Source organism: Oryza brachyantha, chromosome 1, assembly GCF_000231095.2.
Source record: "Oryza brachyantha chromosome 1, ObraRS2, whole genome shotgun sequence".
NCBI classification, from domain to species: Eukaryota; Viridiplantae; Streptophyta; class Magnoliopsida; order Poales; family Poaceae; genus Oryza; species Oryza brachyantha.
The window spans coordinates 12661832-12733920 of NC_023163.2; the positions used below are offsets into that span (position 1 = coordinate 12661832).

General features: G+C 44.0%; 2 protein-coding genes and 1 long non-coding RNA gene across 3 annotated transcripts in view; 2 read left to right on the plus strand and 1 right to left on the minus strand.

Annotated features, from left to right (window-relative positions):
- The first annotated feature begins 41960 nt into the window (after positions 1–41960).
- On the plus strand, positions 41961–43289 carry LOC107305059. The gene is made up of 3 exons (XR_001551159.1): positions 41961–42190; positions 42266–42529; positions 43223–43289. It is a non-coding gene; the product is annotated as an uncharacterized LOC107305059 (long non-coding RNA).
- A 2031-nt stretch (positions 43290–45320) lies between these two features.
- On the minus strand, positions 45321–45986 carry LOC121054238. The gene is made up of 2 exons (XM_040523429.1): positions 45544–45986; positions 45321–45444 (listed from the first exon to the last, which is right to left on the minus strand). Exons 1-2 carry the CDS (start codon positions 45984–45986, stop codon positions 45321–45323), a joined length of 567 nt encoding a protein of 188 aa, XP_040379363.1.
- Positions 45987–67139: 21153 nt separating this feature from the next.
- Positions 67140–72089, plus strand: part of LOC102717759 (exosome complex component RRP4 homolog) — a 5182-nt gene continuing 232 nt past the window's right edge. The window contains exons 1-7 of the mRNA XM_006645856.3: positions 67140–67701; positions 67805–67906; positions 68601–68646; positions 69024–69113; positions 69811–69876; positions 71011–71079; positions 71502–72089. The exon at positions 71502–72089 is cut by the window's right edge and continues 232 nt beyond it. Of these exons, the coding sequence (XP_006645919.1) occupies positions 67547–67701; positions 67805–67906; positions 68601–68646; positions 69024–69113; positions 69811–69876; positions 71011–71079; positions 71502–71933 (960 nt within the window). The 5' untranslated portion in view covers positions 67140–67546 and the 3' untranslated portion in view covers positions 71934–72089. The remainder of the gene's footprint in view (positions 67702–67804; positions 67907–68600; positions 68647–69023; positions 69114–69810; positions 69877–71010; positions 71080–71501) is intronic.

Consider the following 72089-nt stretch of genomic DNA (forward strand, 5'->3'; position numbering starts at 1 on the left):
GGGAGATCGTACAGGGAGGAGAGGTGGAGTTCAGCCACGGGAGAGAAAAAAGGAAAAGAGAAAAAGAAAAGGGAAAAAGAAAGAAGGGAAAAAAAAGGAAGGAGGGAAAAAAAGGAAGGAGGGAAAAAAAGAAATTGCCTCCAATTTTGCCGATTTTTATTAAGTTGATTTAAGCAAATTTTACTGACTGCAATTCAAATTTAAATCTTGTTAATGATTTAAAATGCTTTTCGGGACATTTTAGAATATCCGGAAAGCTGCCAATTAATTAAAATAATTTATACACTGCTTTTCTCCTGAACTTTAATTAAACAATTTATTTTTAATGCATTATTTTATTATTTCTTGGCTAGCGTAAAACTCAGGGCGTAACAGTGTACACTTGTATTCAATCAACAACTTTACCACTCAAAAAAAGTCATCCAATATTCAACCATGAACATCGAGATAACTACCCAAGTTGTGTATACACTTGGTTTAATCTTGGCGCTTGAACACAACTTCGGTAGCGAATCTACCGAGCATGATTGGTACCCGTGTATTCAATCAACAATTTCACCACTCACACAATGTCAACAAAGATTCAACCATGAACATCGGGATAACTACACAAGTTGTGTACGCACTTGGTGTAAAGTTGGTGCTTGAACACAACTTTGATAGCGAAAGTACTGAGCACGAATGGTACAACTGGATTTCATCAACAACTTCACCCTTCATAAAACGTCGACCAAGATTTGACCGTGAACATCGGAAGAACTAAACAAATTGTGTATCCACTTGGTTACACTTCATACACTAACACTACTTCGGAAGCGAAGCTACCGAGCATGATTGGTACACTTGTATTCAATCAACAACTTTACCACTCACACAAAGTCAACCATTGAACCATGAATATCGGGATAACTACACAAGTTGTGTATGCACTTGGTTTAAACTTGGCGCTCAAACACAACTTCGGTAACGAAAGTACCGAGCACGAATGATACACCTGGATTCCATCAACAACTTCACCCTTCGTAAAAAGTCGTCCAAGATTCGACCCTGAACATCGGAAAAGTAAACAAATTGTCTATCCACTTGGTGTACACTACGAGCACGAACACTACTTCAGAAACGAAACTACCGAGCATGATTAGTACACTTGTATTCAATCAACAACTTCATTACTCAAAAAAAGTAATCGAATATTCAACCATGAATATCGTGATAACTACACAAGTTGTGTATGCACTTGGTTTAATGTTGGTGCTTGAACACAACTTCGGTAGCGAAAGTAGCGAGCATGAATGATACACCTAGATTCCATCAACAACTTCACCCTAAATAAAAAGTCGACCAAGATTCGACCATGAACATCGGGATAACTAAACAGATTGTGTATCCACATGGTTTACACTTTGCGTACGAACACTTCTTCGTAAGCGACACTACCGAGCTTGAATGGTACACTTGTAATCAATCAACAACTTCACCACTCACACAATGTCAACCGAGATTCAACCGTGAACATCGGGATAACTACACAAGTTGTGTATGCACTTGGTGTAAACTTGGTGCTCGAACACAACTTCGGTAACGGAAGTACCGAGCACGAACGACACACCTGGATTCCATCAACAACTTCATCCTTCGTAAAAAGTCGTCCAAGATTCGACCCTGAACATCGGTATAACTAAACAAATTGTCTATCCACTTGGTGTACACTTCGTGCACGAACAGTACTTCGAAAACGAAACTACCGAGCATTATTGATACACTTGTATTCAATCATCAACTTTTCCACTCAAAAAAAGTCATCCAATATTCAACCATGAACATCGTGATAACTACACAAGTTGTGTATGCACTTGATTTAATCTTGGTGCTTGAACACAACTTCGGTAGCGAAACTACCGAGCATGATTGGTACCCGTGTATTCAATCAACAATTTCACCACTCACACAATGTCAACCAAGATTCAACCATGAACATCGGGATAACTACATAAGTTGTGTATGCACTTGGTTTAAACTTGGTGCTCAAACACAACTTCGGTAGCGAAAATAGCGAGCATGAATGATACACCTAGATTCCATCAACAACTTCACCCTAAATAAAAAGTCGACCAAGATTCGACCATGAACATCGGGATAACTAAACAGATTGTGTATCCACATGGTTTACACTTTGCGTACGAACACTTCTTCGTAAGCGACACTACCGAGCTTGAATGGTACACTTGTAATCAATCAACAACTTCACCACTCACAAAAAAATAACCATTTGAACCAAGAACATCGGGATAACTACACAAGTTGTGTATGCACTGGGTCTAAACTTGGTGCTCGAACACAACTTCGGTAGGGAAAGTACAGAGCACGAATGATACACTTGGATTCCATCAACGACTTCACCCTTCGTAAAAGTCGACCAAGATTGAACCATTAACATCAAGATACCTGAATAAATTGTCTATCCACTTGGTTTACACTTCGTGCATGAACACAACTTCGGTAGCGAAACTACCGAGCATGATTGGTACACTTGTATTCAATCAACACTTCACCACTCACACATAGTCAACCATTGAACCTTGAACATCGGGATAACAACGTAAGTTGTGTATGCACTTGGTTTAAACTTGGTGCTCAAACACAACTTCGGTAGCGAAAGTAGCGAGCACGAATGATACACCTAGATTCCATCAACAACTCCACCCTAAATAAAAAGTCGACCAAGATTCGACCATGAACATCGGGATATCTAAACAGATTGTGTATACACATGGTTTACACTTTGTGTACGAACACTTCTTCGTAAGCGAAACTACCGTGCTTGAATGGTACACTTGTAATCAATCAACAACTTCACCACTCACACAATGTCAACCGAGATTCAACCGTGAACATCGGGATAACTACACAAGTTGTGTATGCACTTGGTTTAAACTTGGTGCTCGAAGACAACTTCGGTAGCGAAAGTACCGAGCACGAATGATACACCAGGATTCCATAAACAACTTCACACTTCGTAAAAAGTCGACCAAGATTTGACCATGAACATCGGGATACCTGAATAAATTGTCTATCCACTTGGTTTACACTTCGTGCACGAACATATCTTCGGTAGCAAAACTACCAAGCATGATTGGTACACTTGTATTCAATCAACACTTCACCACTCACACAAAGTCAACCCTTGAACCATGAACATCGTGATAACTACACAAGTTGTGTATGCTCTTGGTTTAAACTTGGTGCTCGAACACAACTTCGGTAGCGAAAGTACTGAGCACGAATGATACACCTGGATTCCATCAACAAGTTCACTCTTCGTAAAAAGTCGAGTAAGATTCGACCTTGAACATCAGGATAACTAAAATGATTGTGTATTCACTTGGTTTACACTTTGTGCACGAACACTATTTCGGAAGCGAAACTACCGTGCTTGATTGATACACTTGTATTCAACCAACCACTTCACCACTCACACAAAGTCAACCATTGAACCATGAACATCGGGATAACTACACAAGTTATGTATGCACTTGGTTTAAACTTGGTGCTCGAACACAACTACGGTAGCGAAAGTACCGAGCACGAATGACATACCTGGATTCCATCAACAACTTCACCCTTCATAAAAAGTCGACCAAGATTCGACAATGAACATCAGGATGACTAAATAGATTGTGTATTGACTTGGTTTACACTTTGTGCACGAACACTACGTCGGATGCGAAACTACCGAGCTTGAATGGTACACTTGTATTCAATCAATATGTTCACCACTCACAAAAAGTCAACCATTGAACCAAGAACATAGGGATGACTACACAAGTCGTGTAAGCACTTGGTTTAAACTTGGTGCTCGAACACAAATTCGGTAGCGAAAAGTACCGTGCACGAATGATACACCTGGATTCCATCAATTCCTTCACCCTTCGTCAAAAGTCGACCAAGATTCGACCATGAACATCGGGATAACTAAACAGATTGTGTATCCACTTGGTTTACACTTTGTGCACGAACACTACTTCGGATGCGAAACTACCGAGCTTGAATGGTACACTTGTATTCAATCAACAACTTCACCACTCACAAAAAGTCAAGCATGGAACCATGAACATCGTGATAACTACACAAGTTGTGTATGCTCTTGGTTTAAACGTGGTGCTCGAACACAACTTCGGTAGCGAAAGTGCCGAGCACGAATGATACACCTTGATTCCATCAACAACTTCACCCTTCGTAAAAAGTCGACCAAGATTCGACCTTGAACATCGGGATACCTGAACAAATTGTCTATTTACTTGGTTTACACTTCGTGCTCGAACACTACGTCGGTAGCAAACCTACCGAGCATGATTGGTACACTTGTATTCAATCAACAACTTCACCACTTACACAAAGTTAACCATTGAACCAAGAACATAGGGATGACTACACAAGTTGTGTATGCACTTCGTTTAAACTTGGTGCTCAAACACAACTTCGGTAACGAAAGTACCGAGCACAAATGATACACCTGGGTTCCATCAACAACTTCACGCTTCGTAAAAAGTCAACCAAGATTCGACCATGAACATCGGGATACCTGAATAAATTGTCTATCCACTTGGTTTACTCTTCGTGCACGAACATATCTTCGGTAGCGAAACTACCGAGCATGATTGGTACACTTGTATTCAATCAACACTTCACCACTCACACAAAGTCAACCATTGAACCTTGAACATCGGGATAACTACATAAGTTGTGTATGCACTTGGTTTAAACTTGGTGCTGAAACATAACTTCGGTAGCGAAAGTAGCGAGCACGAATCATACACCTAAATTCCATCGACAACTTCACCCTTCGTAAAAAGTTGACCAAGATTCGACCATGAACATCGGGATTACTAAACAGATTGTGTATCCACTTGGTTCACACTTTGTGCACGAACACTAATTCGGAAGCAAAACTACCGAGTTTCAATGGTACACTTGTATTCAATCAACAACTTCACCACTCACAAAAAGTCAACCATTGAACCATGAACATCGTGATAACTACACAAGTTGTGTATGCTCTTGGATTAAACTTGGTGCTCGAACACAACTTCGGTAGCGAATGTACCGAGCACGAATGATACATGTGGATTCCATCAACAACTTCATCCTTCATAAAAAGTCGACTAAGATTCGACCATGAACATCAGGATAACTAAAACGATTGTGTATCACTTGGTTTACACTTTGTACACGAACACTACTTCGGAAGCGATACTACCGAGCTTGAATGGTACACTTGTATTCAATCAACATCTTCACCACTCACAAAAAGTCAACCATTGAACCAATAACATAGGGATGACTACACAAGTCGTGTAAGCACTTGGTTTAAACTTGGTGCTCGAACACAAATTCGGTAGCGAAAAGTACCGTGCACGAATGATACACCTGGATTCCATCAATTCCTTCACCCTTCGTCAAAAGCCGACCAAGATTCGACCATGAACATCGGGATAACTAAACAGATTGTGTATCCACTTGGTTTACACTTTGTGCACGAACACTAATTCGGAAGCGAAACTACCGAGCTTCAATGGTACACTTGTATTCAATCAACAACTTCACCACTCACAAAAAGTCAACCATTGAACCATGAACATCGTGATAACTACACAAGTTGTGTATGCTCTTGGTTCAAACTTGGTGCTCGAACACAACTTCGGTAGCGAAACTACCGAGCCTGATTGGTATACTCGCATTCAATCAACAACTTCATAACTCACACAAAGTCAACCAAGATTGAATCATCAACATCGGGATAACTACACAACTTGTGTATCCACTTGATTTAAACAAGGTGCTCGAACACAACTTCGGTAGGGAAAGTACCAAGCACAAATGATACTCCTGGATTCCATCACCAACTTCACCCTTCGTAAAAAGTCGACCAAGATTCGACCATGAACATCGGGATAACTAAACAAATTGTGTCTCACCTTGGTTTATACTTCGAGCACGAACACAAGTTCGGTAGCGAAACTACCGAGCATCATTGGTACACTTGTATTCAATCAACAACTTCTCCACTCACACAATATCAACCAAGATTCAACCATTAACATCGGGATAACTACACAAGTTGTATATGTATTTGGATTAAACTTGGTGCTCGAACACAACTTCGGTAGCGAAAGTACTGAGCACGAATGATACACCTGGATTCCATCAACAACTTCACTCTTCGTAAAAAGTCAACCAAGATTTGACCATGAACATCGGGATAAGTAAACAAATTGTGTATCCACTTGTTTTACACTTCGTGCACGAACACAACTTCGGTAGCGAAACTACCGAGCATATTTGGTACACTTGCATTCAATCAACAACTGCATAACTCACATAAAGTCAACCAAGATTGAACCATCAACATCGGGATAACTACACAACTTGTGTATCCACTTAATTTAAACAAGGTGCTGGAACACAACTTCGGTAGGGAAAGTACCGAGCACGAAAGATACACCTGGATTCCATCACCAACTTCACCCTTCGTAAAAAGTCGACCAAGATTCGACGATGAACATCGGGATAACTAAATAAATTGTGTATCACCTTGGTTTATACTTCGTGCACAAACACAACTTCGGTAGCGAAACTACCAAGCATCATTGGTACGCTTGTATTCATTCAACAACTTCTCCACTCACACAATATCAACCAAGATTCAACCATTAACATCGGGATAACTACACAAGATGTATATGCATTTGGTTTAAACTTGCTGCTCGAACACAACTTCGGTAGCGAAAGTACCGAGCAAGAATGATACACCGGGATTCCATCAACAACTTCACACTTCGTAAAAAGTCAACCAAGATTTGACCATGAACATCACGATAACTAAACAAATTGTGTATCCACTTAATTTACAATTCGTGCACGAACACAGCATCGGTAGCGAAACAACCGAGCATGATTGGTACACTTGCATTCAATCAGCAACATCGTCGCCACCGCCGGGTCGCGCCGCCGCCACGTTGCCCGAGTCGTTCGCCGCCGGCCACGCTCTCCTCCCCCCCTCTCTGTATCCCTCTCGCCGACCGATGGGTCCCACCCGTCAGCCGCCGCCACGCCCCTCCTCCCTCTCTCCTCCCGGGCCCACTTGTCAGCCTCTCCTCTCCCCTCTCTCCCACCGACAGGTGGCCCCAACACGTCAGCGCCTCCTCTCTCCTCGCTGACGTCAACAGCCCCATTAATTGTGCAATAATTGATTTAGGACTTTTCTGTTTAGTTAAAAAAAACCCAGAAAACTTCTAAAATTCATAAGTAATTCATCTAGTCTCCGTTTAGGTCCATTCAAATTTCATTAAATTCATAAAATTGTCAAGAATCCATTAAAAATACTTTCTTTTGCTGTTTCAGTAGAGTTTATGCCTGTTTTATTTACTTTTGTGCTTTGTCGCTTAGATTCGGACCCCGTCGAAGAGCCGGTTTGCTTCGAGATCGTCGCCGAAGTTCCCCAGGGGCCAGAGCAAGGCAAGTGGCACTCACCTTTGATCATATTGAACCCATTATTGCAAATTCCCTGCTTTCTTTATTCAAATATGCATTGTTTTAATTAAAGTACTTACTGTATTTATTTTTCGAGTAAACCTTATTATTATGCCGTTGTTTATCCAACTTTATTCATGGCTAGACCAGGGGTAACTTGATTAATGTTAGGCCTAGGTTAATTCTTAGCCGTGCTTAGAACAAGTAGCTCATGAGATCACATTTAATCATGCTTAGTTCTGAATAGCTGTAATATTGGTTCATTACCTGGTTCGGGTTAATGTCAACTAAAATATTGATAATGGAGGGCTGTGGGTGCATGGTTTTGAGAGTCGCACCCATGGCAATTAAGGACCGGTTCACGGGAAACCCTGGAAGTAACTAAGTGCTAACCACATGGCGAAATGGGTAAGGTGGGATTTGAAGCATGACTTCGAACTATTTGACGTACCGAGGCAAGGGTAGGCGTGATGGAGTATGGACGGGCAATCGTGGTGTAACGAAAGCCTCTGCTGCTTCCGGATCTACCAAGGCACAAGAGGGGACTGCCTGACTTGGTGTAAAGGAGGGGGTGAAACCTGAAGTGTGGTGCGATTAAATAGGGAGGGTTATGTGACGGGTCCTATCACGGTCTCCTTTCCGGTATACCATGGTGGTATGTCGGCGCACGTTCAAGTGTAGTGGAGTCGTGTCTCGTGGGTACAGTAGTGCACCTCTAATCAGAGTATAATCTATTCGAATAGCCGTGCCCACGGTTACGGGCGAGCTCCCAGCTTCACTGTGATTAGTGAACCTTTAATAACTTGAGTAAACTGGTTTTTACTCGGGACTACTGCAACGTGGTGTAACGTTGAGTAGTGGTTGGGCCTGTTGCAACGTGGTGTAACGTTGGACAGTGTTGTGGTATTTTACAACTGTTTTATTTACTTATCCTTTACGGTATTCAATTACCTTTATTCTTTTTAATCTCTGCTATTTGTTTAACTGCTGCTTTATTGCAACTAACCCTAGCCTGCCCTTGTTAATCCCTATGCATCATTTATTACCCTCTCGTCCGTGTCACTTGTTGAGTACGGTGGTTTGTCTCAGCCTTGCCCAACTTTTTCCCCCTTCAGAGCTAGAAGTTGAGTCCGATGGAGGTGTCTCTCAGGAGTGAGCTGATCTGCCGTCGAAGCTTTGCCTGTGGACTAGAGCCGTACCCGCTGGAGCTAGTCTACCTTTTTCTTTCCGCTGCATTTCCGCTAGAATAAGTGTTATTTTCAGTTGTTTCTAAGAACGATGGTTATGTAATCAACATTGTCTTTTTGTGTACCCTGGCTGGTCCTGGACAGGGATTTAATACACAATTAAGTTCAGAAATTCGTGTGAGGATATTCTGGGCGTGACAAGTTGGTATCAGAGCCTCCTTTGACCGTAGGATCAGCCCAATGAAAACCCTAAGAGCCCTCTGCTTTTCATGTTTGTGCATCGTTTGCGAAAGTTAGAGTGTTTTGAAAATGGGTTATTGCTTTTCAAAAGCGTGAGTGATTTAAAAAGACAAAATCCCTTTGGTTGAAAAGCGTGAGTAAATCGATTTACGGGTAAAACTTTATTTACTTTGTTTCTTTTATGATTTTGCATCTATTGATTCCAAATCCTTGTGTTCTTTAGATGGCTGACCACCCCTTGTATCACCGTGGAAACGGAATGGATGGATTCGTGGCAGAGTTGGTAAGAGTCTCATTCACGGCAGGATACCCCTATGAGCTAGAGTACACCACGATCCACCCTCTTGAAGGCGAGTTTCCCCACCGAGTCAGATTGGAGCTACATGGAATCCCCGGTTACCTTCCTAACTTGAAAGCAGAAGGAGCCGGAGGCTCGCATGAGCATGCCTGCCAGGAGGCTGCTTACAGTCCGATGACAACGTTCAGGGCCAGGCACGACCTGACGTTTCGGCATACGGCATACTGGTATCACCCTGGCCGTGGACCCAATTCCATGGTAAGTAGGTTTCGGTCTGCCCGAAGTGAGCAAGACCCTACCTTCGGTAGGATGTGCACGGTGCTGCAAGGCCTCGACCAGATGCATCACGACCTCCAGGAAGCGTCCAAGGCCTTGAACGACACCAAGCTCACTCAGATCGTCCGTCTGCAGGATGAGATCGACCGTTTGAAGAAGGAGAACGCCAGGCTCAAAGGACTCCCAGAGCCCGGTGGTGCAAGGCTTCGCACCACGAGAAGGAAGCGAACCCGCGGGCTGCCAGGAGTTCAGTCTTACCCCGGTGCCCCGGATGAACCAAGACCTCTGATGCAGATGGTGCCAACCTCTCCGACCCCAGTGCTCGAGGAAGGTGTCTCCCGTTTCAACGCTGCAAGAAACCGCAATGGCACCATCACAGTCTCTAGCAGCAGTGAGTCCGCTTTTGGGGAAGATGAAGATGGTCTCCCCAGCAACTCTAGAAGCCGTTCTGAAGACGAGGAAGAAGATCCATCCCCTGTCGTCGATCGTCGCTCTCCTTCCGTGCCCTAGACGTCGCCTCTAGCTTCGTTCTTAGTCGTTGTGTGCTAGTTTTGGTGTGTTAGGCTTGCTTCGCTTGGGGCTAGTGGTGAACCATAGCAGTAGTGGGGTTATGGTTGTACCGCCATGAGTTGTGTGGTTTTTAAGTGTGTTTCTTAAGCAAGACAATTACAGTTCATTAATTAAATAAAGCCCTATTTGCTTAGCCGTTTCTTTTTCTTCTTTCTCTTTCTGTTCCCTCCCGCTCCTGCAGATGGTGAACACTCGCCACGGCAACCGTGACACCGACCAGTCCAGCACCGGAGGACCGCCCCAACCGCCTCCACCAGAGAACCCGTCACTCGCTCAGATTCTTGCTAGCCAGACCCAAATGCTCGCTTGGATGATGCAGCAGATGCAACAACAGCAGCAGCAACACCAGCAAGTGCTACAGCAGCTCTTAAACCAGAATCAGAACAACCAACAACAGCATCGACCACCCCCAGTGCAGTCCAAGTTGGCAGAGTTTCTCCGTGTTTGTCCCCCGACCTTCTCGAGCACTACCAACCCCATGGAGGCAAGTGATTGGCTCCATGCTATCGAGAAGAAGCTCAACGTACTGCAGTGCACCGACCAAGAGAAAGTCTCCTTCGCCGCACATCAACTGATGGGTCCCGCCTCTGCTTGGTGGGATAATTTCCTGGTTACCCGGACCGCTACCACGGAAGTAACTTGGGCGGAGTTCTGTCTTAACTTCCGCAAGGCCCATATCCCTGATGGAATAGTCACCCAGAAGAAGCGTGAGTTCCGCGCTTTGCAGCAAGGTACCAAGACAGTGACAGAGTACCTTCATGAGTTTAATCGCCTAGCGCGATATGTCCCCGAGGATGTTCGCACTGACGCCGAAAGACAAGAAAAATTTCTCGGAGGTTTGGATGATGAGTTGAAGAAGCAGTTGCTTTCGGGCGACTATGCTAACTTTGAGAGGCTGATCAACAAGGCCATCCGTCAAGAGGACCAGCACCTCCAGATGGACAAGAAAAGGAAGGCCTCACAGTTCAGGTTCAACCAGCCGCCTCCTCAGAAGCCTCGGTTCCACACCGGCCCCCATCCTCAGAATCAGCAGCACGGGCAATTGACCTTTATTGTCCACCAACACCGTCCCTACAACCCCAACAACTTCTCCAGTGGTTCGTCCCAGCGTGCTCCACCTCAACGCGCTCTTCCAGCACCAGCTCCCCGACAACAGAACGCTCCACCAACAGCTCAACCTCCTCCAGTCAGGAGGGATGTAGGTGCTAAGCCTGGAGTGTGCTACAACTGTGGCGACCCAGGTCACTTTGCCGACAAGTGCCTGAAGCCGAAGCGTAGCGGGCAGAGGTTCGTGCAAGCTCGCGTGAACCATGTCACCGCAGAAGAAGCACAGGCTGTGCCAGAAGTAATACTAGGTACGTTTCATGTCAACTCCGTACCTGCTACAGTACTTTTTGATTCTGGTGCTACACACTCTTTTATTTCAAGGAAGTTTGTGGGAATGCTTGGGTTAAGAAGGGAAAAGTTAAGAAACCCGATGCGGGTTAGTACCCCAGGGCATAGTATGTTTTTGGACCTTTATAGCCCTAATGTGCCCATAGAAATCCAAGGGACATCCTTTCTAGCCAATCTCATCCTTCTCGAATCTAAAGACCTAGATGTCATTTTGGGAATGGACTGGCTTACCAAGCATCAAGGAGTGAATGATTGTGCCAAGCGTACAATCACCTTGACCAGTGAAGGTGGTGAAGTGGTGACTTATTAGTCACCGGAGCTGGTAACAATCAGGACTTGTTTGGATCAGATGGAAGCGGAAGAGCAACCCTCGGAAACAGTCAAAGATCCGAAGAAGTTGGAAGACATACCAGTGGTTTGTGAGTATCCGGAGGTGTTTCCAGATGATCTCACAATGATGCCACCAGAAAGAGAATCGAGTTCCGTATCGATTTGGTACTAGGGACTGCACCGATCTATAAGAGACCTTACAGGATGGCAGCTAATGAGATGGCAGAAGTGAAGAAGCAAGTGAATGAACAGCTTCAGAGAGGTTACATCCGACCGAGTACCTCGCCTTGGGGTGCCCCGGTTATTTTTGTTGAGAAGAAGGACAAAACTAAGAGAATGTGTGTGGACTATCGTGCTTTGAACGATGTCACCGTCAAGAATAAGTATCCTCTGCCAAGGATTGATGATCTGTTTGATCAGTTGAAGGGAGCCAAAGTTTTCTCCAAGATCGACGTGAGATTAGGGTATCACCAGTTGAGAATTCGGGAAGAGGATATTCCCAAGACGGCATTCACTACTCGCTATGGCTTGTATGAATATACATTAATGTCGTTTGGACTTACTAATGCCCCGACATTCTTAATGAATCTCATGAATAAGGTGTTCATGGAATACCTGGATAAGTTTGTGGTTGTCTTCATTGATGACAATCTTATCTACTCCGAGTCAGAAGAAGAGCACGAGCAACATTTGTGGATTGTGCTAGAGAAGCTAAGAGAACACCAGTTGTATGCCAAGTTCAGCAAGTGTGATTTCTGGCTGCACGAAGTGAAGTTCCTTGGTCATGTGATCAATGCCCAAGGTGTAGCAGTAGACCCCAGTAATGTGGAGTCAGTAATCAAGTGGACCCCACCCAAGATGGTTTCCCAGGTCAGGAGTTTCTTGGGACTTGCGGGCTATTACCGCTGGTTCATTGAGAATTTTTCAAAGATAGCCAAGCCAATGACACAGTTGTTGAAAAAGGAAGAAAAGTTCAAATGGTCAAATGAGTGCGATAAGAGTTTTGAAGAGCTCAAGCAAAGGTTGGTGTCAGCACCCGTGTTGATTTTGACAGATCAGATGAAAGACTTCTAGGTTTACTGTGATGTATCCAGATCAGGGCTTGGATGTGTGCTAATGCAAGAAGCAAAGGTGGTTGCTAATGCCTCTCGTCAGTTGAGACCACATGAGGGTAACTACCCGACTCATGATTTGGAACTAGCAGCTGTAGTGCATGCCTTAAAAATCTGGCGACACTACTTAATTGGTAACAAGTGTGAAGTGTATACGGATCATAAGAGTTTAAAGTATATCTTTACACAACCGGATTTGAACCTCCGCCAGCGAAGATGGTTGGAATTGATCAAGGATTACGATTTAAGTATCCATTACCACCCAGGCAAAGCAAATGTAGTTGCAGATGCTTTAAGCCGGAAGAATTACGGCAATGCTGCGGTATCAACGGAAGTTTGTGAGCAGTTACAGCAGGAGTTTGAACGACTAAATTTGGGTTTAGTCGAAGAAGGTTTTGTGGCAGCCCTAGAAGCGCAGCCCACTTTGATGGATCAAGTTCGCCAATCCCAAGCAAATGATCCGGAGATAGCCGAGCTAAAGAAAAATATGCGAGTTGGTAAAGCTCGAGATTTTTCAGAAGATGAACATGGGACAATCAAAGCAGAACACCAAAGGCCGGCAGGACTGTTGCAACCTCTTCAAATTCTAGAATGGAAATGGGAAGAAATCGGGATGGATTTCATCACTGGTTTACCGAGGACTGCTGCCGGTCATGACTCGATTTGGGTAATCGTTGACCGATTGACAAAGGTTGGCCACTTCATACCAGTTCACACTACCTACTCAGGGAAAAGACTAGCAAAGATTTACTTGGCTAGGATCATGTGTCTACATGGAGTACCTAAAAAGATCGTTTCTGACCAAGGAAGTCAGTTTACTTCAAAGTTTTGGTAGAAGCTACAGGAAGAATTGGGAACCCGACTAAATTTTAGTACAGCTTATCATCCACAGACAGATGGTCAGACGGAAAGGGTAAATCAGATTCTTGAAGACATGCTCAGAGCTTGCACTCTCGACTTTGGTGGAACTTGGGATAAGAATTTACCGTATGCAGAGTTCTCATACAACAACAGTTATCAAGCCAGTTTGCAGATGGCACCTCTTGAAGCATTGTATGGGCGAAAGTGTCGTACACCCCTCTTCTGGGATCAAACAGGAGAACGTCAAGTATTTGGGACTGAAGTTTTAAGTCAGGCGGAAGAAAAAGTCAGAATAATCCGTGAAAGGTTGAAAACGGCCCAAACCAGACAGAAAAGTTATGCAGATAATCGTCGAAGGGACTTAGCCTTCGAAGCAAGAGACTATGTGTACCTCCGCGTCACACCTTTACGAGGAGTACACCGATTTCAGACAAAAGGAAAGTTTGCACCACGTTTCGTGGGACCATACCGAATAGTGCAACGCAAGGGAGAAGTTGCGTATCAGTTAGAACTCCCTGCTAACATGGCCGGAATCCATGACGTGTTCCATGTGTCGCACCTCAAAAAGTGTCTCCGTGTGCCTGAAGAACAGACCAACTCCAAGCACATCGATCTACAGGAAGATTTGACGTATGTGGAGAAACCAGCACGGATTCTAGAAACTAGTGAAAGGAAGACTCGGAACCGTGTGATCAGATCCTGCAGAGTTCAGTGGAGTCACCACTCAGAAGAAGAAGCGACATGGGAAAGAGAAGATGAGCTCAAGGCCGCCCATCCGCACCTCTTCGCTAGTGCGTCCGAATCTCGGGGTCGAGATTCCGTTTAAGGGGGGGTAGGTTTGTCACACCCGGAGTTTTGTCCTAAGCCTAAAATCGTAAAAAGAAATCCATAAATAACAATTGGCTTAATTAACTCAGGAGAAACTCCTCTAAAAGAACCTAATTTAATTAAATCGAGGTTCGCAAATCAATTAACTAGAGTTAAACTCAAATTGCAGAAGTATAAAATGTGGCCAAACAAATTAATTTAAAACTCGGCAAAAGTGGGGCTTTCCTTTTTCCCTCCTTTTTCCTTCCTTTTCCCTTCCTTCTCAAATTGGGCCGAAGTCCAATTTTCCTCCCCTTCCTTTTCTTTTTCCTTTTTCTTTTTCCTCTCCTCCTTCTCGGCCGGCCCAGCCGAGCCGGCCCATCTCCCCGCTGGGCCAGCCCAGCCGACCGGCCTCCTCTCCTCGCGCACGTGCTCCCCTCCGCCTGGGCCGCCGCCTCGGCCCAGCTCGCCCATGCCGCGCCCGCGAAGTCCGTTGCCGCCTCCCTCGTCCCGCGTGCCACTGACAGGTGGGGCCCACCTATCAGTGACCGCGCCAGCTTGCCCGCGCCCAGGCCGGCCGCGTCCGAGACGGACGCCACGCCGCCGCTGCAACCACCGCCGCAACCGCCGCCACCGAGTCCTCGCCGCGCCCGACTCGGTCTCCAACCACCGCCCCGCCCTAGCCGGTTTCCTCTCCGCCCGAGCCGCCGCCGCGCTGCCCCGTCGTCGCCGCCGTTCGATCTCGTTGCCGGACGCCCTTCGTCGCCGTCCAGCCGCGTCATCACCTCCGCCTCGCCGTCGTCGACTTGCTGCCGCCCCGGTCATCGCCGGCGGGCATCTCCAGCGCCCGCGCATCCTCTCGCCAACCAGTCGCCGCCGCGCCTGACCTCGCCACCGCCACCCCGATCCCATCGCCCGGTCGTCGCCGTCGCGCCGTCGGACGTCGCCACCTGTCCCGCCTCATCGCCGACCCGTCGCTGTCGTTCCCATCGCTGGTGAGCCTATCCGCTCCCCTCCTCCCCTGTTTTCCTCTCCGTAGGATGCCGGCGAGGCCGCCGCCGCCGTGCGCGTGCGTGCCTTGGGCGTTGCCGTCGCCCCTCCGTTGCCGTCGCCCCTCCGCTTGCCGTCGCCCCTGCCTCACCGTCGCCGCTCTCCGCCGGCGCCGCTCGTTCCCGCCGTTCGCTGCACCGCCGCGCTTGTCGTGCCGTCGTTGCCTCCCCGAGCCGCTGGCATCCCCGTCGTGCCGCCGCGGTGCGACGCATCTACCGCCGGCCGCCGGCCTCCGTAAAAAGTCGACCAAGATTCCATCAACAACTTCACCCTTCGTAAAAAGTCGACCAAGATTCGGCCCATGAACATCGGGATAACTAAAAAATTGTGTATCACCTTGGTTTACACTTCGTGCATGAACATAACTTCGGTAGCGAAACTACCAAGCATCATTGGTACACTTGTATTCAATCAACAACTTCTCCACTCACACAATATCAACCAAGATTCAACCATGAACATCGGGATAACTACACAAGTTGTGTATGCATTTGGTTTAAACTTGGTGCTCGAACACAACTTTGGTAGCGAAATTACCGAGCACGAATGATACACCTAGATCCCATCAACAACTTCACCCTTCGGAAAAAGTCAACCAAGCTTTGACCATGAACATCGGGATAACTAAACAAATTGTGTATCCACTTGGTTTACACTTTGTGCACGAACACAACTTCGGTAGCAAAACTACCAAGCATTATTGTTACACTTGCATTCAATCAACACCTTCACAACTCACTCAAAGTCAACCAAGATTGAACCATCAACATCGGGATAACTACACAACTTGTGTATCCACTTGATTTAAACAAGGTGCTCGAACACAACTTCAGTAGCGAAAGTACCGAGCAGGAATGATACACCTGGATTCCATCAACAACTTCACCCTTCGTAAAAAGTCGACCAAGATTCGACAATGAACATCGGGAGAACTAAACAAATTGTGTACCAACTTAGGTTACACTTCGTGCACGAACACAACTTCGGTAGCGAAACTACCAAGCATTATTGGTACACTTGTATTCAATCAACAACTTCACAACTCACAGAAAGTCAACCAAGATTGAACCATGAACATCGGGATAACTACACAACTTGTGTATCCACTTGATTTAAACAAGGTGCTCGAACACAACTTCGGTAGCGAAAGTACCGAGCACGAATGATACACCTGGATTCCATCAGCAACTTCACCCTATGTAAAAAGTCGACCAAGATTCGACCATGAACATCGGGATAACTAAAAAAATTGTGTATCACCTTGGTTTACACTTCGTGCACGAACATATCTTCGGTAGCGAAACTACCAAGCATCATTGGTACACTTGTATTCAATCAACAACTTCTCCACTCACACAATATCAACCAAGATTCAACCGTGAACATCGGGATAACTACACAAGTTGTGTATGCATTTGGTTTAAACTTGGTGCTCGAACACAACTTTGGTAGCGAAATTACCGAGCACGAGTGATACACCTAGATCCCATCAACAACTTCACCCTTCGGAAAAAGTCAACCAAGCTTTGACCATGAATATCGGGATAACTAAACAAATTGTGTATCCACCTGGTTTACACTTCGTGCACGAACACAACTTCGGTAGCGAAACTACCAAGCATTATTGTTACACTTGCATTCAATCAACAGCTTCACAACTCACTCAAAGTCAACCAAGATTGAACCATCAACGTCGGGATAACTACACAAGTTGTGTATCCACTTTATTTAAACAAGGTGCTCGAACACAACTTCAGTAGCGAAAGTATCGAGCACGAATGATACACCTGGATTCCATCAACAACTTCACCCTTCGTAAAAAGTCGACCAAGATTCGACAATGAACATCGGGAGAACAAAACAAATTGTGTATCAACTTAGTTTACACTTCGTGCACGAACACAACTTCGGTAGCGAAACTACCAAGCATTATTGGTACACTTGCATTCAATCAACAACTTCACAACTCACTCAAAGTCAACCAAGATTGAACCATCAACATCGGGATAACTACACAACTTGTGTATCCACTTGATTTAAACAAGGTGCTCGAACACAACTTCGGTAGCGAAATTACCGAGCACGAATGATACACCTAGATTCCATCAACAACTTCACCCTTCGGAAAAAGTCGAGCATGATTCGACAATGAACTTCGGGAGAACTAAAAAAATTGTGTATCAACTTAGTTTACACTTCGTGCATGAACACAACTTCGGAAGCGAAACTACCAAGCATTATTGGAACACTTGCATTCAATCAACAACTTCACAACTCACTCAAAGTCAACCAAGATTGAACCATCAACATTAGGATAACTGCACAACTTGTGTATCCACTTTATTTAAACTTGGGGCTCGAACACAACTTCGGTAAGAAAGTACCGAGCACGAATGTTCCAACTAGATTCCATCAACAACTTCACCCTTCGTAAAAAGTCGACCAAGATTCGAGCATGAACATCAGGATAACTAAAAAAATTGTGTATCACCTTGGTTTACACTTCGTGCACGAACATAACTTCGGTAGCGAAACTACCAAGCATCATTGGTGCACTTGTATTCAATCAACAACTTCTCCACTTACACAATATCAACCAAGATTCAACCATGAACATCGGGATAAATACACAAGTTGTGTATGCATTTGGTTTAAACTTGGTGCTCGAACACAACTTTGGTAGCGAAATTACCGAGCACGAATGATACACCTAGATCCCATCAACAACTTCACCCTTCGGAAAAAGTCAACCAAGCTTTGACCATGAATATCGGGATAACTAAACAAATTGTGTATCCACCTGGTTTACACTTCGTGCACGAACACAACTTCGGTAGCGAAACTACCAAGCATTATTGTTACACTTGCATTCAATCAATAGCTTCACAACTCACTCAAAGTCAACCAAGATTGAACCATCAACATCGGGATAACTACACAAGTTGTGTATCCACTTGATTTAAACAAGGTGCTCGAACACAACTTCAGTAGCGAAAGTACCGAGCACGAATGATACACCTGGATTCCATCAACAACTTCACCCTTCGTAAAAAGTCGACCAAGATTCGACAATGAATATCGGGAGAACTAAACAAATTGTGTATCAACTTAGTTTACACTTCGTGCACGAACACAACTTCGGTAGCGAAACTACCAAGCATTATTGGTACACTTGCATTCAATCAACAACTTCACAACTCACTCAAAGTCAACCAAGATTGAACCATCAACATCGGGATAACTACACAACTTGTGTATCCACTTGATTTAAACAAGGTGCTCGAACACAACTTCAGTAGCGAAAGTACCGAGCACGAATGATACACCTGGATTCCATCAACAACTTCACCCTTCGTAAAAAGTCGACCAAGATTCGACAATGAACATCGGGAGAACTAAACAAATTGTGTATCAACTTAGTTTACACTTCGTGCACGAACACAACTTCGGTAGCGAAACTACCAAGCATTATTGGTACACTTGCATTCAATCAACAACTTCACAACTCACTCAAAGTCAACCAAGATTGAACCATCAACATCGGGATAACTACACAAGTTGTGTATCCACTTGATTTAAACAAGGTGCTCGAACACAACTTCAGTAGCGAAAGTACCGAGCAGGAATGATACACCTGGATTCCATCAACAACTTCACCCTTCGTAAAAAGTCGACCAAGATTCGACAATGAACATCGGGAGAACTAAACAAATTGTGTACCAACTTAGGTTACACTTCGTGCACGAACACAACTTCGGTAGCGAAACTACCAAGCATTATTGGTACACTTGTATTCAATCAACAACTTCACAACTCACAGAAAGTCAACCAAGATTGAACCATGAACATCGGGATAACTACACAACTTGTGTATCCACTTGATTTAAACAAGGTGCTCGAACACAACTTCGGTAGCGAAAGTACCGAGCACGAATGATACACCTGGATTCCATCAGCAACTACACCCTATGTAAAAAGTCGACCAAGATTCGACCATGAACATCGGGATAACTAAAAAAATTGTGTATCACCTTGGTTTACACTTCGTGCACGAACATATCTTCGGTAGCGAAACTACCAAGCATCATTGGTACACTTGTATTCAATCAACAACTTCTCCACTCACACAATATCAACCAAGATTCAACCGTGAACATCGGGATAACTACACAAGTTGTGTATGCATTTGGTTTAAACTTGGTGCTCGAACACAACTTCGGTAGCGAAATTACCGAGCACGAGTGATACACCTAGATCCCATCAACAACTTCACCCTTCGGAAAAAGTCAACCAAGCTTTGACCATGAATATCGGGATAACTAAACAAATTGTGTATCCACCTGGTTTACACTTCGTGCACGAACACAACTTCGGTAGCGAAACTACCAAGCATTATTGTTACACTTGCATTCAATCAACAGCTTCACAACTCACTCAAAGTCAACCAAGATTGAACCATCAACGTCGGGATAACTACACAAGTTGTGTATCCACTTTATTTAAACAAGGTGCTCGAACACAACTTCAGTAGCGAAAGTACCGAGCACGAATGATACACCTGGATTCCATCAACAACTTCACCCTTCGTAAAAAGTCGACCAAGATTCGACAATGAACATCGGGAGAACAAAACAAATTGTGTATCAACTTAGTTTACACTTCGTGCACGAACACAACTTCGGTAGCGAAACTACCAAGCATTATTGGTACACTTGCATTCAATCAACAACTTCACAACTCACTCAAAGTCAACCAAGATTGAACCATCAACATCGGGATAACTACACAACTTGTGTATCCACTTGATTTAAACAAGGTGCTCGAACACAACTTCGGTAGCGAAATTACCGAGCACGAATGATACACCTAGATTCCATCAACAACTTCACCCTTCGGAAAAAGTCGAGCATGATTCGACAATGAACATCGGGAGAACTAAAAAAATTGTGTATCAACTTAGTTTACACTTCGTGCATGAACACAACTTCGGAAGCGAAACTACCAAGCATTATTGGAACACTTGCATTCAATCAACAACTTCACAACTCACTCAAAGTCAACCAAGATTGAACCATCAACATCAGGATAACTGCACAACTTGTGTATCCACTTTATTTAAACTTGGGGCTCGAACACAACTTCGGTAAGAAAGTACCGAGCACGAATGTTCCAACTAGATTCCATCAACAACTTCACCCTTTGTAAAAAGTCGACCAAGATTCGAGCATGAACATCAGGATAACTAAAAAAATTGTGTATCACCTTGGTTTACACTTCGTGCACGAACATAACTTCGGTAGCGAAACTACCAAGCATCATTGGTGCACTTGTATTCAATCAACAACTTCTCCACTTACACAATATCAACCAAGATTCAACCATGAACATCGGGATAAATACACAAGTTGTGTATGCATTTGGTTTAAACTTGGTGCTCGAACACAACTTTGGTAGCGAAATTACCGAGCACGAATGATACACCTAGATCCCATCAACAACTTCACCCTTCGGAAAAAGTCAACCAAGCTTTGACCATGAATATCGGGATAACTAAACAAATTGTGTATCCACCTGGTTTACACTTCGTGCACGAACACAACTTCGGTAGCGAAACTACCAAGCATTATTGTTACACTTGCATTCAATCAATAGCTTCACAACTCACTCAAAGTCAACCAAGATTGAACCATCAACATCGGGATAACTACACAAGTTGTGTATCCACTTGATTTAAACAAGGTGCTCGAACACAACTTCAGTAGCGAAAGTACCGAGCAGGAATGATACACCTGGATTCCATCAACAACTTCACCCTTCGTAAAAAGTCGACCAAGATTCGACAATGAACATCGGGAGAACTAAACAAATTGTGTACCAACTTAGGTTACACTTCGTGCACGAACACAACTTCGGTAGCGAAACTACCAAGCATTATTGGTACACTTGTATTCAATCAACAACTTCACAACTCACAGAAAGTCAACCAAGATTGAACCATGAACATCGGGATAACTACACAACTTGTGTATCCACTTGATTTAAACAAGGTGCTCGAACACAACTTCGGTAGCGAAAGTACCGAGCACGAATGATACACCTGGATTCCATCAGCAACTACACCCTATGTAAAAAGTCGACCAAGATTCGACCATGAACATCGGGATAACTAAAAAAATTGTGTATCACCTTGGTTTACACTTCGTGCACGAACATATCTTCGGTAGCGAAACTACCAAGCATCATTGGTACACTTGTATTCAATCAACAACTTCTCCACTCACACAATATCAACCAAGATTCAACCGTGAACATCGGGATAACTACACAAGTTGTGTATGCATTTGGTTTAAACTTGGTGCTCGAACACAACTTCGGTAGCGAAATTACCGAGCACGAGTGATACACCTAGATCCCATCAACAACTTCACCCTTCGGAAAAAGTCAACCAAGCTTTGACCATGAATATCGGGATAACTAAACAAATTGTGTATCCACCTGGTTTACACTTCGTGCACGAACACAACTTCGGTAGCGAAACTACCAAGCATTATTGTTACACTTGCATTCAATCAACAGCTTCACAACTCACTCAAAGTCAACCAAGATTGAACCATCAACGTCGGGATAACTACACAAGTTGTGTATCCACTTTATTTAAACAAGGTGCTCGAACACAACTTCAGTAGCGAAAGTACCGAGCACGAATGATACACCTGGATTCCATCAACAACTTCACCCTTCGTAAAAAGTCGACCAAGATTCGACAATGAACATCGGGAGAACAAAACAAATTGTGTATCAACTTAGTTTACACTTCGTGCACGAACACAACTTCGGTAGCGAAACTACCAAGCATTATTGGTACACTTGCATTCAATCAACAACTTCACAACTCACTCAAAGTCAACCAAGATTGAACCATCAACATCGGGATAACTACACAACTTGTGTATCCACTTGATTTAAACAAGGTGCTCGAACACAACTTCGGTAGCGAAATTACCGAGCACGAATGATACACCTAGATTCCATCAACAACTTCACCGTTCGGAAAAAGTCGAGCATGATTCGACAATGAACATCGGGAGAACTAAAAAAATTGTGTATCAACTTAGTTTACACTTCGTGCATGAACACAACTTCGGAAGCGAAACTACCAAGCATTATTGGAACACTTGCATTCAATCAACAACTTCACAACTCACTCAAAGTCAACCAAGATTGAACCATCAACATCAGGATAACTGCACAACTTGTGTATCCACTTTATTTAAACTTGGGGCTCGAACACAACTTCGGTAAGAAAGTACCGAGCACGAATGTTCCAACTAGATTCCATCAACAACTTCACCCTTTGTAAAAAGTCGACCAAGATTCGAGCATGAACATCAGGATAACTAAAAAAATTGTGTATCACCTTGGTTTACACTTCGTGCACGAACATAACTTCGGTAGCGAAACTACCAAGCATCATTGGTGCACTTGTATTCAATCAACAACTTCTCCACTTACACAATATCAACCAAGATTCAACCATGAACATCGGGATAAATACACAAGTTGTGTATGCATTTGGTTTAAACTTGGTGCTCGAACACAACTTTGGTAGCGAAATTACCGAGCACGAATGATACACCTAGATCCCATCAACAACTTCACCCTTCGGAAAAAGTCAACCAAGCTTTGACCATGAATATCGGGATAACTAAACAAATTGTGTATCCACCTGGTTTACACTTCGTGCACGAACACAACTTCGGTAGCGAAACTACCAAGCATTATTGTTACACTTGCATTCAATCAATAGCTTCACAACTCACTCAAAGTCAACCAAGATTGAACCATCAACATCGGGATAACTACACAAGTTGTGTATCCACTTGATTTAAACAAGGTGCTCGAACACAACTTCAGTAGCGAAAGTACCGAGCACGAATGATACACCTGGATTCCATCAACAACTTCACCCTTCGTAAAAAGTCGACCAAGATTCGACAATGAACATCGGGAGAACTAAACAAATTGTGTATCAACTTAGTTTACACTTCGTGCACGAACACAACTTCGGTAGCGAAACTACCAAGCATTATTGGTACACTTGCATTCAATCAACAACTTCACAACTCACTCAAAGTCAACCAAGATTGAACCATCAACATCGGGATAACTACACAAGTTGTGTATCCACTTGATTTAAACAAGGTGCTCGAACACAACTTCAGTAGCGAAAGTACCGAGCACGAATGATACACCTGGATTCCATCAACAACTTCACCCTTCGTAAAAAGTCGACCAAGATTCGACAATGAACATCGGGAGAAATAAACAAATTGTGTATCAACTTAGTTTACACTTCGTGCACGAACACAACTTCGGTAGCGAAACTACCAAGCATTATTGGTACACTTGCATTCAATCAACAACTTCACAACTCACTCAAAGTCAACCAAGATTGAACCATCAACATCGGGATAACTACACAAGTTGTGTATCCACTTGATTTAAACAAGGTGCTCGAACACAACTTCAGTAGCGAAAGTACCGAGCAGGAATGATACACCTGGATTCCATCAACAACTTCACCCTTCGTAAAAAGTCGACCAAGATTCGACAATGAACATCGGGAGAACTAAACAAATTGTGTACCAACTTAGGTTACACTTCGTGCACGAACACAACTTCGGTAGCGAAACTACCAAGCATTATTGGTACACTTGTATTCAATCAACAACTTCACAACTCACAGAAAGTCAACCAAGATTGAACCATGAACATCGGGATAACTACACAACTTGTGTATCCACTTGATTTAAACAAGGTGCTCGAACACAACTTCGGTAGCGAAAGTACCGAGCACGAATGATACACCTGGATTCCATCAGCAACTACACCCTATGTAAAAAGTCGACCAAGATTCGACCATGAACATCGGGATAACTAAAAAAATTGTGTATCACCTTGGTTTACACTTCGTGCACGAACATATCTTCGGTAGCGAAACTACCAAGCATCATTGGTACACTTGTATTCAATCAACAACTTCTCCACTCACACAATATCAACCAAGATTCAACCGTGAACATCGGGATAACTACACAAGTTGTGTATGCATTTGGTTTAAACTTGGTGCTCGAACACAACTTTGGTAGCGAAATTACCGAGCACGAGTGATACACCTAGATCCCATCAACAACTTCACCCTTCGGAAAAAGTCAACCAAGCTTTGACCATGAATATCGGGATAACTAAACAAATTGTGTATCCACCTGGTTTACACTTCGTGCACGAACACAACTTCGGTAGCGAAACTACCAAGCATTATTGTTACACTTGCATTCAATCAACAGCTTCACAACTCACTCAAAGTCAACCAAGATTGAACCATCAACGTCGGGATAACTACACAAGTTGTGTATCCACTTTATTTAAACAAGGTGCTCGAACACAACTTCAGTAGCGAAAGTACCGAGCACGAATGATACACCTGGATTCCATCAACAACTTCACCCTTCGTAAAAAGTCGACCAAGATTCGACAATGAACATCGGGAGAACAAAACAAATTGTGTATCAACTTAGTTTACACTTCGTGCACGAACACAACTTCGGTAGCGAAACTACCAAGCATTATTGGTACACTTGCATTCAATCAACAACTTCACAACTCACTCAAAGTCAACCAAGATTGAACCATCAACATCGGGATAACTACACAACTTGTGTATCCACTTGATTTAAACAAGGTGCTCGAACACAACTTCGGTAGCGAAATTACCGAGCACGAATGATACACCTAGATTCCATCAACAACTTCACCGTTCGGAAAAAGTCGAGCATGATTCGACAATGAACATCGGGAGAACTAAAAAAATTGTGTATCAACTTAGTTTACACTTCGTGCATGAACACAACTTCGGAAGCGAAACTACCAAGCATTATTGGAACACTTGCATTCAATCAACAACTTCACAACTCACTCAAAGTCAACCAAGATTGAACCATCAACATCAGGATAACTGCACAACTTGTGTATCCACTTTATTTAAACTTGGGGCTCGAACACAACTTCGGTAAGAAAGTACCGAGCACGAATGTTCCAACTAGATTCCATCAACAACTTCACCCTTTGTAAAAAGTCGACCAAGATTCGAGCATGAACATCAGGATAACTAAAAAAATTGTGTATCACCTTGGTTTACACTTCGTGCACGAACATAACTTCGGTAGCGAAACTACCAAGCATCATTGGTGCACTTGTATTCAATCAACAACTTCTCCACTTACACAATATCAACCAAGATTCAACCATGAACATCGGGATAAATACACAAGTTGTGTATGCATTTGGTTTAAACTTGGTGCTCGAACACAACTTTGGTAGCGAAATTACCGAGCACGAATGATACACCTAGATCCCATCAACAACTTCACCCTTCGGAAAAAGTCAACCAAGCTTTGACCATGAATATCGGGATAACTAAACAAATTGTGTATCCACCTGGTTTACACTTCGTGCACGAACACAACTTCGGTAGCGAAACTACCAAGCATTATTGTTACACTTGCATTCAATCAATAGCTTCACAACTCACTCAAAGTCAACCAAGATTGAACCATCAACATCGGGATAACTACACAAGTTGTGTATCCACTTGATTTAAACAAGGTGCTCGAACACAACTTCAGTAGCGAAAGTACCGAGCACGAATGATACACCTGGATTCCATCAACAACTTCACCCTTCGTAAAAAGTCGACCAAGATTCGACAATGAACATCGGGAGAACTAAACAAATTGTGTATCAACTTAGTTTACACTTCGTGCACGAACACAACTTCGGTAGCGAAACTACCAAGCATTATTGGTACACTTGCATTCAATCAACAACTTCACAACTCACTCAAAGTCAACCAAGATTGAACCATCAACATCGGGATAACTACACAAGTTGTGTATCCACTTGATTTAAACAAGGTGCTCGAACACAACTTCAGTAGCGAAAGTACCGAGCACGAATGATACACCTGGATTCCATCAACAACTTCACCCTTCGTAAAAAGTCGACCAAGATTCGACAATGAACATCGGGAGAACTAAAAAAATTGTGTATCAACTTAGTTTACACTTCGTGCATGAACACAACTTCGGAAACGAAACTACCAAGCATTATTGGAACACTTGCATTCAATCAACAACTTCACAACTCACTCAAAGTCAACCAAGATTGAACCATCAACATCAGGATAACTACACAACTTGTGTATCCACTTTATTTAAACTTGGGGCTCAAACACAACTTCGGTAAGAAAGTACCGAGCACGAATGTTACAACTAGATTCCATCAACAACTTCACCCTTCGTAAAAAGTCGACCAAGATTCGACCATGAACATCAGGATAACTAAAAAAATTGTGTATCACCTTGGTTTACACTTCGTGCACGAACATAACTTCGGTAGCGAAACTACCAAGCATCATTGGTGCACTTGTATTCAATCAACAACTTCTCCACTTACACAATATCAACCAAGATTCAACCATGAACATCGGGATAAATACACAAGTTGTGTATGCATTTGGTTTAAACTTGGTGCTCGAACACAACTTTGGTAGCGAAATTACCGAGCACGAATGATACACCTAGATCCCATCAACAACTTCACCCTTCGGAAAAAGTCAACCAAGCTTTGACCATGAATATCGGGATAACTAAACAAATTGTGTATCCACCTGGTTTACACTTCGTGCACGAACACAACTTCGGTAGCGAAACTACCAAGCATTATTGTTACACTTGCAGTCAATCAATAGCTTCACAACTCACTCAAAGTCAACCAAGATTGAACCATCAACATCGGGATAACTACACAAGTTGTGTATCCACTTGATTTAAACAAGGTGCTCGAAAACAACTTCAGTAGCGAAAGTACCGAGCACGAATGATACACCTGGATTCCATCAACAACTTCACCCTTCGTAAAAAGTCGACCAAGATTCGACAATGAACATCGGGAGAACTAAACAAATTGTGTATCAACTTAGTTTACACTTCGTGCACGAACACAACTTCGGTAGCGAAACTACCAAGCATTATTGGTACACTTGCATTCAATCAACAACTTCACAACTCACTCAAAGTCAACCAAGATTGAACCATCAACATCGGGATAACTACACAAGTTGTGTATCCACTTGATTTAAACAAGGTGCTCGAACACAACTTCAGTAGCGAAAGTACCGAGCACGAATGATACACCTGGATTCCATCAACAACTTCACCCTTCGTAAAAAGTCGACCAAGATTCGACAATGAACATCGGGAGAACTAAAAAAATTGTGTATCAACTTAGTTTACACTTCGTGCATGAACACAACTTCGGAAACGAAACTACCAAGCATTATTGGAACACTTGCATTCAATCAACAACTTCACAACTCACTCAAAGTCAACCAAGATTGAACCATCAACATCAGGATAACTACACAACTTGTGTATCCACTTTATTTAAACTTGGGCCTCAAACACAACTTCGGTAAGAAAGTACCGAGCACGAATGTTACAACTAGATTCCATCAACAACTTCACCCTTCGTAAAAAGTCGACCAAGATTCGACCATGAACATCAGGATAACTAAAAAAATTGTGTATCACCTTGGTTTACACTTCGTGCACGAACATAATTTCGGTAGCGAAACTACCAAGCATCATTGGTGCACTTGTATTCAATCAACAACTTCTCCACTCACACAATATCAACCAAGATTCAACCATGAACATCGGGATAACTACACAAGTTGTGTATGCATTTGGTTTAAACTTGGTGCTCGAACACAACTTTGGTAGCGAAATTACCGAGCACGAATGATACACCTAGATCCCATCAACAACTTCACCCTTCGGAAAAAGTCAACCAAGCTTTGACCATGAATATCGGGATAACTAAACAAATTGTGTATCCACCTGGTTTACACTTCGTGCACGAACACAACTTCGGTAGCGAAACTACCAAGCATTATTGTTACACTTGCATTCAATCAACAGCTTCACAACTCACTCCAAGTCAACCAAGATTGAACCATCAACATCGGGATAACTACACAACTTGTGTATCCACTTGATTTAAACAAGGTGCTCGAACACAACTTCAGTAGCGAAAGTACCGAGCACGAATGATACACCTGGATTCCATCAACAACTTTACCCTTCGTAAAAAGTCGACCAAGATTCGACAATGAACATCGGGAGAACAAAACAAATTGTGTATCAACTTAGTTTACACTTCGTGCACGAACACAACTTCGGTAGCGAAATTACCAAGCATTATTGGAACACTTGCATTCAATCAACAACTTCACAACTCACTCAAAGTCAACCAAGATTGAACCATCAACATCAGGATAACTACACAACTTGTGTATCCACTTTATTTAAACTTGGGGCTCGAACACAACTTCGGTAAGAAAGTACCGAGCACGAATGTTACAACTAGATTCCATCAACAACTTCACCCTTCGTAAAAAGTCGACCAAGATTCGACCATGAACATCAGGATAACTAAAAAAATTGTGTATCACCTTGGTTTACACTTCGTGCACGAACATAATTTCGGTAGCGAAACTACCAAGCATCATTGGTGCACTTGTATTCAATCAACAACTTCTCCACTCACACAATATCAACCAAGATTCAACCATGAACATCGGGATAACTACACAAGTTGTGTATGCATTTGGTTTAAACTTGGTGCTCGAACACAACATTGGTAGCGAAATTACCGAGCACGAATGATACACCTAGATCCCATCAACAACTTCACCCTTCGGAAAAAGTCAACCAAGCTTTGACCATAAATATCAGGATAACTAAACAAATTGTGTATCCACCTGGTTTACACTTCGTGCACGAACACAACTTCGGTAGCGAAACTACCAAGCATTATTGTTACACTTGCATTCAATCAACAGCTTCACAACTCACTCAAAGTCAACCAAGATTGAACCATCAACATCGGGATAACTACACAACTTGTGTATCCACTTGATTTAAACAAGGTGCTCGAACACAACTTCAGTAGCGAAAGTACCGAGCACGAATGATACACCTAGATCCCATCAACAACTTCACCCTTCGGAAAAAGTCAACCAAGCTTTGACCATGAATATCGGGATAACTAAACAAATTGTGTATCCACCTGGTTTACACTTCGTGCACGAACACAACTTCGGTAGCGAAACTACCAAGCATTGTTGTTACACTTGCATTCAATCAACAGCTTCACAACTCACTCAAAGTCAACCAAGATTGAACCATCAACATCGGGATAACTACACAACTTGTGTATCCACTTGATTTAAACAACGTGCTCGAACACAACTTCAGTAGCGAAAGTACCGAGCACGAATGATACACCTGGATTCCATCAACAACTTCACCCTTCGTAAAAAGTCGACCAAGATTCGACAATGAACATCGGGAGAACAAAACAAATTGTGTATCAACTTAGTTTACACTTCGTGCACGAACACAACTTCGGTAGCGAAACTACCAAGCATTATTGGTACACTTGCATTCAATCAACAACTTCACAACTCACTCAAAGTCAACCAAGATTGAACCATCAACATCGGGATAACTACACAACTTGTGTATCCACTTGATTTAAACAAGGTGCTCGAACACAACTTCGGTAGCGAAATTACCGACCACGAATGATACACCTAGATTCCATCAACAACTTCACCCTTCGGAAAAAGTCGAGCATTATTCGACAATGAACATCGGGAGAACTAAACAAATTGTGTATCAACTTAGTTTACACTTCGTGCATGAACACAACTTCGGTAGCGAAACTACTAAGCATTATTGGTACACTTGCATTCAATCAACAACTTCACAACTCACTCAAAGTCAACCAAGATTGAACCATCAACATCGGGATAACTACACAACTTGTGTATCCACTTGATTTAAACAAGGTGCTCGAACACAACTTCGGTAGCGAAATTACCGACCACGAATGATACACCTAGATTCCATCAACAACTTCACCCTTCGGAAAAAGTCGAGCATTATTCGACAATGAACATCGGGAGAACTAAACAAATTGTGTATCAACTTAGTTTACACTTCGTGCATGAACACAACTTCGGTAGCGAAACTACTAAGCATTATTGGTACACTTGCATTCAATCAACAACTTCACAACTCACTCAAAGTCAACCAAGATTGAACCATCAACATCGGGATAACTACACAACTTGTGTATCCACTTTATTTAAACTTGGGGCTCGAACACAACTTCGGTAAGAAAGTACCGAGCACGAATGTTACAACTAGATTCCATCAACAACTTCACCCTTTGTAAAAAGTCGACCAAGATTCGACCATGAACATCAGGATAACTAAAAAAATTGTGTATCACCTTGGTTTACACTTCGTGCACGAACATAACTTCGGTACCGAAACTACCAAGCATCATTGGTGCACTTGTATTCAATCAACAACTTCTCCACTCACACAATATCAACCAAGATTCAACCATAAACATAGGGATAACTACACAAGTTGTGTATGCATTTGGTTTAAACTTGGTGCTCGAACACAACTTTGGTAGCGAAATTACCGAGCACGAATGATACACCTAGATCCCATCAACAACTTCACCCTTCGGAAAAAGTCAACCAAGCTTTGACCATGAATATCGGGATAACTAAACAAATTGTGTATCCACCTGGTTTACACTTCGTGCACGAACACAACTTCGGTAGCGAAACTACCAAGCATTGTTGTTACACTTGCATTCAATCAACAGCTTCACAACTCACTCAAAGTCAACCAAGATTGAACCATCAACATCGGGATAACTACACAACTTGTGTATCCACTTGATTTAAACAAGGTGCTCGAACACAACTTCAGTAGCGAAAGTACCGAGCACGAATGATACACCTAGATCCCATCAACAACTTCATCCTTCGGAAAAAGTCAACCAAGCTTTGACCATGAATATCAGGATAACTATACAAATTGTGTATCCACCTGGTTTACACTTCGTGCACGAACACAACTTCGGTAGCGAAACTACCAAGCATTGTTGTTACACTTGCATTCAATCAACAGCTTCACAACTCACTCAAAGTCAACCAAGATTGAACCATCAACATCGGGATAACTACACAACTTGTGTATCCACTTGATTTAAACAAGGTGCTCGAACACAACTTCAGTAGCGAAAGTACCGAGCACGAATGATACACCTGGATTACATCAACAACTTCACCCTTCGTAAAAAGTCGACCAAGATTTGACAATGAACATCGGGAGAACTAAACAAATTGTGTATCAACTTAGTTTACACTTCGTGCACGAACATAACTTCGGTAGCGAAACTACCAAGCATTATTGGTACACTTGCATTCAACCAACAACTTCACAACTCACTCAAAGTCAACCAAGATTGAACCATCAACATCGGGATAACTACACAACTTGTGTATCCACTTGATTTAAACAAGGTGCTCGAACACAACTTCGGTCGCGAAAGTACCGAGCACGAATGATACACCTGGATTCCATCAACAACTTCACCCTTCGTAAAAAGTCGACCAAGATTTGACCATGAACATCGGGATAACTAAAAAAATTGTGTATCACCTTGGTTTACACTTCGTGCACGAACATAACTTCGGTAGCCAAACTACCAAGCATCATTGGTACACTTGTATTCAATCAACAACTTCTCCACTCACACAATATCAACCAAGATTCAACCATGAACATCGGGATAACTACACAAGTTGTGTATGCATTTGGTTTAAACTTGGTGCTCGAACACAACTTTGGTCGCGAAATTACCGAGCACGAATGATACACCTAGATTCCATCAACAACTTCACCCTCCGGAAAAAGTCAACCAAGCTTTGACCATGAACATCGGGATAACTAAACAAATTGTGTATCCACTTGGTTTACACTTCGTGCACGAACACAACTTCAGTAGCGAAACTAATAAGCATTATTGTTACACTTGCATTCAATCAACAACTTCACAACTCACTCAAAGTCAACCAAGATTGAACCATCAACATCGGGATAACTACAAAACTTGTGTATCCACTTGATTTAAACAAGGTGCTCGAACACAACTTCAGTAGCGAAAGTACCGAGCACGAATGATACACCTGGATTCCATCAACAACTTCACCCTTCGTAAAAAGTCGACCAAGATTCGACCATGAACATCGAGATAACTAAAAAAATTGTGTATCACCTTGGTTTACACTTCGTGCACGAACATAACTTCGGTAGCGAAACTACCAAGCATCATTGGTACACTTGTATTCAATCAACAACTTCTCCACTCAAACAATATCAACCAAGATTCAACCATGAACATCGGGATAACTACACAAGTTGTGCATGCATTTGGTTTAAACTTGGTGCTCGAACACAACTTTGGTAGCGAAATTACCGAGCACGAATGATACATCTAGATTCCATCAACAACTTCACCCTTCGAAAAAAGTTGAGCATGATTCGACAATGAACATCGGGAGAACTAAACAAATTGTGTATCAACTTAGTTTACACTTCGTGCATGAACACAACTTCGGTAGCGAAACTACCAAGCATTATTGGTACACTTGCATTCAATCAATAACTTCACAACTCACTCAAAGTCAACCAAGATTGAACCATCAACATCGGGATAACTACACAACTTGTGTATCCACTTGATTTAAACAAGGTGCTCGAACACAACTTCGGTAGCGAAAGTACCGAGCACGAATGATACACCTGGATTCCATCAACAACTTCACCCTTCGTAAAAAGTCGACCAAGATTCGACAATGAACATCGGGAGAACTAAACAAATTGTGTATCAACTTAGTTTACACTTCGTGCACGAACATAACTTCGGTAGCGAAACTACCAAGCATTATTGGTACACTTGCATTCAACCAACAACTTCACAACTCACTAAAAGTCAACCAAGATTGAACCATCAACATCGGGATAACTACACAACTTGTGTATCCACTTGATTTAAACAAGGTGCTCGAACACAACTTCGGTCGCGAAAGTACCGAGCACGAATGATACACCTGGATTCCATCAACAACTTCACCCTTCGTAAAAAGTCGACCAAGATTTGACCATGAACATCGGGATAACTAAAAAAATTGTGTATCACCTTGGTTTACACTTCGTGCACGAACATAACTTCGGTAGCGAAACTACCAAGCATCATTGGTACACTTGTATTCAATCAACAACTTTTCCACTCACACAATATCAACCAAGATTCAACCATGAACATCGGGATAACTACACAAGTTGTGTATGCATTTGGTTTAAACTTGGTGCTCGAACACAACTTTGGTCGCGAAATTACCGAGCACGAATGATACACCTAGATTCCATCAACAACTTCACCCTCCGGAAAAAGTCAACCAAGCTTTGACCATGAACATCGGGATAACTAAACAAATTGTGTATCCACTTGGTTTACACTTCGTGCACGAACACAACTTCAGTAGCGAAACTAATAAGCATTATTGTTACACTTGCATTCAATCAACAACTTCACAACTCACTCAAAGTCAACCAAGATTGAACCATCAACATCGGGATAACTACAAAACTTGTGTATCCACTTGATTTAAACAAGGTGCTCGAACACAACTTCAGTAGCGAAAGTACCGAGCACGAATGATACACCTGGATTCCATCAACAACTTCACCCTTCGTAAAAAGTCGACCAAGATTCGACCATGAACATCGAGATAACTAAAAAAATTGTGTATCACCTTGGTTTACACTTCGTGCACGAACATAACTTCGGTAGCGAAACTACCAAGCATCATTGGTACACTTGTATTCAATCAACAACTTCTCCACTCAAACAATATCAACCAAGATTCAACCATGAACATCGGGATAACTACACAAGTTGTGCATGCATTTGGTTTAAACTTGGTGCTCGAACACAACTTTGGTAGCGAAATTACCGAGCACGAATGATACATCTAGATTCCATCAACAACTTCACCCTTCGAAAAAAGTTGAGCATGATTCGACAATGAACATCGGGAGAACTAAACAAATTGTGTATCAACTTAGTTTACACTTCGTGCATGAACACAACTTCGGTAGCGAAACTACCAAGCATTATTGGTACACTTGCATTCAATCAATAACTTCACAACTCACTCAAAGTCAACCAAGATTGAACCATCAACATCGGGATAACTACACAACTTGTGTATCCACTTGATTTAAACAAGGTGCTCGAACACAACTTCGGTAGCGAAAGTACCGAGCACGAATGATACACCTGGATTCCATCAACAACTTCACCCTTCGTAAAAAGTCGACCAAGATTCGACCATGAACATCGGGATAACTAAAAAAATTGTGTCTCCCATTGTTTTAAACTTCGCGCACGCACACAACTTCGGTAGCGAAAGTATTGGGCACGAATGGTACACGTGGATTCCATGAACAACTTCATTCTTCATAAAAACTCGACAACGGTTCGACCATGAACATCGGGATAACTAAACAAATTGTGTGTCCACTTTGTTTACACTTCGTGCACGAACACAACTTCGGTAGCGAAACTTCCGAGCATGATTGGTACACTTGCATTCAGTCAATAACTTCACCACTCACACAGAGTCAACCAAGATTCAACCATGAACATCGAGATAACTACACAACTTGTATATCCGCTTGGTTTAAACATGGTGGTCGAACAAATCTTCGGTAGCGAAAGGAACAAGCATGAATGGTACACCTGGATTGCATCAACAACTTCAACATTCATTAAAAGTCAACCACGATTCGAGTATGAACATCGGGATAACTAAACAAATTGTTTGTCCACTTGTTTTACACTTCGTGCACGCACACAACTTCGGTAGCGAAACTACTGAAGTATGATTGGTACACTTGTATTCAATCAATAACTTAACCACTCACAAAAAGTCATCCAATATTCAACCATGAACATTAGGATAACTGCACAAGTTGTGTATGCACTTGGTTTAAACTTGGTGCTCGAACACAACTTCGGTAGCGAAAGTACTGATCCCGAATCGTACACCAGTATTCCATCAACTACTTCAACCTTCATAAAAAATCGACCAAGATTCGACCATGAACATAAGGATAACTAAATAATTTGTGTATCCACTTGGTTTACACTTTGTGCACGAACACTACTTCCGAATTGAGTCTAACGAACATGATTGGTACACTTATATTTAATCAACAACTTCAACACTCACACAAAGTCAACCATTGAACAATGAACATTTGCATAACTACACAAGTTGTGTTTGCAGTTGGTTTAAACTTGGTGCCCGAACACAACTTCGGTAGCGAAACCACCGAGCATGAATGCTACACCTGGATTCCATCAACAACTTCATCCTTCCAAAAACTCGACCAAGATTCGACCATTAACATCGAGATAACAAAACAAATTGTGTATCCCATTGTTTTAAACTTCGCGCACGCACAGTACTTCGATAGCGAAAGTACTGGGCACGAATGGTACACCTGGATTCCATCAACAACTTCATTCTTCATAAAAACTCGACAACGATTCGACCATGAACATCGGGATAACTAAACAAATTGTGTATTCACTTTGTTTACACTTCGTGCACGAAGACAACTTCGGTAGCGAAACTACGGAGCATGATTGGTACACTTGCATTCAATCAATAAGTTCACCACTCACACGGAGTCAACCAAGATTCAACCATGAACATCGAGATAACTACACAACTTGTGTATCCACTTGGTTTAAACATGCTGCTCGAACAAATCTTCGGTAGCGAAAGGAACAAGCACGAATGGTACACCCGTATTGCATCAAGAACTTCACCCTTCATTAAAAGTAGACCAAGATTCGAGCAGGAATATCAGGATAACTAAACAAATTGTTTATCCACTTGTTTTACACATCGTGCACGCACACAACTTCGGTAGTGAAACTACTGAAGTATGATTGGTACACTTGTATTTAATCAATAACTTCACCACTCACAAAAAGTCATCCAATATTCAACCATGAACATTAGGATAACTACACAAGTTGTGTATGCACTTGGTTTAAACTTGGTGCTCGAACACAACTTCGGTAGCGAAAGTACTGAGCACGAATGATACACCAGGATTCCATCAAAAACTTCAACCTTCATAAAAAATCGATCAAGGTTTGACCATGAACAGCAGGATAACTAAATAATTTGTGTATCCAATTGCTTTACACTTTGTGCATGAACACTACTTCCGAAGTGAAACTACCGAGCATGATTGGTACACTTATATTTACTCAACAACTTCACCACTCACACAAAGTCAACCATTGAATCATGCACATATGTATAACTACACAAGTTGTGTATGCACTTGGTTTAAACTTGGTGCCCGAACACAACTTTGGTAGCGAAAGTATAGAGCACGAATGGTACACCTGATTCCATCAATAACTTCATCCTTCTAAAAACTCGACCAAGATTCGACCATGAACATCGGGATAACTAAACAAATTGTATATCCACTTGGTTTACGCTTCGTGCACGAACACAACTTCGGTAGCGAAACTACCAAGCATGATTGGTACACCTGTATTCAATCAACAAGTTCACCACTCACACAAAGTCATCCAATATTCAACCATGAACTTCAAGATAACTACACAAGTTGTGTATGCACTTGGTTTAAACTTGGTGCTCGAACACAACTTCGGTAGCGAAAGTACTGAGCACGAAAGGCACAACTGGATTCCATCAACAACTTCATCCTTCATAAAAAGTCAACCAAGATTTGACCATGAACATCGGGATAACTAAACAAATTATGTATCCACTTGGTTTACACTTCGTGCACGAACACTACTTTGGTAGGGAAACAACCGAGCAGGCTTGGTACACTTGTACTCAATCAACAACTTCACCACTTCCAAAAAGTCATCCAATATTCAACCATGAACATCGGGATAACTACACAAGTTGTGTATGCACTTGGTTTAAACAAGGTGCTCGAACACAACTTCGGTAGCGAAAGGACCAAGCACGAATGGTACACCTGGATTCTATCAACAACTTCACCCTTCATAAAAAGTCGACGAAGATTCGACCATGAACATCGGGATAAGTAAACAAATTGTGTATCCACTTGGTTTACAATTCGTGCACGAACACAACTTTGGTTGTGAAACTACCGGGCATTATTTGTACTCTTCCATTTAGTCAACAACTTCACCACGCACACAAAGCAAACCAAGATTCAACCATGAACACCGGGATAACTACACAAGTTGTCTATGCACTTGGTTTAAACTTGGTGCTCGAACACGAATTGGAGAGCGAAAGTACTGAGCACGAATGGTACACCTGGATTCCATCAACAACTTCACCCTTCATAAAAAGTCGATTAAGATTCGACCATGAACATCAGGATAACTAAACAAAGTGTGTATCCACTTGATTTACACTTCGTGCTCGAACACTAATTTGGAAGCGAAACTACCGACCATGATTGGTACACTTGTATTCAATCAATAACTTTACTATTCACACAAAGTCAACCATTGAACCATGAACATCGGGATAACTACACAACTTGTGTATCCACTTGGTTTAAACTTGGTGCTCGAACACAACTTCGTTAGCGAAAGTACCGAGCACGAATGATACACCTGGATTCCATCAACAACTTCACCCTTCATAAAAAGTTGACCAAGATTGGACCATGAAACTTCGAATATCTAAACAAATTGTGTATCCACTTGGTTTAGACTTCGTGCACGAACACAACTTCGGTAGCGAAACTACTGAGCATGATGACTTTGGACCCGAGCCGTAACCGAATTGGGATAGATCTCACTATTGTTAGATTAGGACTCTATCATATCCGTAGCCTCTCCCCCACTATATAAGGTGGTACGGGTCGCCCCCTTGAGGGCAACAGAGATTCGTCTACGCAATATAATCGCCAAGTAGGAGTAAGATATTATCTCACCACGTCGAGAGCCTGAACCTGGGTAAATTGTCTCCCTCTTCATTTTAACCATCGAATTCTGAGCCCGATAGCCACCCTATAAGTTTATTGCCGACATCAATCATCAACAGTTACCATCAAATAAAAATCAGATCAGAGGATATCCCAAAAACAGCCTTCTCTACCCTTTATGGTCTATATGAGTACACCCTCAGGTCCTTCGGTTTAACCAATGCACCAGCATACTTCATGAGCTTGATGAATTCAGTTTTCATGAAGTATCTTGATCAGTTTGTGGTCATTTTTATTGATGACATCCTCATCTACTCAAAATCCGAAGAAGAACATGAGAAGCACCTCTGTCATGTATTGGAAAAATTACGTGAGCACCGTCTATATGCCAAGTTTAGCAAATGTGAGTTTTGGTTGAAAGAGGTTGCATTTCTTGGTCTTGTATTATCTGAAGGTAGAGTTGCTGTAGATCCAACTAATGTTTAGAAGGTGTTAGATTGGGGACAACCCAAAAGTCCATCCGACATCCGGAGTTTTCTTGGTCTAGTCGGCTACTACCGTCGGTTTATCGAGAATTTCTCCAAAATTGCTAATCCTATGACCCAATTACTAACAAAAAATGAGAAGTATGTGTGGTCAGTTGAGTGTGAAGTAGTTTTCAAACTTTGAAAGAAAAGTTAACCACAACACTCATTCTTGTTCTACCCGATATCCACAAAAGCTTCGATATCTATTGCGATGCATCCCGTCAAGGACTCGGTCGTGTTCTTATGCAAGAGGGCCGAGTTGTGGCTTATGCATCTTGTCAGTTGAGACCTCATGTGGTGAATTATCCAACCCATGACCTTGAATTAGCTTCTGTTGTCCATGCTCTAAAAATATGGCGGCACTATCTTATCGGCAACCGTTGTGAAATCTACACCGACCACAAAAGCTTGAAATATATGTTCTCCCAATCAGATCTGAACCTAAGACAAAGAAGGTGGTTAGAACTCATCAAAGATTACAACATGGGTCTACATTATCACCCATGGAAGGCCAATGTTGTTACCGATGCATTGATCCGTAAACCACAATGCAATTGCTTGTCGGTAAAACCCCCATTGGAGACCTTATGTTGGGAAATTTAGAAACTTGGTTTAGAAATGGTACCACATGGTTTTCTTGCTGCCCTAGAAGTCAAACCAACTCTCTACGATCAGATCAAAGAAGCCCAAATAAATGACAAAGGCATGGCTCGAATTCGAGTTAAAATGACCGAGGGCAAAGCCAAATGTTTTACTCAAGATTCGGATGGTGTTCTATGGTTTAGAAAGCGATTGATTGTGCCAAAAAACCACCAATTACGCCAACTAATCCTTAGTGAAGCTCATAACACTCCCTTTTCAATCCACCCAGGTAATACCAAGATGTACCAAGACCTTAAGCAAAAATTATGGTGGACCCGTATGAAGCGGGAAGTTGCAAGGTATGTTGCTGAGTGTGTGACACTTGTTGAAGGGTGAAAGCTGAACACCTAACATCAGTGGGCACACTCCAACTTCTCCCCATTCCCATATGGAAGTGGGAAGAAATTGGGATGGACTTTATCACCGGTCTACCCACCTCACAAAATGGCCATGATTGCATATGGGTAATTCTTGATCGACTCACCAAATCAACTCATTTTCTTCCTGTCCATTCCACGTCCAAAGTAAGCAAGTTGGCTGAGCTCTACCTTTCTCGCATTGTTTGTCTCTATGGTGTGCCCATGAAAATTATTCCGGACCGTGAACCTCGATTCACCTCTCATTTTTAGAAGTGTCTACACAAGGCTGTGGGAACCAAACTCTCTTTTAGCACCGCATATCACCCACAAACTGGAGGCCAAACCGAAAGGGTTAATCAAATCTTGGAGGATATGTTAATGGCTTGTCTCCTTGATTATGGAGCAAAGTGGGGAAAATATCTCTCGTACGCCGAATTTTCCTACAACAATAGCTATCAAGCTAGCCTCCAAATGTCTCCTTTTGAAGCCTTGTATGGAAAGAGATGTAGAACACCTCTCAACTGGTCTGAGTCCTGAGAGAGACCGTTCTTTTGTCCGAACTTGGTCAAGGAAGCCGAAGAGCAAGTGCGGTTGATTCGGGAGCGCATGCAAACCGCTCAATCTATGCAAAATAGCTATGCTGACCGTCGTCGACATGAGCTTGCCTTCAATGTTCTTGACCATGTGTACCTCAAAGTCACTCCATTCAAGTCCACACACCGGTTTGGAGTGAAAGGAAAATTGGCACCATGTTATATTGGTCCTTTTCGCATTCTTGCTAAGCGAGGGGTCGTTGCTTACAAGCTGGACCTTCCACCATCACAACTGAAGTAATGTCTTCGGGTTCCGACCGAAGAAACTAAGGTCAAAAATCTTGACCTGCAACCCGATCTTTCTTATAGCGAGTATCCAATTCGCATCCTCGACCAAATGGAGTGTGTCACTCGCAATCACTCTATTCCATTCCTCAAAGTTTAGTGGAGTAATCATACCAAGGATGAAGCCACATGGGAACGTGAGGATCACCTCCGTAATAGCTATCCTTTCTTCACCGACGCGTCGCAATCTCGAGGACGAGATTGTTTTTAAGGGGGGAGAGCTGTAACAGCCCTAGGTTCATAACCAGGTATTTAGAAATGCATTTGTTGTCCTTTATATTGCCTGCTTACTATGAGGCAATTTAATCATATGGGATAACAAAATTAACTCTAATCGGTAAAATTGAAACCACTTCTATTTCATCAATAACCTGAACAGAAGTATACATATTTAATATTTTATTCAAATATTAGTTTATTTATAATCAACAAATATAATTTTTTTTGAATTTTAGCTCTCTGTTTAGGCCTCCTAAAAATTCAAACCAAGTTTCAGCCTAACCAATTTGATCTTTTCACCAGATTTATAATACTTGGAATTTATGTGTGAAACTTTCAAAAATGGAAACTAGGTAACTCAATTTATCTCAACACCAGAACACACATTTTTTTACACTCTTGTAGCTAGGTCAAATTAGTTACCCAAGAGGGAGAGAAAATAAAATCCTGGGAAATTTTCAAGAATGAATCTATACTCAGTTTTTCACCCACCTCTCTCACCCTCATAGACAGCCACAGCTTGGGCCCACTTGTCACTGACCTTGGGTGTCTCTTTAGCCCCACAACACCCTCTTGGGCGTGCTCCCAACTCAGGATTTAAGGGGATGGGGCAGAGAAAACCCCTTCATCTCCCTCCCATTCATTTCTTGAGTTGTTGTTTTCTGTTCTTCCATGAGCTGAGCCCCCTCCTCATTTTCCCTCCCCAAATCTTCACAAAAATGCAAGAATCCAGCCCTGCATGTCACACCACAAGATCCCCATAATTCTAAGCTTTCCATCCATCCAAATAGCTTGCACATGCATGGAGAGTTGAGAGAGATCGAGAAGGAATAAGAGAGTGGTGTTTTCAGCAGCAGCAGCAGTTTGTTTTCCTCCACTTTGGTGAGCTTCCTTGCCATCCATGCTGCCTATTTTTAAGTTCCCTCCATGTTGATCATCTATAGTAACTTTCTATAGGTCATCCACTTGTTGTTGCAGCTAGAAGGTGGCTGCAACTCACCCCGATTTCATCTCTTTTGATTTCGGTTGAAGCAACCCCTAAGCAACGTCTTTTGCCATCAGCCCGGGGCTTTGCTTCGTCTCTTGCCGTCATCCCAAGGCCTTAGCCTTGCACAATACCATGTCCAGTCTGCTACCATGTGAGCCAAGTCTGGTGGAAGTTGGTGCAAAAGGGGAGGGAAAAGAGAAATCAATTTTCTAAAATAGTTTGAGCTGAAAAAGGTATGAACTTTAAAAATCCATAACTAATTCATATGAACTCCGAATTCAGTGAAACAAATTGCTATTGATTCATAAAACAGAGCTCTTCAATGTTGTAAAATAAAAATGACCAACTTTTTACTGGTTTTCTCTGTAAAAATATAAACAGCTTTATGTCTCCCTTGTGTGGTCTAGCTCTTAATAGATTCATAAGAAATTTGATAAAAGCTAAAATTGTGAAACCAATTTTGTTGAGCTTATATTTTGGTACTCTTTGCTGTTGTGAAAATAAGTTTGACAATACTACCCCTTAAATCATGTTTAGGAGTGTATTTAGCATTCCCATGATTTTAGCTTGTAAAATCCATAAAATAAATATTGACAATACATAAAGCTATGGGATATTTTTTTTCTTAGCACCTGTGAATGATTTACTTCCAACTAAAAATAATTATACTTGTACAAACTTGGTTTGAGTTGCAAATTACTTGTAATGCTCTAAAGTAGACTTAATTATTTACAGAACTATCATTATCAGACCTGAAAGCTTGTTATTTTTATATCTCCTAAACAATAAGTGTTAATCTAGTGATTATTTCACCTAAATTCATGTTAACATGTGCTCTACTCACTGTATTTCTTTCATGATTTATTGATCATTTTGCATGTGCATGTTTATTTGGCTCTTATTCACATATTGCTTTTTTTCGTTAGATTTGGCGAATCCGGGGAGTAACGAGCCACACCCAGAGGAGGATAGTGACCACCCTCAGCAGCAAGGCAAGCACCTAAGTATATAGAACCTATGCTTTCCCTATAAATATTTTGGTTGCAAAACTATACCTATATATATGCATGTGTTGCCTAGATATTAAAACGTCGGTTTTGGGTGAACTGGTAGATCCTAATTATGCATTTATTCCCTGTTATATTGCTGACCTTATACCTTGCCACCACTGTATACGAGTATTAGGCTTGTTTACTTCATTCATGCTTAGCCATGCTTAGTGCTAATAGAATCATAGGGATTGACAGTACTATTATTTGTGGTATATATAGACAACTTGTAGTATTGGGCATAAACTTGAGCACTTACACTAAATAATGATTAATGATATATGTTGGACATGGACGGGTGATAGGGCGATGAAGGGAGGTTGGTTTCCCCTGATGCAAGTAGCCCCGTCTAGGTCATTAAGGACCGAACATTTTGACATCTATTCAAGCACCTTTCGTACTTACCACATATCTTATTTGGGACCGTCTTGTTCTTTACTAGCTCTACTATGATCACTTATACCATGTTGGAGAGACATTAGGGCAGGTAGCCCTTTGGAGGGCCTCGGGTGCCTATGTTGGTCGGGGGTGCCTCCCGCGTGGCGCGCCCGCCTTGGTCACATCACACATGCACGTGACTGAGTCGTCGGGAACCCCGGCGTGGTATAGGTGGTTGGGGTGGGGTTAGGAAAGACATGTAATGAGCTTGTATCACTCACATACCGCACTTGATTGGGTATGTAGCTTTTGATCCTTGTTCATTTCGTGTGGGTACAGTTGTACACCTTTGATCAGAGTATAATCTATTCGAATAGCCGCGTCCTCGGTTATGGACATTGCTTGTTGTGTTAGTCAGTTATGTTAGCATTAAATGTGGATTAATATGGATGGGTTTATGTTCGATGCGGATGTTGGTGTGTTGTGCCCTAATGGTGTGGACTTTGGTAGTCCCTTGTTGTTGGTGAGAGTGCCGCTTGGGCTCTTTAGCTTATGCATTTCAGAATTATATACTTGTTGTCTATAAGATAAAATAATGCTAGATGTACTATTACTTAACCGCTTTACATGTTATTTGCTCAATAAAATTGGCTTTATGCAAATATTAGACCTAGATGGCTTAAGTTAAGGTAACACTTGCGAGTACAATCTTGTACTTAATCCGGTGTCTGCATTTTCAGGTGATGATTCCGAGTTTGAGTTGTGCTTCTTGTGTGGTCACTGCTCTGCCAGGGGTGGTGAGGGCAGTGAGTGATCCCTTCTCTTGCAGCTTGGCTCTTGCCTGGTTGGTTTGCCCTTATGGGGGTTGTGGCATCACCGACTCTTGTTTTATGCTTATGGTTATTTTGTGAGACTTCAACTGCTACTTATTTTGTGTATGTTGGGACCTCGGACCCTATGTTGTGTCATGTACCTTGCCACTTATTATCCATGATATGGTACTATTATGACTATTAGTTGCTTACGATGAAAATGTGAGGCTAGTTGAGCATGAGCAACGGGTTTTGATCGCTTGAGATAATCGGGGATAGCACTTTGAATCGAGTCACTAGGGTATGCTTTTGGTCGCCACCATCAAATGGTTCATGGGCATATGACGGAGTATACTGGCAAGCTATCTTACAGTTATGTCTTGCGCTCACTACTCGGCATTTCAGTTATTATAACAGAAGGTTGTCAACCGTGATCATGGACACATTGAGGACGAGTGGCTATTTATGCGTGTATGGATCCCACTCCTCCAATAGTATGTGGTGATCACATTGGATATTGGATGTTATAACACTCAGGGCGTCCACAGCTCCTGTACCCATCGTCCGGCGTATGGGTGTAGTCGGTCGAAGACTCTGGTTTTGATTCCTTGAAGAACCATGCCGTTGGTCCTCTTGACCTGCCCGTTGCTTTTCGGATGTGCTACAGACGCATAGCATACCTTGATCCCTCATTCCTTGCAAAAATCCTAAAAAACTTCAGAGATAAATTGCCTACCATTGTCGGTAACAATCCGGTTTGGGATACTGAAGTGGTAGATAATATTCTATATGAAGTCCTTCGCATGCGCCGAGTCGATTGTGGCGACTGGTTTGGCTTCAATCCACTTGGTGAATTTGTCGATGGCGACAAACAGGTGGGTGAATCCCCTCGGGGCCCACTTGAAGGGCCTGACGATATCGAGTCCCCAAACAGCGAATGACCATGAGATCGCGATGGTTTGCAGTTCCTATGCTGGCACGTGTGTCTACCTTGCGAAGAATTAGCACCCTTCGCATCTCCTGACCAGTTCTTGTCTGTCTGTGACGGCAATCAGCCAGAAGAAACATTGTCTGTATATCTTCCTGACTAGCATCTTAGCAGAGGCATGGTTGCCGCAGAGGCCCGAGTGCACCGACTGGAGGATTTTCTTGCCTTCGTCAGGAAGTACGGAGTGCATGAGGATGCTCGATGCACTTCGACGAAGGAGCTCTCCATCCGACATGAGGTAGCAGTAGCTTTGTCGCTTGACGCGCTCAGCTTCTGCTTTTTTAGCCGGAAGTTCTTCTTCTGTTAAGAATTTTATGAAGGGAGTTCTCCAATCTTCGATGATGACTGTGACTGTGCGATTGTCGGGGGAGATCGACTGGTCAGGCCTATCCTTGTCCTCTCCGTCAGTTTTATCATTCGGGGCTAGCTTTGGCTCGGCCTTCTTCTTGACTGTCGGCTCCATGAGGTGCTCAACAAATATGTCGGTCGGTACTTGTAGGCGTTTCGATACGAGGTTGGCTAATTCGTCAGTAGTTTCATTGTTGTGCCGGAGGACATGAACCAGCTCAAGCCCGTCGAACTTGTTTTCAAGTTTGCGAACCTCCTATCGGTAGGCCTGCATGTTTTCGTCGATGCAGGTCCACTCATTCATGACCTGGTTGACGACTAACAAGGAGTCACCACGAATAAGCAGCCGCCTAATCCTGAGGGATATAGCCAACCTGAGCCTGTGGAGGAGTGCTTCGTACTCAGCTACGTTGTGCAAAGCAGAGAAGTGAATCTGGAGCACGTGTTTAAATTTGTTGTCATTGGGTGACGTGAGTACTACTCCAGCACCAACCCTCGGCATGCGCAAAGAGCCATCAAAGTATATTGTCCAAGTGCTTCGTACTTAGCTACGTTGTGGAAAGCAGGGAGTTGAATCTGGAGCACGTGTTTAAATTTGTCGTCGTTGGGTGACGTGAGAACTACTCTAGCCCCAACCCTCGACATGCGCAAAGAGCAATCAAAGTACACTGTCCAATGAGGTACCTCTTTGGGCGTGGTTTCCAGCTGCACGTCGGTCCACTCGGCTACGAAGTCGGCGAGGGCCTGAGATTTGATTGCGGTTCTTGGCTTGAAGGTGATGTCGTACGGCATCATCTTCAGTGCCCACTTCGTGATGCGGCTTTGCACCTCCTTGTTGTGTACGATGTCACCGAGCGGATATGACATGATAACCGAGACCTGATGAGCTTGGAAATAATGAACTAATTTCCTTACTGTGATCAGGACGTTGTAAAGAAGCTTCTGGACATGGGGGTATTTCAGTTTGGATTCCCCGAGTACTTCGCTGACGAAGTAGACCGACCGCTGCACCAATTGCGAGTGCCCTTCCTCCAGGCACTTGAACACGAGGACCGTGCTGATGACTTGTTCCGTGGCTGAGACATAGAGCAGGAGTGGCTCGCACGGGTTTGGCGAAGCTAGCACGTGAAGTGGTCCGTCTTCTTTAGTAGCTTGAAGAAGGGCATGTCGTGTATGCCGAGTCGTGAGACAAAACGGCTAAGCGCTGCCATGCACCTGGCCAACTTTTGGACGTGTCAGAGCTCGCTGGGTGGCTTCATATTGAGGATTGCCTAGACTTTTTCCGGGTTGGCCTCGATGCCTCGTACACTTCTCGAGATTTAGTTTCATCCTGTAGCAACGAAGGTTGTTGAAAGTCTCCTGCAGATCATCAAGCAGGTCATCCTTCTCCCTCGACTTGATGACCACATCGTCGACGTAAGCCTCCATGTTGCGCCTGATCTGATCCTGGCGGCAACCTTGAATTGTTCATTGGTAGGTTGCTGTAGTGTTTTTTAGATCGAACGGCATCGTGATGTCAGTACACACTGAATGGTGTGATGAAGGTGGTTTTGATTTGATCCGACTTCCTTAGGCTGATCTGGTGATAGCCCGAGTAGCAATCGAGGAAGCTGGAGCAATGCATAGCCAGCCGTCGAGTCTACGACTTGGTCGATGTGTGCAGAAGACAAAACGGATCATTAGGGCAAGCCTTGTTGAGGTCCATGTAATCCACACACATTCGCCACTTGTTGTTTTTCTTTCTAACCAAGACAGGGTTGGCGAACCAGTTAGGGTACTTGACTTCTTTGATGAAGCCAGCCACGAGGAGCTTGGTCAACTTCTCCTTGATTGCATCTTTTCTATCCTATGCGAAGCGACGGAGATGATGCTTCACTGGCTTAACATCGTCCTTAACATTCAAAGAGTGCTCAATCACTTCCCTGGGAACCCCCGGCATATCAGATGGTTTTCAAGCAAAAATATCTTTATTATTTTTAATGTAAATTTAAAAAGTGTGAGCGCGAGTTCCTATTTAGGATCTAACTGACTTCCTATGAATGTAAATTTGGAGTCGGCCGGGTCAAGGGGATCTGCTTTTTCTCGCTGGAGGTGATCATTGCGGTCTTTTTGGACAGCAAGTCGTCATCCTCTGGCTTACGAGTTGATTCTTCGCGAAACTTCTCTCGGCTGGCCTTCTCCTCGACTTGCTGCGCGATTTTACAGCAGCTCACCGTCTTGCAGCTGTAACATCCTCGAAATTTTAGGGTAAAAATTTTTGCGAAAATGTTTTAAGTTGTAGTTCTTTGTTTTTGCCAAGTTGGAGCTCGTAAAATCCATTCCATCCCCGTTGATCTTTTTCATTCGTCGTGGTCTATCTAAATCTCTATAATCAATACAAATTTATTTGTAGTTAAATATTACTTGAACCCCATTGTTGACCGAAAAGTCCGACACTAGTCCAATTAATTTTGTCTGTTATCAAGTTCTTCCCATAAAATTTCGGCGTTCATAAAAATCCTTATTCAAAGTCATACCGATATCCGTAAACTCCAGTCCTATTCATTTAATTTTGTTTTATATGAAACCTATCAAGTTTCTGTATCGAATTTTTGTTATACTACTCCTATCCAAATTTCGAAATCCTCGTATTTATCTTCAATACAAAAGTATATGAAATATCTCAAATTTTGCAAACCAATCGCAAACACTAAATCTCCGGGTTGTTCATTTCGCAATCCCATAGAATCTTGTGCGAACCATTGTTTAGTTCGCCATCAGAATTTCTTTAAAATTTCTAAATTATTCTTCGTATTAACTCCGGCGAAATCTACCTAGCCCATCTACCATTTCTTTGTTTCTCTCTACGTGTTTATCTTCCGGCCTCTTTGTATAGGTAGTTGCCGTCGCCGTCTTGCTGATGAGCTAGCCGACCACGCAGCCGCTCCGAGCCACGTCCGCATCGACGCGTCGCTCTCACGTACGTGCGCCAGCCGCTGTATCATCCCAGCCACCGTCTTTCACCACCTCCTCTGCTGCTAACGAGGTAGAGCTTAGCCTCTGTCTCAATGAAGAACGCTTATCTGCCAGCACGTTGCAACCGACGTTGTTCACCATCCTCATCTTGCCACGTGACTGCTCGACCGAAATGCATCATAATCCACTCATGACTCCCCTCGCAACTGATCGTGCTCGAACCAACTCAAAGCCTAGTATATATGATCGCCATCTTCTTAATTGCGGCCGCTGCTACTACTTCCTCTAAACTTCCTCTCTGTCTCCTCTCTCTCGCTGCTGCCACGCCTAGAGAAGGTCACAGAGATCTCCTCCTCTGTCTTCCTGAATCTGCGCCGATTCGCACGGCCGGAATCGTCGCAGCCGAGCTTAAGCTCGCCGGAGTTGGGGTCCCAGCCACCGGCGTTCGACCGTGAAATCCGTCGCCTCCTCTCCTCTATCCCTCAAGTGGAAGGTAAAAATGGAACCTATACCTCCTTTACTACATTTCCCCTCTCCTCCCATGTTAAAATCGTCGCCGGACTTGTGCCGGAGTTACCTCCCGCGCCGCTGCTTTGCGGCTGCTCTGTTTTCTGCCGCCGGGTGCACGGCGCCCCGCCGGCCTACGCTGCCACTCGCCTAGCTGCTAGCCCTGATACCTCCTCCGCCCTCCACTGGAACTCCCAAGCCGCCGCGCCCTCGCTGGAGTCCGCTTGAGCGCCGCCGCCGCGGCCGTCTCCGCTGCCAGATCCAGGCCGCTGCCGCCAGCCCGGCAGGTTGCCTCCCGGCCGCCTCCACCGAGGGGAACAGGGTCCCCTCGGCCTTCCGCTGCCGGAGCTCGCCTCCCTGGCCGGAGCCAGCCATCCTCACCACCAGCGCCCTCCATGGCCATCGCTACCTGTGAAGAGAAAGAAAAGAGCGAAAGGAAGAAGAAAGAGAAGAGAGAGAAAATAAATATTTTCCTACTCGAAAATAATTCCAAAATTTCCCTTTTCCCTTTAAATCAATTTGACTATCCGTTTGATCTCCGATTCCAAATTCGAGACCTATTCTAGACTCCTTGAATTATTTCAAGTCCAATGAATGGTTACTTTCATCACCATCCGAGACTCCGAAGTCGTAACCTTAATTTTGATCCCATGGTTTACTATTCGTTAATACCGGCGAAATCACTCAAATATCAACTTGACTTTTGACTCCATGTATTATTATTTGGTTAGTTACTCTGCCAGACTAAATAATTATGCAGTCAAATCTTGAGTTTGTCCTAATATATCGACGAGGTTTGAAACGTCGATTTCATATTTCTTTCGACCTGACCCCATTTAATTCCTAAATTATTTTGCTCTTATACGCTAATCCATACACAATTCTATTTAATTCAATAAATCAATAATCTACCATCACTATCTAGCCATTTCTTTGATTTAAGCCAACCGTATATGATCCATATGCTCTTTTGATACGCATAACTTAATCTTAAATGCGTATACAATTCAATTAGTTACTTTTGTTCTAAATCTAGTTATATGTTACTATTTACTGACTCAACACCAAGTCTTCTCGTTGTTTAACACATAAAATAATCTACCCCTCCTATAAAGCCACATGCAGTCATAGCATAACCATCCCACCATATAATTTTAGCTTTCACTATTATCGTCTTCTACTTTAAGCCCTAAACCATATCTATCTGAATCTCCAATTGTAATCTTATTCTTTGAAATAGTTAAAGTCCATTCAATTGCATCTATCCTTCAATTTACCATAATATCTCATAATATCTCTTGAACCACTGGTTTAAACTATCGTACGACCATGTAATTATAACTCATATATTAACCCAATTGTTGTCATCCTCCCGAATCCAAGTTTGTGTTGTCTATCACTAAATAACCTTGTCTGACTTATCGTCTTCTCTTTCGACACCTTAACACATAGCCTCTCCCATATACAGTTTAAGCTATCATCTCTATTCAAGGGCTTAGTAAGTCCTAACCTTTAATCATCCATTATCTATATGTACCTCTATTTTATCCTAATCAACCCTTGTCTCGAGTTATACTCGATCTTTATTATGTGGTATTTAAATCAATCTCGTATTATGCGAAACCACATAAAATCATGTCACAATCTTTTGATACCTCTTACTTTCGGTCTTTATTATACACCGTTTTAATTCTATATCATAATTGTCTAGATATGCAATCATGATCCTAATCCCAAATCAGTCTAAAAACCTTCTAAATTCCTTCAATCACCCATTCAACTATTATCTCTGTCTAGCTCTAACTTTTGTTGCTATTTTATTGTTTATTTATAGCTTTTAGTTTTATAGTTTTTTTTTATTGCTCGTTCTTGTGTGTGTGCGCTAGATCGTATAGAAGAAAAGTCTATCAAGTCGTTGTAGGAGCTGAAGTGGGTCCATACGGCTACGTTGAACCTGCCAAGAAAAACCACATTTTGCGAGGCAAGCCATTAATCCATCCTTGATCAATTTGAGAATCTAAGTAGAGAACCACTTAGTTATGTTATGCATTATTTATTTACAAAGTTATTTTGACGTATTATTATTTTCAAATAATCTTGCTATATTAGTTATTGCCCTATATTTAATTTACTATCATTGTCAATACAATAAACTACCATATCTTGTTCCCTGATAACCTAGGTATAGGTTGTAGATTTCATCAGATTAATATTGTAGTGGGTAATACCACCAAAACCCCATATAAAATATGTTTTGACTTGAATCACTCATTTGAAGTGACACCAAAGTTAACTTCAATTGAAGATAATGTTTTGAACTACTTTGCTATGCCATGTGAAGTTCAAATCGAGATATTTGAACTTAACATTTACTGCTCCAGTTAGTCGATGATCTGCAGCCTTTCTGTGTATATGGCAATATCGGTCTTAGGTGTGTATTGGCCACTGAGTGTGGGTGAGAATTGTTTGAGGGTGCTGCGTGTACACAGGGTACTATGTATACCCAAAATAGGTCAGGAGGAGCTGGCAGGCCTCTGAGACGCTCAATAGTGGGTGGAAGTTGTGGCGGAGTTGGAACACACCCCCTTCGTGTTCGGGACGGGGCCAATAGCCGCAACATATCCTTTAACCCGCTAGGTGGATCTTAGATGAGCTTGGGGCAGTATTATGTTATGTTATTTACAGCCTTGCAAACTATGGATATCGTGCGGGTAAAGTTGGACAGACGCTGCAGAGTCGTACAATATTGGAATACGTCGTGCTCCCGGTTAATGGAGATACGTCATAGGGTGATTCCTATTCTCATGGTATGAGTAGCTTCTTTTTATAATTAAAATGAGTATTTGGTAAATGTTGAGAATAATGGTAAATTGATACTACTATTGTTTTAAAATATTGTTTTATATTTTTATGAATTAGATGTTTATGAAAGTAGGGCAAAACTATTTATGATAGGATTGTTACCAAACCTCTTTGAGGAACCCTATTCCTTTGTACTCCTTGCATGTAATATACTTGTTTATTTATGGTTATAGCTTGCTGGGTACTTTTGTACTCACCCCTTACATAAAATGTGGTTCAGAAGAATAGTTTTTCGTCAAGGTTGCTCGTGTTAGGGTCGCTTCCTTCGCTCGAGCTTGCCTATGGTTTTGTTGGGTCTTCTGTTTGCCGTCTGGTTGGTCTTTTCGAAAAGTTAGGCTGACGTGCTATATATAGGGATTATCAAGGGCGGGCTAGGGTTAGTTGTAATAAAGCAGCGGTTAAACAAATAACAGAGATTAAAATGAATAAAGGTAATTGAATACAGTAAAGGATAAGTAAAAAACAGTTGTAAAATACCACAACACTGTGCAACGTTACACCATGTTGCAACAGGCCCCAACCACTACTCAACGTTACACCACGTTACAGTAGTCCCGAGTGAGAACCAGTTTACTCAAGTTATTAAAGGTTCACTAATCCCAGTGAAGCTAGGAGTTTGCCCATAACCGTGGGCACGGCTATTCCAATAGATTATACTCTGATCAGAAGTGTACTACTGTACCCACAAGACACGACTCCACTACACTTGAACATGCGCCGACATACCACCATGGTATACCGGAAAGGAGACCGTGATAGGACCCGACACACAACCTCCCTATTTAATCGCACCGCACTTCAGGTTTCACCCCCTCCTTTACACCAAGTCGGGCAGTCCCCTCTTGTGCCTTGGTAGATCCGGAAGCAGCAGAGGCTTTCGTTGCACCACGATTGCCCGTCCATACTCCATCACGCCTACCCTTGCCTTGGTACGTCAAATAGTTCGAAGCCATGCTTCAAATCCCACCTTACCCATTTCGCCATGTGGTTAGCACTTAATTACTTCCAGGGTTTCCCGTGAACCGGTCCTTAATTGCCATGGGTGCGACTCTCAAAACCATGCACCCATAGCCCACCATTATCAATATTTTAGTTGACATTAACCCGAACCGGGTAATGAAACAATATTACAGCTATTCAGAATTAAGCATGATTATTAAATGATCCCATGAGCTACTTGTTCTAAGCACGGCTAAGCATTAACCTAGGCCTAACTCTAATCAAGTTACCCCTGGTCCGTCATGAATAAAGTTGGAGAAACAACGGCATAATAATAAGGTTTACCCGAAAAATAAAATACAGTAAATACTTTAATTAAAACAATGCATATTTGAATAAAAAAAGCGGGGAATTTGCAATAACGGGTTCAATATGATCAAAGATGAGTGACACTTGCCTTGCTCTGGCCCCTGGGGAACTTCGGCGACGATCTCGAAGTAAACCGGCTCTTCGGCGGGGTCCGAATCTCAGCGACAAAGCACAAAAATAAATAAAACAGGCACAAACTCTACTGAAACAGCAAAAGAAAGTATTTTTAATGAATTCTTGACAATTTTATGAATTTAATGAAATTTGAATAGACCTAAAGGGAGACTAGATGAATTACTTATGAATTTTAGAAGTTTTCTGGGTTTTTAACTAAATAGAAAAGTCCTAAATCAATTATTGCGCAATTAATGGGGCTGCTGACGTCAGCGAGGAGAGAGGAGGCGCTGACGGGTGGGGTCCAGCTGTCGGTGGAAGAGAGGGGAGGATGAGGGGCTGACAGGTGGGGCCCGTCAGTCAGAGGGAGAGAGAGCAGGGGAGCGGGGAGATTAGCTAGGTCGACAGCGGCAGCCGGCAGCGGCGACAATGGCGGCGCACGGCGACGGCGCGCGGCACGGTGGCGACGGCGACGACCGAGACGGCGGCGCACGCGGTGCAGCCGGGCAAAGCGGCGGCAACGGACTGGCGCGGCGACGACGACCGGGCGAAGAGTACGGGCGCGGGTGGCGGCGGCTTGACGACGGCGTCGTGAAGGCGACGACGACAGCGACGGGCGGCGACGACGACGAGCACCGCACACGTCCGGCGACGGCGTTCGGCTCGGTGGCGGTCGGCCGGGAAGGAAAAGAGAGGGGAGGAGGAAGGAGGCGCTCACCGGCGGCAACGACGGTGCGGGTGAGTCGGCGAGGTCGAGGCGGAGGTGGTGACGCGGTTAGGCGTGGTCGGTCGGCGATGGCGGCGGGGATCGATCGGCGGCGGTGAGGAGGTCGGGCGCGGCGGCGACCGGGTGGCGAGAGGATGCGCGGCGCTGGGGATGCTCATCGGCGATGACAGGGGCGGCAACCAGTTGGCGACGGCGGGGCGGAGGTGGTGACAGCGCTCCGCGGTGGCGACCGGCGGCGAGACGCGAGATCGAGCGGCGGCGGAGGAGGACAGTGCGGCGGCGGCGAGAGCTTCGGGCGGAGAGGTTAAAGTGGGCGACGGCGCGGCGGCGGCGGGGATTTATAGCGCGGGGAGGCCGGCTAGGGTGGGGCGGCAGGTGGAGACCGAGTCGGGCGCAGCGAGGACTCGGCGGCGGCGGTTGCGGCGCGGTGGCGGACTCGGACTCGGCCGGCGCGGCGCGGCACGGGTACAGTCGCTGATAGGTGGGCCCCGGCTGTCAGCAGCGCAAAGGCGGAGGGAGGCGGCGCGGACTTCGCAGGCGAGCACGGGCGCGCGAGCTGGGCCGAGGCAGCCCGGCCGGCAGGGAGGAGGCGCGCGCGCGGGAGGGAGCGGGAGGCGGCCGGTCGGCTAGGCCGGCCTGGAGGGCGAGGTGGGCCGGCTCGGCTGGGCCGGCCCGGGAAGGAGGAGAGGAAAAAGAAAAAGGAAAAAAAAGGGAGGGGAGGAAAATTGGACTTGGGCCCAATTTGAGAAGGAAGGGAAAAAGAAAAGAAAAAGGAGGGAAAAAGGAAAACCCCACTTTTGCCGAGTTTTAAATTAATTTGTTTGGCCAAATTTTATACTTCTGCAATTTGAGTTTAAATCCAGTTAATTGATTTGCGAACCTCGATTTAATTAATTTAGGTTCTTTTAGAGGGATTTTTCCTGAGTTAATTAAGCCAATTGTTATTTACGGATTTCTTTTTACGATTTTAGGCTTAGGACAAAACTCCGGGTGTGACAAACCTACCCCCTTAAACGGAATCTCGACCCCGAGAATCGGAGCTGCTGGCGAAGAGGTGCAGATGGGCGGCCTTGAGCTCATCTTCTCTTTCCCATGTTGCATCTTCTTCTGAGTGGTGACTCCACTGAACTCTGAAGAATCTGATTACACGGTTCCGAGTCTTCCTTTCACTGGTTTCTAGAATCCGTGCTGGTTTCTCCACATAAGTCAGATCTTCCTGTAGATCGATGTGCTCGGAGTTGGTCTGTTCTTCAGGCACACGGAGACACTTTTTGAGCTGCGACACATGGAACACGTCATCGATTCCGGCCATGTTAGCAAGGAGTTCTAACTGATACGCAACTTCTCCCCTGCGTTCCACTATCCGGTATGGTCCCAGAAAACGTGGTGCCAACTTTCCTGTGGTCTGAAACCGGTGTACTCCTCGCAAAGGTGTGACGCGGAGGTACACATAGTCTCCTGCTTCGAAGGCTAAGTCCCTTCGACGATTGTCTGCAGAACTTTTCTGTCTGGTTTGAGCCGTTTTCAACCTTTCACGGATTATTCTGACTTTTTCTTCCGCCTGACTTAAAACTTCAGTCCCAAAAACATGACGTTCTCATGTTTGGTCCCAGAAGAGGGGTGTACGACACTTTCGCCCATACAACGCTTCAAAAGGTGCCATCTGCAGACTGGCTTGATAACTGTTGTTGTATGAGAACTTTGCATACGGTAAATTCTTATCCCAAGTTCCACCAAAGTCGAGAGCGCAAGCTCTGAGCATGTCTTCAAGAATCTGGTTTACCCTTTCCGTCTGACCATCCGTCTATGGATGATAAGTTGTGCTGAAATTCAGTCGGGTTCCCAATTCTTCCTGCAGCTTCTGCCAAAATCTTGAGGTAAACTGACTTCCTCGGTCCGAAACGATCTTTTTAGGTACTCCATGTAGACACATGATCCTAGCCAAGTAAATCTCAGATAGTCTTTTTCCTGAGTAGGTAGTGTGAACTAGTATGAAGTGGGCAACCTTTGTCAATCGATTAACAATTACCCAAATCAAGTCATGACCGGCGGCGGTCCTTGGTAAACCAGTGATGAAATCCGTCCCGATTTCTTCCCATTTCCATTCTGGAATCTGAAGAGGCTGCAACAGTCCTGCTGGCCTTTGGTGTTCTGCTTTGACTCGTTGACAAACATCACAAAAGGCGACATATTCTGCAATTTCTCTCTTCATGCTGACCCACCAAAACTTTTCTTTGAGGTCTTGATACATCTTGGTACTCCGGGGTGAATAGAGTATTGGGTTTGATGAGCTTCTTGAAGGATCAACTCCTTTAACTCCTTGTTATCTGGTACGCACAACCTGTTTCCCATCCAGATTGTTCCATGTTCATCTTCTGAAAAATCTCGAGCTTTACCAACTCGCATATTTTTCTTTAGCTCAGCTATCTCCGGGTCATTTGCTTGGGATTGGCGAACTTGATCCACCAATGTGGGCTGCGCTTCTAGGGCTGCCACAAAACCTTCTTCGACTAAACCCAAATTTAGTCGTTCAAACTCATGCTGTAATTGCTCACAAACTTCCGTTGATACCGCAGCATTGCAGTAATTCTTCCGGCTTAAAGCATCTGCAACTATATTTGCTTTGCCCGGATGGTAATGGATACTTAAATCATAATTCTTGATCAATTACAACCATCTTCGCTGGCGGAGGATCAAATCCGGCTGTGTAAAGATATACTTTAAACTCTTATGATCCGTATACACTTCACACTTGTTACCAATTAAGTAGTGTCGCCAGATTTTTAGGGCATGCACTATAGCTGCTAGTTCCAAATCATGAGTCGGGTAGTTACCCTCATGTGGTCTCAACTGACGAGAGGCATAAGCAACCACCTTCCCTTCTTGCATTAGCACACATCCAAGTCCTGATCTAGATGCATCACAGTAAACCTGGAAGTCTTTTGTTTGATCTGGCAAAATCAACACGGGTGCTGACACCAACCTTTGCTTAAGCTCTTCAAAACTCTTGTCGCACTCAATTGACCATCTAAACTTCTCTTCCTTTTTTAACAACTGTGTCATTGGCTTGGCTATCTTTGAGAAATTCTCAATGAACCGGCGGTAATAGCCCGCAAGTCCCAAAAAACTTCTGACCTGGAAAACCGTCTTAGGTGGGGTCCACTTGATCACTTACTCCACATTACTGGGGTCTACTGCTACACCTTGAGCATTGATCACGTGACCAAGGAACTTCACTTCGTGCAGCCAGAAATAACACTTGCTGAACTGGGCATACAACTGGTGTTCTCTTAGCTTCTCTAGCACAATCCGCAAATGTTGCTCGTGCTCTTCTTCTGACTTGGAGTAGATAAGAATGTCATCAATGAAGACAACCACAAACTTATCCAGGTATTCCATGAACACCTTATTCATGAGATTCATGAAGAATGCCGGGGCATTAGTGAGTCCAAACGACATTACCGTACATTCATACAAGCCATAGCGGGTAGTGAATGCCGTCTTGGGTATATCTTCTTCCCGAATTCTCAATTGGTGATACCCTGATCTCAAATCGATCTTGGAGAAAACTTTAGCTCCCTTCAACTGATCAAACAGATCATCAATCATTGGCAAAGGGTACTTATTCTTGATGGTGACATCGTTCAAAGCACGATAGTCTACACACATTCTCTTAGTTTTGTCCTTCTTCTCAACAAAGATAACCGGGGCACCCCAAGGCGAGGTACTCGGTCGGATGTAACCTTTCTGAAGCTGTTCATCTACTTGCTTCTTCACTTCTGCCATCTCATTAGCTGCCATCCTGTAGGGTCTCTTATAGATTGGTGCAGTTCCTAGCACCAAATCGATACGGAACTCGATCTCTCTTTCTGGCGGCATCGTTGTGAGATCATCTAGAAACACCTCCGAATACTCACAAGCCACTAGTATGTCTTCCAACTTGTTTGGATCTTTGACTGTTTCCGAGGGTTGCTCTTCAGCTTCCATCTGATTCAAACAAGTCCTAATGGTCACTGATTCTGGCGACTGATAAGTCACCACTCCACCACCTTCACTGGTCAAGGTGACTGTACGCTTGGCACAATCAATCACTCCTTGATGCTTGGTAAGCCAGTCCATTTCCAAAATGACATCTAGGTCTCTAGATTCGAGAAGGATGAGATTGGCTAGAAAAGATGTCCCTTGGATTTCTATGGGCACATTAGGGCTATAAAGGTCCAAAAACATACTATGTCGTGGATTACTAACCCGCATCGGGTCTCTTAACTTTTCCCTTCTTAACCCAAGCATTCCCACAAACTTTCTTGAAATAAAAGAGTGTGTAGCACCAGAATCAAAAAGTACTGTAGCAGGTACGGAGTTAACAGGAAACGTACCTAGTATTACTTCTGGCGCAGCCTGTGCTTCTTCTGCGGTGACATGGTTCACGCGAGCTTGTACGAATCTCTCCCCACTGCGCTTCGGCTTCGGGCACTTGTCGGCAAAGTGACCTAGGTCGCCACAGTTGTAGCACACTCCAGGCTTTGCACCTGCATCCCTCCTGGCTGGAGGAGGTTGAGCTGTTGGTGGAGGAGCGTTCTGTTGTCGGGGAGCTGGTGCTGGAAGAGCGCATTGAGGTGGAGCACGATGGGACGAGCCACCACTGTAGAAGTTGTCGGGTTGTAGGGACAGTGTTGGCGGACAATAAAGGTCAATTGCCCGTGTTGCTGATTCTGAGGATGGGGGCCGGTGTGGAACCGGGGCTTCTGCGGGTGCGGCTGGTTGGACCTGAACTGGGAGGCCTTCCTTTTCTTGTCCATCTAGAGGTGCTGGTCCTCCTGACGGATGGCCTTGTCGACCAGCCTCTCAAAGTCGGCATAGTCGCCCGAAAGCAACTGCTTCTTCAACTCATCATCCAAATCTCTGAGGAAATTTCTTGCCTTTCGGCGTCAGCGCAAACATCCTCGGGGGCATATCGCGCTAGGCGATTAAACTCATGAAGGTACTCTGTCACTGTCTTGGTACCTTGCTGCAAAGCGCGGAACACACGCTTCTTCTGTTTGACTACCCCATCAGGGATATGGACCTTACGGAAGTTAAGGCAGAACTCCGCCCAAGTCACTTCCGTGGTAGCGGTGCGGGTAACCAGGAAATTATCCCACCAAGCAGAGGCGGGACCCATCAGTTGATGTGCGGCGCAGGAAACTTTCTCTTGGTCAGTGCACTGCAATAAGTTGAGCTTCTTCTCGATGGCATGGAGCCAATCACTTGCCTCCATGGGGTTGGTGGTGCTTGAGAAGGTCGGGGAACGAACACGGAGAAACTCTGGCAACTTGGACTGCACTGGGGGTGGTCCATGCTGCTGGTTGTTCTGGTTCTGGTTTAAGAGCTGTTGTAGCACTTGCTAATGTTGCTGCTGCTATTGTTGCATTTGCTGCATCATCCAAGAGAGCATTTGGGTTTGGCTAGCAAGAATCTGAGCGAGTGACGGGTTCTCTGTTGGAGGCGGTGGGGGCGGTCCTCCGGTACTGGACTGGTCGGTGTCACGATTGTCGTTGCGAGTGTTCACCATCTGCAGGGGCGGGAGGGAACAGAAAGAAGAAAAAGAAACGGCTATGCAAACAGGGGCTTTATTTAATTAATGAACTGTAATTGTCTTGCTTAAGAAACACACTTAAAAACCACACAACTCCTGACGGTATAACCATAACCCCACTACTGCTATGGTTCACCACTAGCCCCAAGCGAAGCAAACCTAACACACCAAAACTAGCACACAACGACTAAGAACGAAGCTACAGGTGACGTCTAGGGCGCGGAAGGAGAGCGACGATCGACGACAGGGGACGGATTTTCTTCCTTATCTTCGGAACGGCTCCTAGAGTTGCTGGGGAGACCATCTTCATCTTCACCAGAGGCGAACTCACTGCTGCTAGAGACGGTGACGGTCCCGTTGCTGTTCCTTGCTGCGTTGAAAGGGGAGACACCTTTCTCGGGCACTGGGGTCGGAGAGGTTGGTATCATCTGCATCAGTGGTCTTGGTTCGTCTAGGGCACCGGGGTAAGACTGAACTCTTGGCGGCCCGCGGGTTCGCTTTCTTGCCGTGGTGCGAAGCCTTGCACCACCGGGCTCTGGGAGTTCTTTAAGCCTGGCGTTCTCCTTCTTTAAACGATCGATCTCATCCTGCAGACGGATGATCTGAGTAAGCTTGGCGTCGTTCAAGGCCTTGGACGCTTCATGGAGGTCGTGATGCATCTAGTCAAGGCCCTGCAGCACTGTGCACATCCTACCGAAGGTAGGGTCTTGCTCACTCCGGGCAGACCGAAACCTACTGACCATGGAATTGAGTCCACGACCAGGGTGATACCGATAAGCCAAATGCCAAAACGTTAGGTCGTGCCTGGCCCTGAGCGTTGTCATCAAACTGTAAGCGGCCTCCTGGCAGGCATGCTCATGCGAGCCTCCGGCTCCTTCTGCTTCCAAGTTAGGGAGGTAACCGGGGATTCCATGTAGCTCCATTCTGACACGGTGGGGAAACTCGCCTTCAAGAGGTTGGATCGTGGTGTACTCTAGCTCATAGGGGTATCCTGCCGTGAACGAGACTCTTGCCAACTCTGCCACGAATCCAGCCATTCCAAGTCCACGATGATCCAAGGGGTGGTTGGCCATCTAAAGAACACAAGGATTTGGAATCAATAGATGCAAAATTTTGTTTCAAGATAAATAAATCATAAAAGAAACAAAGTAAATAAAGTTTTACCCGTAAATCGGTTTACTCACGCTTTTCAACCAAAGGGGTTTTGGTCTTTTTAAATGACTCACGCTTTTGAAAAGCACTAATCCATTTTCAAAGCACTCTAACTTTCGCAAACGATGCACAAACATAAAAAGTAGAGGGCTCTTAGGGTTTCCATTGGGCTGATCCTACGGTTAAAGGTGGCTCTGATACCAACTTGTCACGCCTAGAAATTTCTCACACGAATTTCTGAACTTAATTGTGTATTAAAATTCCTGTCCAGGACCAGCCAGGGTACACAAAAAGACAATGTTGATTACATAACCATCGTTCTTAGAAACAACTGAAAATAACACTTATTCTAACGAAAATGGAGCGGAAAGAAAGGTAGACTAGCTCCAGCGGGTACGGCTCCAGTCCACAGGCAAAGCTTCGACGGTAGACCAGCTCACTCCTGAGAGTCTTCTCCACCAGACTCAACTTCTAACTCTGAAGGGGGAAATTAAGCAAGGCTGAGTACAAACCACCGTACTCAACAAGTAACACGGATAAGAGGGCAATAAATGATGCATAGGGATTATCAAAGGCGGGCTAGGGTTAGTTGCAATAAAGTAGCGGTTAAACAAATAACAGAGATTAAAATGAATAAAGGTAATTGAATACAGTAAAGGATAAGTAAATAATAGTTGTAAAATACCACAACACTATGCAACGTTACACCACGTTGCGACAGGCCCCAACCACTACTCAACGTTACACCACGTTACAGTAGTCCCGAGTGAGAACCAGTTTACTCAAGTTATTAAAGGTTCACTAATCACAGTGAAGCTGGGAGTTCGCCCGTAACCGTGGGCACGGCTATTCGAATAGATTATACTCTGATCAGAGGTGTACTACTGTACCCACAAGACACGACTCCACTACACTTCAACATGCGCCAACATACCACCATGGTATACCGAAAAGGAGACCGTGATAGGACCCGACACACAACCTCCCTATTTAATCGCACCGCACTTCAGGTTTCACCCCCTCCTTTACACCAAGTCGGGCAGTCCCCTCTTGTGCCTTGGTAGATCCGGAAGCAGCAGAGGCTTTCGTTACACCACGATTGCCCGTCCATACTCCATCACGCTCACCCTTGCCTTGGTACGTTGAATAGGGACAAGCTAGATTACGAGTCTCACCGTTGCCATTCTGGCTTGTGGTTAGTACGTGTAGGACTTCTAGGGTTTCCTGAGAACCGGTCCTTAATTGCCATGGGCACGACTCTCAAAACCATGCACCCACAGCCCACCATAAGCAATATTTTAGTTGACATTAACCCGAACCGGGTAATGAAACAATATTACAGCTATTCAGAACTAAGCATGATTATTAAATGATACCATGAGCTACTTGTTCTAAGCACGGCTAAGCATTAACCTAGGCCTAACTCTAATCAAGTTACCCCTGGTCCGTCATGAATAAAGTTGGAGAAACAACGGCATAATAATAAGGTTTACCCGAAAAATAAAATACAGTAAACACTTTAATTAAAACAATGCATATTTGAATAAAGAAAGCGAGGAATTTGCAATAACGGGTTCAATATGATCAAAGATGAGTGCCACTTGCCTTGCTCTGGCCCCTAGGGAACTTCGGCGACGATCTCGAAGTAAACCGGCTCTTCGGCGGGGTCCGAATCTAAGCGACAAAGCACAAAAATAAATAAAACAGGCACAAACTCTACTGAAACAGCAAAAGAAAGTTTTTTTGATGGATTCTTGACAATTTTATGAATTTAATGAAATTTGAATAGACCTAAACGGAGACCAGATGAATTACTTATGAATTGTAGAATTTTTCTGGGTTTTTAACTAAACAGAAAAGTCGTAAATCAATTATTGCGCAATTAATAGGGCTGCTGACGTCAGCGAGGAGAGAGGAGGCGCTGACGGGTGGGGTCCAGCTGTCGGTGGGAGAGAGGGGAGGATGAGGGGCTGACAGGTGGGGCCCGTCAGTCAGAGGGAGGGAGAGAGCAGGGGAGCGGGGAGATTAGCTCGGCCGACGGCGGCAGCCGGCGGCTCGACAGCGGCGGCGCACGGTGACGGCGCGCGACACGGTGGTGACGGCGCGACGGCGACGACCGGCGTCCGGCGACGGCGCACGGCGACGACCGAGACGGCGGCGCACGCGGTGCAGCCGGGCAAAGCGGCGGCGACGGACTAGCGTGGCGACGATGACCAGGCGAAGAGCGCGAGCGCGTACGGGCGCGGGTGGCGGCGGCTTGACGACAGCGTCGCGAAGGCGACGACGACAGCAACGGGCGGCGACGACGACGAGCACCGCACACGTCCGGCGACGGCGTGCGGCTCGGTGGCGGTCGGCCGGGAAGGAAAAGAGAGAGGGGAGGAGGAAGGAGGCGCTCACCGGCGGCGACGACGGTGCGGGTGAGTCGGCGAGGTCGAGGCGGAGGTGGTGATGCGATATAGTCAGAAAATACTATATCGGCGCGGGCGCAGTCGCTGACAGGTGGGCCCCGCCTGTCAGCGGCGCAAAGGCGGAGGGAGGCGGCGCGGACTTCGCGGTCGAGCGCGGGCGCGCGAGCTGGGCCGAGGCAGCCCGGCCGGGAGGGAGGAGGCGCGCGTGCGGGAGGGAGCGGGAGGCGGCCGGTCGGCTGGGCCGGCCTGGAGGGCGAGGTGGGCTGGCTCGGTTGGGCCGGCCCGAGAAGGAGGAGAGGAAAAAGAAAAAGGAAAAAGAAAATGGTGGGGAGGAAAATTGGACTTCGGCCCAATTTGAGAAGGGAAAAAGAAAAGAAAAAGGAGGGAAAAAGGAAAACCCCACTTTTGCCGAGTTTTAAATTAATTTGTTTGGCCAAATTTTATACTTCTGCAATTTGAGTTTAAATCCAGTTAATTAATTTGCGAACCTCGATTTAATTAAATTAGGTTCTTTTAGAGGGATTTTTTCTGAGTTAATTAAGCCAATTGTTATTTACGGATTTCTTTTTACGATTTTAGGCTTAGGACAAAACTCCGGGTGTGACACCATAAGATAGGTGTAGTGTGAAATCCCCATAAACCTCGCCAGCATGGGCCTGCCGACGATGGCGTGGTACGTGGTTTCGAAGTCAGCGACTTCAAAGCAGATGCTCTCTGTCTGGTAATTATCCTTTGTGCCAAAGGTTACCGAAAGAGTGATCTGCCCGAGTGGTGTAGCCGACATCCCTGGAATGACCCGTGGAAAGGCACATTGCTCGAGTGTAGCTCCGACCTCAGGATCTTCATGTCATCGAGCGTTTTGGCGAAGAGGATGTTGAGAGCGCTTCCGCCGTTAATGAGCACCCGCTTTAGCTTGACGCTCTTGATGATTGGAGCTAGCACCAGTGGGTACCGTCCCGGGTAAGCCACTCGGTCGGGGTGATCCGAGTGGTCGAACGTGATCGAGACTTCCAACCAACGCAGGTACTGGGGGACATCTACTGTTGTGGTGTTTATCTCCCTTGATGTGAGCTTCTGCTTACACTTCGACTCGTATGTGACCGGGCTACCGAATATATGGTTTAGCTCGGCTTGTGGGTCCTGGAAGTCGTCGTCCTTCTTGTCGGCAGGTTTTGTCTTGCTCGGTCCGGCGACTCCCAATTGGCCTTTGGCTAACTGTTCTGCGTAGTGACGCATGACAAAGCAGTCGGTCCAGCTGGGAAGACTTGAGGTGGTAGGGGCACTTGTTGTCCATGACCTTATCGTAGTTTGACATTTTCGGACACTAGATCGGCTGTCGTTCCGCGACGACAACCAGCTCCTCTAGCTTGCGTTTTCGCGAGTCCGAGTCCATCTTGTGCTCCTTTTCCTTTCCTTTGTTGGACAGTTGTCCCTTCTCTTCATGCTTGTCTCCCTGCGAGGCGGACACCGCGTCGGCGGCTGCTGCGTAGGAGTTAGCCATATTGCAGAGGTCCTTGACAGTAGTCGGCTCCTTCCTAGTGAATTTTGCAATGAATGGCTCATCGCGTACACCTTTTCGGAAGGCAACGATGACCACGTCATCTTTGATGTTGGGGATGGAGTTGCGGACCTCTGAGAACCGTTTAATGTAGGCCCACAGGGACTCGCTTTTCCTTTGTTGGACTTGTTACAGATCGTACTTTGTCCTTGGTCTTTCGTATGTGCCCTGGAAATTTTCTATGAACCGGTCGCGAAGCTCTGCCCATGAATCAATAGACCGTTTAGGAAGCCCCGACAACCAATGTCTAGCCGAATCGTCCAGGGCGACTGGTAGGTAGTTGGCCATAGCCTTGGTGTCACCTCCTGCTGCTCGGATGGCCATGGAGTACACCGTGAGCCAAGCTTTCGGGTCGGTGGAGCCATCGTACTTCTTTATATTAGTAGGCTTGAAACCAGTTGACCAAGTCAGTTGACATAAATTCTTGGTGAACGTCGGAACGTCGTCTGTCACATCAATGTCAGAGCTCTCGGGTGACCAATGCCTAGACGCCTGGCTATGACTGCGGTGCTCCCAGTCACGGTGACGGCTGTCCCGACGGGCGTGGCGTCGGTTTTTGATCTTGTGATGGAGGTCGACGGAATCCTCTTGGTTGAGGCGTTGCTTCTCGGCCCTAAGATCTTGGCGCTGCTGGTCCAGTCGACGGATTTCGTCGTCGATGCGGCGTTGCCTTTCGACAGTATCTCTTCTTTGCGCCGAGTCGGGAGAGTGCCGGCGCGACCTATTTTCGGTAGGCTGCCGAGAACCAATAGGCCGCCTAGAACGTTCATCTTAGATCTAGGCAATTTAGACGATTGAACCTCTAAACGAGCCGCTAGTGTACCTGACGTGCGCTGAAGCGAATGTTGGATCGCAGCAATGGTTACCATAGCTTTGATCTTGTTTATGGTTTCCACCATGGGTAGATCTTGCTGCGGGGATCATGTCGCCGAGTAGATCAGCGGCCGCACGAACGTTCTATTGGGGCGTCTTAAAGACGACGTGCCCCTCGACTTAGGTTTGGAGTAGGTTACACTGCATTTTCTGAGATTGGATCTGCAGCTCGGTGTGTGATCGTGTCGCACGATGATCCCTCTCCTCTCGTTCTGGGCGTTCTTTCTCATCTTGGAGTCGGCGCTCCTGAGCAAGTCGGGCCGCCTCCTCCTCCTAACGCATGCCTTCAGAGGTGTCCAAAGGCGGCTTGGCGGTGGCGAAGGCCTCTCTTGGTGGCATGAAACTTTCGGTGCTGCTACGAGCCTCAGAAGTACCGACCAAAGGAGCCGGTGCTACCGCGAGGTTGGTCTCCAACTCCATCGGGGCGATGTCTTGAGCAGCCCGTCGGTCGGCCAACTTAGGAGAAGACATCTCAATATCATGCGACCCAGATTGGATCTGGGTTTGATCTAATGCCTTCATGTCGGGCTCGAACCGACAAACCTTTTTGTCAGAGTCGGAGGAGCTCGAGTCGGTGTACGAGAGTGCACTGAATTGATCGGTTTGAAGCCGGATGTCGCCGAACTTGAAAGTCGAACCCGGCAAAAACTTCCTCTTCATGATGTTGGAGTTGAAGTCCATCGAGCTTCACTAAAAAGAACCTCAGAGAGAAAAAAAATAGCGCACCCCTACCTGGCGCGCCAACTGTCGACGATTGATGTCGGCAATAAACTTATAGGGTGGCTATTGGGCTTGGAACTCGATGGGTAAGATGAAGAAGAAGGAGACGATTTACCCAGGCTCAAGCTCTCGACTGTACAAGATAATACCTTACTCCTATTTGACGATCGTATTGCGTAGATGAATCTCCGTGCCCTCAAAGGGGTGTCCCGTACCACCTTATATAGTGGGGGTGGGTTACAGATATAGCAGAATTCTAATCTAACAAGACTAAGATCTATCCTACTTCGGTTACAATTCGGATCCGAAGTACACGGCATGCAATCCGGTACGTACCCATTCCTATTCAGTACCCCTTTGACCGTACGTACTCGTGTGGTCTTCGGATACCCCTACTACAGGTATCACACAATGAGTTACATACTCATATTAAAAAATAATAAGTTATATTTCTTTAATGACCATGAAGCTTAGGTTGAAAGGTTTTTATGTTCTGATTAATATTCGTAACTGTATTCGTTTCGATTCGTATTCACCTCGTATTTATATTTGATGATATTCGATTATGTTTTCATATCGGAGTTTCCGATTCTGATTTTGAGTTTCCTGTTTTGATTTTGATTAAAAAAATATAAAAACGAATATGCTAAACCCAATAGAACTAGTTTTCGACCGTTTGATCCCTACCCTGAGGCTCCGGTCCCCCTCCCACTCTCCAGTGACACCGCACCTCGAAACCCTTGGGCCCCCTTGCCTAATCGCCACCGTGTTCCTTGAGACCGGCAGAACCCTCCAGGATTTGGGCAAGTTTCGCTAGGGTTTGTTGTTGCTGATATTCTCCCCTTCGGCGGCGCCACCCTTTACTACTTCGCTCTCTCTGCCTACCCGTGTGCTCGCAAGGCCCCGGGGTGCCATGAGAGACCTCCAACTCTCGCTGAACCAGACCCAGAAGGTCCGCCTCGATGCCGCGCTCCACGAGCTACAGACCATCGCCCCAGCCAGCACGTCCGCCGCTGCCGTCTCCGTCGCAGATACCATCCCCGTCAACGACGAGGACAACATTCTCAAGTGAACAAACACTTCCTCCCCTCCTAATCTTGTATTCCCTTTGGTGTGTTTCGTACGTAGTACGGCTTGGACTGATTGGGTTCTCGTCCCTCTGTGCTCGCAGGGGGCATGGGACGTCGGACCAGGACGGGGAGGTGGTGGCGACGCTGTGCGGCGTGGTTGAGCGGGTCAACAAGCTGGTCTACGTGCGCACACTTAGGGCAAGGTACTCGCTCTCCTCCATCGGATTTACTGCCGTATGACAGTATCGATTTCCATTGATTTTGTCCATTTTCTTATGGATCTTGAAAAGCTGTTCATTTTTGTGCTCCTTCATTGGATAACTCTGGCAAAACAGTGGTATTTTCCCTGGAGGTTTTCTTACAGGACTTGTTTCGTTAAATGATCTAAGGGTTAAATCAGTAGATTTAGTGGGGTTGATGTAGATGTACTGATGGATACAGGATGGAGATTTTCAGTTTCAAAGCACTCAAGGTACTTTGAAGTTTTAAGAAATTAATCATATACTGTGCTGCAGCTGGGAATTGTTCTGAGCTTGTAATTTTCACCGGATCAAACTGTAGATTTTTTTTCGGTTGTGGAAATGACCGGTATTAGTCATTACAACCTTTTGAATTAATTGAGTTTTCTTCATGGTAGGGATATACTTTGAATTAGAGAAGGGATATACTTTGAATTGTAGTACTTTACAACGTACTGTGTTCTGCCACCCAAATACAATGTCCGAGCTGCTTTTTTTACTACAATGTGGTTTCTGATGTTGAATGTCTGGCCAATCTGATTATAAGAATACTGTGTTTGTTTGTATGATTTCTATTGGTGGAGAGGAAGTGAGGGGTGGGAGCTTCATCTGAACGAGCTTGTCAAAGCTTAGTTCATTTTCTCTCTTACCTTTTCAGGTATAAGCCAGAGGTTGGTGATATCATAGTTGGTCGTGTTATTGAGGTATTGACAATTGTGCTTTACGCCACCCTTTGGACATTCTTTGTATGATTTGTCTTAGGAATGTGTTACATGCCTAGTTATCGTTTTATTGATAATAAAATCGTGAGTTTTTTGCATTTGATTATATTTAGGTAAACATTGCTGATATATTAATTTGTTTATACTTTAAACTGTCCTGATAGTATGTGCATAGATTGGAGTCACCCTATGTTCGATAATACTATTCTGGTTAAATGACCATCTTGAATGACCAGTGTGTTTGGTAAATCTGGTAGCTATTGTTATCTTATTATCATGCCAGTTCAACAATCAACATCCATGTACTGCAAATATATTGAACAAAAGATAAATAACCTACTGTGTTTTTTTCCCTCAAGCTTGCACCTAAACGCTGGAGGTTGGAGATAAATTTTAGCCAAGATGCTGTTTTGATGCTTTCCTCTATGAATTTACCTGATGGAATTCAGGTACGGTTTTCTTCTCTTTGCATCTTATAGGCTTATAATATCCAAAGTTTGTGGATGTCAGATGGCCAGACACAGATACATTGTTCTGTTATACCAGTCTGGAAGATAAATACTGAGTAGTACTACATCAAAGGATATTTCACGACTTCAACATCGTTGAAGCACCTTTTCTAGTATTTTTAAATATGTTAAACATTGAATTCATTGAAAGCTATTTTGTTTCACATGGAAGTCTAACCTCTGCATTGTTGAAAGATGACTATTCCATTTAAAATTTTGAATTCTCCCTACAAAGAAAAGTATTCTATTTCATTTAACCTAGAGTTATAAAGATAGAAGCACTCTCAAGATCAGCATTGTAATTGAATAATATACCTGGAGTACTCAACCAATTTGGCGATTTGCATGTAAATTACCAGAGAAAAAATACAAGTGTGAAGAAACATGGTGACATGTGTGCTAGTGCATCAGGGTCCATACTGTATGCGCTAGTGTTAGTCTAGGTGGGTGTTGATTGAATAGATGGCACTATAGAACACTTTTGGAAATTATACACTATACAAACAGCTTACATGTTTTTGTCATGTTCAAAGAAACAAATGAACAAAATATACATATTAAGTATTACAGATTTCTTTATTTATTTTCTTGCTTTTAAGTATTCTAACTAATGCATATTTCCCTTCCCCACTATTAGAGAAGGAGAACTGCTGTTGATGAACTTAATATGCGGAGCATTTTTGAAGAAAACGATGTTATCTGTGTAAGTGTTTTACTTGCCCTTTCTCTCTGAAGGTAGAAGGATTAACTTGTTTGGTGCTAGAATTGATTTGTTTTTTATAGCGGGAATTGACTATTTGCCACTCAATAAATGTGTACTTGGGTATCTTCCACTCCTTAGAAGGTAAATGATAATGTGCCTCTCAATAGATACACATAACTAATGATCTGCAAAACCCCTTCTAAGTTGACCTGGAGGGATAGCATGAACAAAATGGTGAAAGTGGAAAATCAAGTATACATGTGTATTTAGCAGCCAGTTATCAGTTACTTTCTGTTGAGTCGTAAATCCAGCGCCCCTATTGAGTGCCAATTTAACCTGCCCATTTAAATGTACTCAATTCGTCATCTATCAAAACCATGTTTTACTAATGGTTTTATGGTAGCCGCCTTTTTAATTCTATTTCTTCTAGCAGCAAACTTTCATGAATAATGCATTAATTCAACAGGCAGTTCAACTTGGTACATTTTTTTAACACTATTTTTTCTTTAAATGCATTAATTAGTTCTGGATAATTTTTTTCTGCTCATGTTTGACATCTTTCCATTGATGGCAATTTTTAGCATAATAGGCAGCTATTGTCCCCTTGTTAATCAGATGCTGCACTTTAATAACTTATACTGTCCACGTCTGTCCCTTTTCCACTGTAATAGAAAATCACCTGGCAACATTGATTTTTCCCTGTTATCTGGAATCATTGGTTTTTGATGTTTATGAGTCTTTACACAAGCTTGCTATAGAAACTGCATTATGTTTCTTATTTACCTTTTCTGCACATATGCTGAATGGTCTGCGAGCATCATTCACTGTATTACAGCACAGGGTTCTATTGTTATAATTTATGTAAGCATTTGAGCACTTCATTTACTTGTCTGCAGGTACAAAAGGATATATCAATTAAGCATTTTCTATTTTGTTACCTTTTGTTTGGTTCTGATGTCAAGTTTCAATTTCCCTTCTCTCTATCTACTATTCTACTTCTACCACAGGGGCCTATCATATTTGAAATTGAATTTCTTGTTTATATAGTATTGTTTACATTTGGGCATTGATACTAGTTTTCCTTTTTGGATAACTTTTTAAATGACATCCTTCTTTCATGGAATTAATTACCAGGCTGAAGTTCGTGGTTTCCAACATGATGGATCTCTGCACCTACAAGCGCGGAGTCAAAAGTATGGAAAGGTAGATGCCAGAACAACCACTCTGTGAACTATTATTATTTTCCAGTGCCCTGATAATGAAGATTATGTTGCCTTAAATTATGAATGTGTTCCATTTAAATGTCCACTGCTGCTATGCGTGCAGTAGTTTGATATTTATATTCCAAGCAAGCAAAGAAGGTTTATATATAGTTCAGGAACATACAATGTAATGAAAGTTCTAACTAGTTAAGCAACATATAATATATGCAAAGGAGATTTATATCTAGTTCAAGCAGGAATGTGTTTTTAAGTCTTGACACCTAGTTTTCCTCAAGTTGATAATGATGTTAGTTTGGTAGTTCAAGTGTGACTGCTTTAGTTACACAATTGCCTTTTCAATTCAAAAGATATTACATTCAACACTAGATTGTTACTGTTTCTTGTTCTGATCTTATTTTGCAGCTTGAGAGGGGTCAACTGCTCATAGTACCTGCATACTTGGTAAAACGACGGAAGCAGCATTTCCACCACCTTGAACAATATGATGCTGACTTGATTCTTGGTTGTAATGGATTCATCTGGGTTGGCGAGCATGTTGTGGTTGGTCAAAACATTAATATTATGGAAGATAAGCCAAGTTTGAGTGCTGAAGTGGAGAATTTCACACCACTAGAAACGAGGAGACATATTTGCCGGCTTGGCAATGCTGTGCGTGTGCTTTCAGCTCTGGGATTCACTTTAACCGCCGAACTGATAATTGAGACTGCTGAAGCAAGTGTATCATCAAATTTTGAGATAAACGACATGCTTGGGGCTGAATTTTATGTCCAGACAGCACAGAGAGAGGCCAAACGTCGAGCTGATCTGTTGAGAAAGAAAAGTGGAACTATGTAAAAATCTGCTGATCCTGGCATTTAGAGCAGCAGTGTTTGGTCAGTACAAGGTTTCGAAGCGTGGACGGGAAGAAAGAGCATGATCAGTGCTACCGTAGTACTCTCACTTGGAGAACCAGCTGTGTTTAGATCACGGAGCATCCTCCGCGACATGGTT

Coding starts and splice junctions, on each gene's coding strand:
- LOC121054238 (XM_040523429.1), bottom strand. CDS start 45,986: ATGGAGCCGACAGTCAAGAAGAAGGCCGAGCCAAAGCTAGCCCCGAAT. Junction 45,445..45,543: donor CTGGTCAGGAGATGCGAAGG/GTGCTAATTCTT, acceptor CGATATCGTCAG/GCCCTTCAAGTGGGCCCCGA.